The 71,150-nt window shown below is 39.4% G+C and overlaps 4 protein-coding genes and 1 pseudogene across 10 annotated transcripts in view; 2 read left to right on the top strand and 3 right to left on the bottom strand.

The window, feature by feature from the left end:
* The window catches only part of rab11fip3 (RAB11 family interacting protein 3 (class II)), a 29,147-nt gene extending 19,566 nt beyond the window's left edge, over window positions 1-9,581 (bottom strand). The window contains exons 1-2 of one of the 4 annotated variants that reach the window (XM_015032628.1): window positions 7,556-9,581; window positions 553-646 (exon numbers count right to left, since the gene is read on the bottom strand). In XM_015032628.1, coding sequence (XP_014888114.1) covers window positions 553-646; window positions 7,556-8,653 — 1,192 coding nt within the window. In that variant the 5' untranslated portion in view covers window positions 8,654-9,581. The remainder of the gene's footprint in view (window positions 1-552; window positions 647-7,555) is intronic. The other 3 variants (XM_015032627.1, XM_015032630.1, XM_015032631.1) reach the window with 3 other exon arrangements.
* A 1,950-nt stretch (window positions 9,582-11,531) lies between these two features.
* Window positions 11,532-17,249, bottom strand: decr2 (2,4-dienoyl CoA reductase 2, peroxisomal). Of its 4 annotated transcripts, none has more exons than XM_015032636.1 (10): window positions 17,026-17,249; window positions 15,573-15,762; window positions 15,395-15,463; window positions 14,499-14,550; window positions 14,280-14,415; window positions 13,627-13,751; window positions 12,835-12,928; window positions 12,649-12,753; window positions 11,808-12,045; window positions 11,532-11,695 (listed from the first exon to the last, which is right to left on the bottom strand). In XM_015032636.1, exons 2-9 carry the CDS (start codon window positions 15,665-15,667, stop codon window positions 11,825-11,827), a joined length of 897 nt encoding a protein of 298 aa, XP_014888122.1. In that variant the 5' UTR covers window positions 15,668-15,762; window positions 17,026-17,249; the 3' UTR covers window positions 11,532-11,695; window positions 11,808-11,824. The 4 variants fall into 4 exon arrangements, with proteins under 4 accessions (XP_014888122.1, XP_014888119.1, XP_014888120.1 ...); XM_015032633.1 differs by having other exon boundaries at window positions 11,857-12,045; XM_015032634.1 differs by having other exon boundaries at window positions 11,857-12,045; window positions 15,573-15,710.
* A 1,422-nt stretch (window positions 17,250-18,671) lies between these two features.
* On the bottom strand, window positions 18,672-24,266 carry LOC106947554 (retinol dehydrogenase 13). The gene is made up of 7 exons (XM_015032626.1): window positions 24,059-24,266; window positions 23,026-23,144; window positions 22,111-22,266; window positions 21,935-22,039; window positions 20,730-20,942; window positions 20,520-20,621; window positions 18,672-19,640 (listed from the first exon to the last, which is right to left on the bottom strand). Exons 1-7 carry the CDS (start codon window positions 24,121-24,123, stop codon window positions 19,381-19,383), a joined length of 1,020 nt encoding a protein of 339 aa, XP_014888112.1. The 5' UTR covers window positions 24,124-24,266; the 3' UTR covers window positions 18,672-19,380.
* Window positions 24,267-26,430: 2,164 nt separating this feature from the next.
* Window positions 26,431-41,640, top strand: sbk1 (SH3 domain binding kinase 1). The gene is made up of 4 exons (XM_015032625.1): window positions 26,431-27,011; window positions 37,630-37,871; window positions 38,747-38,949; window positions 40,776-41,640. Exons 1-4 carry the CDS (start codon window positions 26,974-26,976, stop codon window positions 41,589-41,591), a joined length of 1,299 nt encoding a protein of 432 aa, XP_014888111.1. The 5' UTR covers window positions 26,431-26,973; the 3' UTR covers window positions 41,592-41,640.
* A 2,798-nt stretch (window positions 41,641-44,438) lies between these two features.
* On the top strand, window positions 44,439-48,397 carry LOC106947553 (serine/threonine-protein kinase SBK1 pseudogene; annotated as a pseudogene).
* The last annotated feature ends 22,753 nt before the right edge of the window (window positions 48,398-71,150 follow it).

Below are 71,150 nucleotides of genomic sequence, written 5' to 3'. Positions count from 1 at the left end.
AGAGCAAATGACATGGATTAGCAGAGCTCGCCTTCGTGGTAGTGAGGCCGATTTACAGTAACGGCCTTCAGCTTCTGCAGATTCAACAGCCGCCGACTTTATTTTGTTTACTGAACGTTTTGTACTCCATATAAAACTCTCAGGCCTTTATCAAGTTAACTGGATTAATATTTTGGGACTTTTATGAACATAAACAACATAAAGACGTAGGAGTAGGGGATAAGATCCTCGTTTATTATGATGGATGGAAGAAATTGTTTGAACTCTTGTTAGCTTCGGGGTCAAAGTTCAGGTAGTGTTTGAGTTTCTGAGATGCAACTCAGCTGCTTCTGGTTGTAAAAAAAAAAGCGCATTGCCATAGTTACACATCACACCAGCTGTCTGCCAGTAAAGCTGCACAGCATCCAGAACCAGAGGGAATAATTATCCAAACAGGCAACGACTCCATGAATTATAGATGAAAACCATCTGAGGAAGAGTTTATACATTCTAGACTTAATCTGGAACAACAAATTAAACCTCAGCCTGAGGAAACGAGACGCATCGACTCACCTCCATTACTGATCGCAGAGATTCCTCTGTGGAAATCTTCGAAACTGATGACGCCGAGACCGCTGGGGTCCAAAAACTTGGTCAGGTCCTTCACCTGAACGAGAGGAAAAAATAAAGATTCATTTTACTTTCAGCAAGGCAGCAGAAGAAACTCGACCATGATGTAATAAATGATGCAAGGGAAGGTTTTCCTGTCAGATCCAGTGAATGAATAACCGGCATTGTGACTTCAGTGAGAAACATTTATGATATAAAGAGTTCACTCCACATTATTTCACTGAGTCAGCAGCGTAATGTGATTATAGGGCAGAAAATGGCCAATAAAACGCTGCTGCCCTTCAGAAATAAAAATCTGCATTTGCAGATTTCAAGTGTTTAACTGTCCTGAATTGGGTGCAACAGTGGCTTCATAAAAGCTTTTTACGCACTACAAAGAGCAAAGTCTTTAAACTGAGAAAAACAGGCTGAAATTCAAAATGTTTGCAGAAAACCAGAGGTTAGGAGAAAGTTCCTGGAAGAAAAGCTGATTAAAAGCTGCCTGGTTTCACTCTCAGCATGGAGCGGTGCAGCGCAGGAGCTGCAGGAACGGGTTACATAAGCGCACCTACATGCTGCATCGCTCCGCCGGTTGCCTGGCAACCAGTCGCTCTGTACATGGAGCTGGAAATAAATCCCAACAGGAGCCAGCGGGGACCCGCTATCTGCCTTAAACAGACTCATGAACACAAGAACCAAATCTCTGGTCAGGATCCCGACCAAACTGGGTCCAAAATGTCCGACTTGAACTTCATCCCTTCCTCTCCTTCGCTCCCGATATCGGTTACAAATAAAAACAAGCTGATCGCCTTAGCAACGCTGAGCTGTGACTCAAGAGGCCAGAAAATCCCAACAGAGTAACTGACAAGCCGGAGAGATTACGGTCTGGGTCCGATGTTTCGGCAGGAAAACCCAAGAACTTTTCAACAAGTTTTCAAACTTTTCCAAAACCACACTTTGGAAATAAACAAAAAAAAACAAAGACAGTGCTGACAGCCATCTTGGTAGGTATCCGTAACCAACCGTCATGGCAGCTGCTATGGCAACAGCTTAGAAGCAGCTCTCGCCTCGGTTCTCTCCAACTTGAGCAATAAAATTAAGTTATAGCCATTAAGCCTGGAGTTTATTTTCCATATACTTTATTTTTGTTGGTTGATCTTCGCTTTGTGCTGCGCTTGCCTACCAAGATGGCGGATCTGGGCTCGAACCACATCCAGTTCAGACCAGTTAAACGTATAACAAGACGATAAATCACTGATCAATAAATTTTACAATGAAACATTTCAAGCAAATCCTGTTGAGGTGAATTACCTTCCTGCTCAAATTAAATACTTAAACACAAAGTTTTCTGGCATTTAGAAAAAAATAATTTCGGTAATTTTAACTGATCTAAAACAAGTTTATTCTGATTTAACTCCAGACAAGAGAATAAAAACTGTATGTTACAGTTTATGTTATTTCTACTGTAAAGTTTTCCACATTTAGGCTTTTAATCAAACGTTAGGATTCACTTCACAGCAAAACTCTGCAGTCTGAATATCAAGCACTTTCAAGGACTTTATACAGAAACCAAGCACTTTCCAAACCTTGATGTTTCTTGAATTCAGTGAAATTCAAAAATGTAAGGATTTTATCAGGTAAGCGACAGGAAGTGACCCGGTGTTTGGTTCTGTAAACATCGTGCTCCTTCCTGCAGGAAACCCTCACTGAGGTTTTGTCTGGGCTGAACCCGACGATGGAAACGCTCGCCTGAGGTCACTGGGAACGTGCTTAGCGTCTAGCTTTCAGTTTCTCGCCGCACGGCGATGAGTCATGATGTTCCGATCCAGAAACGCCTCGGCTGCGAGAACACGGCCAGCTCCTGACTTCATTTAATAATCTGTTAACGGCTCAACAACCGTTTTCCTTTCACAACCACAGGATGCTAAACAGAGCAGGCATGAAGCCGGCCTCCATCAGAGTTATTAAGAGACGCAGCAGCAGCTGCAGCAGCGGCTGCAGCAGCTGCAGCAGGTCCCAGTAGAGCAGAGTTTAATCTACATCTGGGCTGAAACTAAAGGTCAGCAGAACCACAGATAAACTGGGTCAAATATTTATAACTGAAATCCTTTTTCTTCATCTAGCTTCCTTTAAACCAATTTTGTCATTTGATTAATTTGACTCATTTTATTCTCCATTTAAAAGTACAATAAAACTATTTGCCCAAAACAGAGAAAATAATTGCAAAATTGAAAGATTTCATCATCATAGAAATGCACACCAAAAGAAAAATCCACAAATATTGTCAATAGTTTTATGTGATGCCAACTCCCACCTGTAGGCGGCAGTATTTCCTTTGTGGAAATTCACAAAAAAGGCATAATTGCGTTCATTACAAATTTTCCTACAAAAATGATCAAAAACATCAGATGTAAGTGATGCTAATTCCACTAGCATTCCTTACTGATGAAACGTCAACAGGTCACATTTCCAAAGAGATTTATGACGTTCTGTGAACGATCACTGGAAAGCTGAACGGCTAAAGCAGCACTTTGCACCAATCTGATGGTTAAATAACCTAAATTACAGGTTAAAAGCTATAAATATATTTGTAGTTGAGCTCAGATGTTTTTTTTATTCAGTTTAGTTGCAAAACTTGTTTTTGAACTGAAAATGTTTCTTATTTTGTCAATAAATTACAGAGTCTGCAAATAAACTGGATTAAAAATGTAATCCAGTCCCACCACTGGTTATTTTTGGTTCATGTTGCACCGTGAGAACCGCATGGCAGCTCGTTCCTGAATTACACGTTCGATTCTGCTGAACTCGGATGCAGCAGCGGGTTCTGCTGGGGAGAGGAGCAGCACAGCATCGTGGTTTTTCTGTTTCCTCTATTTGTGTGCGATGGGTGGCGGGGCGCGCCCGAGCGCCGCGGCTCAGACCGCCGCTGTGCGTGACCTCACCCAGACGAGCAACCTGAGGCGACGGGCTTCCACCGCGGGGATTTCTCTGACAAGATGGAGAAAACCACCAGCAGGTCGGAACAAAAGCAGCAGCGACAACCTTAAACTTTTCCAGGGGAGGAATTTAAAAACAAACAACGACGGCGGTTTGAGACGGCGGGACATTCCCCTGTGGATTAGCGGTGGAAGAGTCAAAGGGAGACACGGCCGCAGCTTTTGTGAGGAACTGGGGTCAAACCCTGGGAGAGACCCGAGGATAGAAAGGTTTCTTCAGCAGAAAAACTCACCAATAAGATGTGAGCTGCAGGATTTTCTCCCCTGGAGGCAAAGCTTTCATCAGCAGGTCATCACGCACAATGATGAGGTCACAAAAAAAAAAAAAACTGTTTTCTCTAAACTGCATTTTACTTCACATTCAGAGCAGAAAATACTGAACGTCCTGAGATAGCAGTAAAAAAAAGTTCAAACTGAAGCACAAGTTTTACTGCTGGAGGCCTAAGATGGTCAGTTTTGCTGGACGGTAAATTGTCCCAGAAATTATAAAGTTGTGTTTGAGACCATTTTAAAGTGATATAATGATAATGTCATAACAACATGATGCATAAAAAACCTTTAAATTCTAATGAAGAGCCAACACTGGAACTGGAAGACAAAATTAATTATAAAGAAATAACTAATAAAAAAAACACACCAAACTGGAGACTTGCCCAGTTTTTGGTAGAAAGAGCAAAAAGAAAAAAATTATGAAATTAATTGGTTTATTTCAACAGGCCTAATCATGCGTCTTTGGGAAAAGCCCAACATGTTGCACCATGAGGATCTAATCCAGACCAAATGACAGTAAAGTGTGTGAGCATAAATATATCTGCCATCTTTGTAACATCCTGAGCCTCATTTGCATGTTTGGCCTAAAAGGACCAACTGGAATTTATGCAAATACCAGATGAATGTTTCCCTGCAGCCTGGCGGCTTCCTGGGAAATTTGCAAAGATAGTCAAATCCAAACCCGTTTCCAGCTTATAACAGAACAATCCAACTCCTGGGCAGGAAGACGGGCGTCATCATCGCCGTCATCTTTAATTTTAACCTGAACAGGGAAACCTGACAGTCACGTCTCGGTCTGGATGGTTTTTCACTCGTTTCTGGTCCTGTGATTTTCCAGACCGCGTGCTGAAATGGTTCTGTTAGCGCCACTGTCCAAACCATCACTTTGTGGATTGGACTCGCTCAGGCGTGCATGATATTCAAAACGGTTATCACCAGATTACTGCTGTGCAAGGACAGACGAGGGCAGAGCCCCGTCAGACATGGAGGCCGTGTCAACACGTATCCCAGCTGATAGGAGGGGAGCGAAGCGTTCGCTTCACGCAGCAAAAAGATGCAATCACTGCGTGTGCAAAGTGCCAGCCTGGTCGGATCAGCGCCGACACGCTGATGTGACCTGCACCAGAGCAAGACTACAGATTTTCAAGTCTGTCTACACTTTAAATGGGAAAATAAATAAAAAATTAAATGTGAAGCAAAATCCGTCACATGCGGAAATAAGAACTTAAATTGGTAGAAATGTTCCCAGGGACTTGATTATTTTGAAAAATAACTTAGTTACTGAGTAACTGAAGATGGCAGCCATCATGTTTGTCAAAGATTTAATATTTACCACAAATTAATGCTTTTGGTATCAAATCATATATAATTGGACCTGTAGAAATCATATTTACCGATAATGTTTAGATCTTTCAAGATGGCCACTGTGGTCATCATGGAAAGTGAATTTCTGAACTAAAATCACAAATTATACGAATCCGTTTGGCGTCAATCATAGCTACATATTCTGAACCAAAGAAATTATTTTCTTGATCCTGCGTTAACTTTTTCTGGCAGACATTTTTCAAAATGGCCACCACGATTTTAATGGAGAATACATGTTGTGCTAAAATAGGCAGTAGCTAATGTTAGCGCCATTAACCACTAACTCATAAGGGAAGAATCTTAGTTATGCTAAAGCTAAACCACTGAAAACTAAATTAGCAGAAGGTAACCATAAACAGCTAAACAATTACAAGCTAATCTGCTAAATACATAAAATGACAAAAGCTAATGCTAAAATCCTAAACGTATAATTATCAGAAGCCAACACTAAACATGTAAATATATTTGCAGAAAGTAACGCTACACAAAATATTAGAAGTTAATATCAAACCGCTGAGCTTGTTTGATGTACTTCAGTGCTTGATTTCTGTAAAGCGCTACAAATAAAATGTAAATATAAAAAGGCTAAAGCTAATGCTAACCATTAAGACGACTGTACCTCAGTCTGTCACATGATCTCCTCCAGTTGAGGCCTGATGTGGGACTGAAACAGCAGAGTCCTCAGTTTCAGTACATATCTTTTTAAAATTGTATAAATAAAACAGTCGAAAACACTGAACTTGATGGTGTAACATCAAGTTCATGCAAGTCATGAAAATTAGTAACATTTTAAGGGTGTAAAAGGGCGTTGGAAAATGGCCGTCATACCGACATTCAAGTGGCTAAGGGGAAATACGGAAAAATCAGCCCTTCAAAATAAAGTTTTCAGCTGGTGGACAGTCTGACTCATGAGAAAACATTTCAGTCCTAATCCTTCACATTTCTAACCGGGGAGCCAGACGTGTGCCCAGCGGGGGCCACAGCAGGGGCTTCGACCGAGAGAAGAGGGATTCAAAAGATTTAGCAGCGCGACCAAACTGGGTTCAACATCAACAAGGTGAGGCCTGTTCAAAACGGACCAGAGAGTCTGAAGCACCAGCTGCAGCTCAGCCAGTGATGCCAGGCTAACAACACACTCTTCAGTAAGGACACCGTTACTGAGCGTTTGATTTTAATCCCTTTCAGCCATGGAAGATGCTGTTAGCAACCGTTAGCTGAGCTCAACACAGACTGTCGATGCCAAACATCATCATAAAGATGCTAAAGGAGGGCTGGGCAATACTCAATAATATATATAGACATGCAATCAATATCAGTAGATAACACATTTGATTGAATATTCAATAACCACACAGCATTCTGGGAGATGTAGGCAGAGGAAAAGCTTTAGCTGCTCAACCTCTCACAGCTAGCTAGCTAGCTAGGCTGGTGGAATCAACTCGCTGTCTTTGGTTGCCTAGCAACAACCTGCTGTAACGAGCAGAGGCAGTTTAAGATTTCACCACTGAGCCTCATAACTGCTTAAAAATACGGAGTAAAAACAGGAAATGCCATATATATATATATATATATATATATATATACACACACACACTAAATAATTGATAGACTTGTATGGCAGTCATATGTTATTCAGCCCTATGCTAATGTTAGTTTCACATGTCAACTACGTAACTGATTTACAATGTCTGCCATCACACAGCAGCCCATGCTAATATAACCAACCACTCTAAAAAATATTTTAAATGCTGTCCTAATAGTATATTATAGGACAGGAAAAAACTTTTCCCAAAGCTTTTTGGTAAACGCTTCATCATATATTTAAAGTTTAACACTTACTATAAAACAAGAAAGTGAGTGAATTTGGGCCTCTTGACTGAAGCCACATAAACAAGCAGATTGGAAAATTAAACTAAAAACCATTTCCTTCAGTTCGGCAGATTCTTGCATGTGAAATCAATCTCATCCACAAAAAGTCAGAAAATGAGCCACTGTCCAGGTTTAGACAAATACCCAAATGTTCAAAACAACTTTGTATCGTTTCAGTTACTACTCTGAATGCCGCTTTTCCCCAGCAAAAGGCCTGAGTCTGTATACGTCAGTTAATAATCACTAAATTAGTCGATTAATCATGATGAATCCAATTAATCGTTTCAGAAGTGTATATTTGATTGAGCAACAGCCTAAAACCCAGACAGGAACTGGTGATGTTTTTAAGTTAAACAGCCTTCCTGCAGTCGGACTCAGAATCAATAATAAATGGATCTGCGGATCATTTTACTCGGCGCTTCGCTCCGATCAGAGGCGGCTCCTGGACAGAGAAACGGCCATCTCACCTGATCTGCCCCGTACGCCGCCGCAAACTCCAAAAACTCCTCGACACGGACGAACCCATCTCCGTCTTGGTCCAAGGCGTCGAACACCGCTTTCAGAGAAGACGCGTCGTCTTGTCTGGCGTTTGCCGCCGGAGGAGGAGGAGGAAGGTTTAAATCAAAAGACGCCACCTGATGCTGCCTCTCCTCTGAACCACCATCATCATCGTCATGAACCTCCTCAGCAGTCAAACACAGATCCAGAGCCATTTCCTCCTGGTTTGATCGCGTTTTAGCAGCGAAACTGCTTCGGTCTTCCATCAAATCCACAGAGTCTTCATCGTTTTCACTCCTCTCCTCTGAAGGAACATGGCCGATTACAGCAGACTGAGCCTCATTTTTTGGTACAACAGAAGCAGGACTGTCAAAATCCAACAAAAGCGGCGAATGGCAGCTCTCAGCAGAGCTGCTGGTTAAAGGCAGATCAGTCACTTGATCAGGGAATAAACCTTTGTCTCCGGTTTCAGGTGACAAAGTCTGAGAGGGAGGGAGCGCTGCCTGCTCCTCTGCAGCAATCTGAGCGGTTAACCGGGTGGGCGAGTCCTGGGTGACCCCAGAGAGGTCAACCAGCAGAAACGGCTCTCCAGAGTTCCTCCTGGAGATGTTAAAAGGAGAGCCGAGGCTTATTAGGTCGCCCTGATCAGCAACGGCGTTGGATTCCTCATGGAAATCAGCTTTTAAAGTCAACTCCTTCCCCATCACATCAGTCAGAGTTGGAGAGAAGAACCACGACAAAGTGCTGTCGCTGATTTCCTCAAAACTTTCAGTTAAAGTCAATCCTTGCAGATAGGCGCTGGCTTGTTTTCCTTCCAGCTGCAGATCCTCACAGGAAAAAGCCGAAACTGTGATGAGGTCCTCCAGGGCTACCGGCTTTTCCACACTTTTCTGAGGCGTTGCATCATCATAGTCACCTTTCCTGAAGTCCAAACCAGTCTGACCATTACTGCTGGGACTCAGAACACCTCCGCTGTCTGGATCCACTGGTTGAAATCCCAGCGGAAATGGTTGCTCTGGCTCCCACTGAGCATGCCCCAAAGGGCCAGAAACCACTGTAGGCTCCATCTACACAACCTCTATGTTAGGAAGCAGCTTCTCAAATTCACTGCCATGTTTTTAATGGTTGAAACTTTTAATTTCCAGTGAATAAAAGTCAAAATATCAGTTCCGTTTAATTAAAACAAAAAACAAACCCACACTTCTAAACCGTTACCTTAACACATAAGACATGTTTTCACTCACAGCCTGGTTTTCTGTCATGGTTGCTGAGCCAGAAAACATCCAACATCAGCACCGCTTCCTTCCCTCACGGCCTGCGAGCCGAAACCAGCACCAACGGCTGGACCTCAAACGGTAATTAGCGCTACTCAAAGCCGAAACGAGCTCCAGCTGTTGGGGCTGTTAAGCCCCGGATCCGCCGTGTTTATGCCGGACAACTGGCTCTAACTCCTCCTTCGAGCATCTACCTTCTCCGCGGCCATTGGTCGAGGCGGCTGCTAGCCGACTAGCTACACAAATTAGCCCACTAGCCTGCTAACAGGTTAACATTTTAGCCCTGATTAACGAAAATGGTCAGTATTTCGTTCTTGGAGCTTATAATTCAACGCTATGTCTTCATTTCCTTTCGTTTCCTTCTTTTAAACCTCCCCTCCCCGCTCTGTCCACCTGTGTCAGCCGAGACAGGCCAGGAGAAGAGAGGAGTGACGAGTCCAAACCGTTATTTCCTCCTCGGATCCGGCGTCGTTCTCCGGATCAGCGACTCTCCTTCTCCAGAAAAATAAAACTAAGGTGTTCAAATGAGATCAAGTAGATCCATGATGCGAGGTTCTGTCCACCGACGTTGATCACAGACAGAGAAAGCTCTCGCATCAGCATCAGCAGTGTCCCATCCTCCTCCTCCGCCTCCTCCAGCCGCATTCACTCAGCGATGACGTCAGACGCACGCGTAGAAAATACCCCGCAGTGTGAGGCTCCATAGCAGCTTTCCACCGGAAGTTATTTACAAAACATAACACCGATGTACAATGGAAACCGCATATTTACATTCAGTGTTTATAAAAAAAATTCATATAACATTTCCCGCTCACTGGAAGACTTTAAACCGCATTAAACCGTTTGTTCTGTTTTAGGTCGGCTAGGGCAGGGGTGATACCAAGTGGGGACCCGAGGGGGCCATGACACCCTCTCCAAATATGAGCACCCCTAAGAATCATGTTTAGATCATAGAAAGGCATACGGACGCATCTTCTTCCAAAACTAAAAAAAAAAAATCTTTTCAAATAAAACCAATTATATGCACTGTAATACAGTCGGCTACAAGAGATCTCTCATGCGTTCATGCATCTTTCATTATTCAAATTTCTGAGTTTGAGTTGAAAATTTCACAGAAAAAACTTCAAATGTTGGAAATTTTGACTTTTGAAACTCGAGAATTTCCCTTTTTTTCTAGAAAATTTCTGAGATTAGTCAAAAAATTTTCTAGCAAATTTCCAACTTTTGTGGCTCAGAAAATGTTTTTACCATAAATGTTTTTTTTGTTTGTTTTTTTTTAGCAGATATTTACTAAAATTTCTGATAAGAAAGTAATGAAATAAGAAATTTACTTTAAGGTGATTTTTAATACATCTTCAATGTCCCTAATACACACTCATAAACACACACACACACACACACACACACACACACACACACATTCATAAGTTTTTGCTTTCTATCTATGCTGCCTTAAACTTAAAACCCTACTGGCCAGACCTTTGAAAATTTGCTGGGTACGCCACTGAGTCAATATAATCATAACCAGATTATTGTTCATGACTTTCTTCAAAGCCAATAGCTTATTTACAATAAGATAAAAAAATAAAAACAGGGCAATATTTCATCGTTTCATAATGAGCCACTGAGCTGCTTATAGATGTATTTACAGCATTCTGGCGCCCCCTTCTGACTGTCAGCAGAACTGCATCACATTAAAACTGAATCACATTTTAAACCATTTTAATTTAATTCCAGCTTTAAACTATTTCATAGATACCGGTGTTTTTTTTTTTTTATTTACCAGTTTCAAAAAAGTGATTTGTAATAAGTTTCAGTTTATACCCAACAATCTGAAGAGACTGGAGACAAGGCAAGTTGTCATAGCAACAACTGAATAGAAAGATTTTTATTACTGAGTGAATCAAAGGAAATGTTTTACAGTACTGACTACTGGGTTGTTACTTTACATACAACGGCGTATTTGGGTAGACAGAAAAAAGAGGAGTACATTTCTGCCAAAACACTGAAAGATTTCAAGACTTCTAAGATTTTTTGAAAAGTAGAAAACAACTTTTGCAATTTTAGATCAATCCAAGGATTTATTTTTCAGTTTTCTATGTTTCTTTCCAGCAAATTTTTGACTTTTAAAACTCAGAAATTTTTAGAGTAAGCTCAGAAATGTTCTAAAAATAAAAATAATAAAAAAAGAACTATGAAATTTCTGAGTTTAAAAAGCAGCAAATATTTAAAATTTGAAACTCAAAAATTTTTCAGGACTCACAAATTTTCAACGTTTAAATTTCCAGAATATTTCTGAAATTAATCTCAGAATTTCAGTTTTTTTCTCTAATATTTTCTAGAAAATGCCTGAGATTAATCTAAAAACTTCAGATTTTCTTTGCAAATTTTTGACATTTCAAAATTGAAAACTAAAAAATTTTAAAATAATTTGTGAGTTTTTTCTATAAAATCTCTAAGATTTTTTTCTAGCAATTATTTTCACTTTTTGAAGTCGGAAATGTCAGAGGTTTTTCAAGAAAATTTCAGAAATTGATATCAAAATGTTTGAGATGTTTTAAAGCAAATTTTCAATTCTGAAACTCAGAATATTTTTTTAAGAAGTATCTCACATTTTTTGGCTGAAATGTATTCATTTTTTAATCCTAATGCACAGTCATAATTCCTTATAAACGATACGAACATAATTTATTTGTGTTCTTCTCTACTAGAAACCTAAAGCAGCAAAATGCATAATAAACATCAAACACTGTCCACAAGTTGCATTTTCTTTCTTTAGAAAGGTCCTGATTTCTCCTGATTACTTGTCCTTCCTCTTTTCTGGCGACCAGTAACCTGAAGGAACGAAATGAATATAATTAAAAGATGTTCGTTTTTCTGTTTGGACAGAATCAGAACCGTTCTCCGTAGGAGCGTTTCTCCAGAAGCTGCACCTCCTCCTACACACCTGGTCAGGAGGAGGACTCACAGCTTAGCGCGTTTAGAGGCGGCTATACCCAGCAGCGCCGAGACGTCGTTGGGCGAGGTCAGCCACGCCCCGCCGTCCGCCACCAAGATGGCGCCCGTCACGTAGGAAGACGCTCGGCTGGCCAGGAAGAGAGCGCAGTGGGCCATCTCCGTCTTGTTGCCGGCTCGCTGCACAGGAACGCCCTGGAACGAACCCGCGGCCTCGGCAGCGGGACCGCCTGGGAAACAACGGAAAGCAAGTCAGGCATGTTTTCTATGACGGAGTCTCTGATGGGGAAAAAAGGAGAACATTTCTGCTAAAAAATCTTAAAAATTCTGAAACTTTTAGATTAATTTGAAATTTTTCTTTTAGGAAAAACTAAGACAAACATTTGCTTGACAATACGTTTACATTTTTAGATTAATCTCAGAACAATTCTGGAAAAAACAAGAAGATTTCTGATCTCCAAAAGTCAAAGATTTGCACAAAAAGACTCAAATGTTTCTGTGCTACAAAATTAGAAAATTTATACGAAAAAACATCTGAAACATTGAAAGTAATTTTAGAAACGTTCTAAACAAAATTTTCCAAAAGTCACAAATTTTTGACTTTTGAATTTCTGAGTTTCACAAGTTGGAAATTTCAGCTGAATAACAGATTAAAAACAATAAATATCTGTTGCTGAGCTCATATGTCTAATTACTTAATAATTTAGCAGCAAAAATGGGTTTTAAATTGAAAATGTTGCTCATTTTGTCCATAAATGGGCTAATGATTAAAATTGCCATTAACTAAAATCTTTATTGAGTCCTACCACTAATCTAATGGGTTAAATGTTTACCGAGTTTGCGGTAACCCTCGGTACCAGAGATCGGACCGGGGGCCACGGCATTGACCCGCACTCCGCTGGGCCCCCACTCCACCGCCAGGTGCTTCGTCATAGCATCTAAAACACAGCAGCAGCAGCTTCCTGTCATTTATTTATTCATCACATTAAAACAGGAAATAAAAGCAGGAATGCTCCCACCGTTTGCTGCCTTGGCAGAGCCAGCGTGGACCTGCAGGGCCTGGCCTCGGTATGCCAGCGTGGCAGAGACGTTCACCACGTTGCCGCCATGATCCTGGGAAAGAAGCCGCACTTGTTAGCATTAGCATTAGGAGGATAATTGACTGCAAAACATTTAGCAAACCTACTGCCCTTTTTTAGCAGCTAAAATAGTCAAATTTACATGTTACTGTCCCTTTAAAAGATGCAAGTAATTCAGTTACAACACTTCCTGTTGTCATCTTTGTCGTTTCTGCCAGTAGTAACACTTAGTTGTTGATCATGTGACTCATATGATGCAGAAAAAAAAGTATTTCCATTGCAGTTTTGTGAAATAAACCAATTGCAAAACAAAATACGTCAAAACTTTCTATAGAAAAACAAGTTATTTTTATTTGCATGTTTCCATTAAACAAATTTGTTTCTAAATTTAAAATTGTGCAGTTATATGATGAATGGAAAAGTAGTTGCTTTTCCTGTTTTAGCTTCGTTAGAATTAACAAAATTATTTATATTTGCTAAATGCCAGATATATTGGGAAAAACATTGTTTTCAGAAATGTTTTGCAACCGTCTTTGAATTCAGAAGTTTACATGCGTTTGGTCAGCATCAGGGTCTTTAAAACTGGATCCTAGTCAAAATGTCAAAATGTTCACTTCCTTTCTAATAATGGCAGATATTTTTTCATTGATTTAAAGTAAAATGTTGCAGATTAAAGCACATTTTGAAGCATAAAAATGTTTTTGTGAAAACAACCCAGATGGAGCCCCGTACCTTGAACCATTTCTCGTAAACCACCTTGCTGGTGTTGAAGGTTCCCATGGTGTCGATCTCCAGGACGGTTTTGAAAGCGTTGAAGGAGAGAGCAGAGGCAGGACACAGGAAGTTCCCAGCAGCATCTGCGTTAAGATTTTTTTTTTACTGTTTCTAAAGAGGGATTTATGTATGGAGGACCACAACTGACATAATGAAAAATGAAAGCAGAAATAAATATACATTTTGTTTTTCCTTATATACATTTCTTGGTGAAAAGAAATGTGTGTGGAAAAGAAAAAATTAAATATATATACTTCTGCTTTTATTTGTAATAATGTCAGTTTCTGTCCTCTATATCAACTTAAATATTCTCCATGGGTGATCAGAAGATCCTGGAATATTGGAAAACTGAACTTTGCACCAATCTGATGGATGAATAACAGATTAAAAACAATAAACATTTTTTTGTTGAGTTCATGTGTATTTATTTAATAATTTAGCAAAAAGGGTGTTTTGAAATGAGAATGTTGCTTATTTTATTGATATAATTTAAAAGAGTACTGAGAGAAAATGAACATTCAGTTGAATAACTCTGCTGCATTTCATTAAAATTGTATCACTTTGGGGGGAATTCAGGCGAACAGAAACGCGATGCGGGATAAATCACGTACTGTTGATCAGGATGTCTAAACGGCCAAACTCCTTCAGCGTCTCGTCCACAGCGGCTGCGATGCTATCAGGCTGCCTCACGTCGATCCGCAGAGGGAGGCAGCGTCGCCCTGAAGCAGCCGACAGCTTCACCGCTGCCTAGAAAACATCTTCATGAAGTCGACACAGAGCTATGGCACATAGATAACACTCAACCAGAACTGGGCAAATGATTAGAAAACCTCTTTCAGCTTGTCCAGGTTCCTGCTAGCGATCACCGTGTCACAACCATGTCTGAAAAAGAAAGACAATAAATAATTATTGAACTGAGAACATGATGCAATGTAAGGAGGAGGGGGAGGCTCCTCCCACAATTCAAAAACTGTTAATCAGTGGTGAGAACTACTAGCTAAAAAGCTTCAGGTGCAGCTACGCCCAAAGAACCAATAACAAACAGTTTCACTAAAATCCAACACACCACACCAACATGTTATTTAGCATAAAGTAATGCTACAGCACCACAATACCATGGTATTTAGCAGAAGCTAAGCTAAAGTGCTATATCAACAAAATATTTTACAAAAACTACCAACTCACCATCGCTAGCAGGCATTGCTAGCTAAAATGTTAGCTGCACTAACTCTAAATAATTAAACAATAGTTACGCTAATGTGAAAGTCTATAATAGCATGATATTTATTTGAAGACGGTGCTAAAGTGCTACACCACCATTGTATTTAGCAGAATCTAATGCTAAATCACTAAATTCAACAATGGTGTTTACACCCAACATTAGTGGGCAATGCTAACTACAAATAAAGTTAGCTGTGCTAACCCTAAAGCACCAATCATTAGCTCCACTAAAGCTAAAGCGCTACACCACTATTTTATTCAGTGGAAGCTAATGCTAAAGTGCTAATTTCAACAATGTTTATTCCCATCATCACTAGCGGGCAGCGTTAACTAAAGCACCAATCACAAACATTAGTTCCACTAGTGCCAATGTGCTAAAATAATAATAATAATAATAATAATAATAATAATAATAATATATCTAGCTTTTTAATTTTTTTTGTTCCCGGCCTTTATTAACATCAGATTAAAACAAAAATCAGTAAACAGACAGGAAATCCTTCACCTCATGAAGATCTCAGCGATACGAAGTCCGATTCCAGATCCGCCTCCAGTGATGAAAGCAACTTGATCTCTAAAACAAAACAAAACATTACATCTCTTTTCAGCAGTGAAACGAAAATGCAGCATTTATCCAAGAAATCACAAGTATAGATATAAACAAATAAATATTTGATGCTTACTTTAGTAAATCTGGGCTGTAGATGTGTGTGTATGAAGCCAAGCAGTCGTCTGAATCAACATCTTCAGGAAGCTCTTCTCTTCTGTGTTCTGCCATACTGATGAAAAACCCCAGAAGGAATCAGGTCACCGTATTAGACCTGTAACCAGTTTATAATGTATGGAGGGTGTCAGATGGAAACACACAGCAAACTGTGAAAGGGGAGGAAAACACGCATGATTCAAACTCCAAAATACACAAGAACAAATTTTAAAAAGTTACGCAAAAAGCTAAAACAGCATTTTGAAGCTCTGCAAAGTCCTCCAGACCACTAGGGGGAGTCGATCACCAAATCCTACGATACCAGAAAGAGGAAAGATGGGATGAGAAGAAAGACGGAAGAAAGAAAAAGTGTGTTATACTTCGTGTTTTTACAAAATTATAGAATTCCAGCATATTTGGGTGCGTTCACACTGCAGCCTGAAGTGACTCAATTCAGATTTTTTTGCCGGGGCCGTTCACACTGCCAGTAAATGCAACCTGTATGCGTTCTGCAGTGTGAACGGGCAAACGACCTGAAAGTGTCCCGCATGCGCAGTAGAGGGCGCCATAGCGTCAGCGTTCTCAGTGTTCTGCCAACCGCCATAAAAAGAAGAAGTGCTCAGTGTTTGCGGAAGTAAACATGGAGGCTAACGGTGGAGCTTAGCTTACACATTTGAAGTTGTTGTCCAACCGGAGCAGCATATTAACAACTTAATCCTCATATAATCCGTCATGGTTGTTGTTTTTCTTCCCACTTGCGCGTATCAGGATGCAGTATAGTGAGATTTGTTGAGAATCAGTGACGTTCAGTTCGGATGAATGCGGCCTGGACGTCATGGTCGCATTTGAATCGGATACGTATCGGATATGGGTCACATTCGGAAAAGAATCCGACCTGTGCTGTTCACACTGCCATGAAAAGATCGGATACAGGTCACATTACGTCAAAAAAATCGGAATTGAGTCACTTCAGGCTGCAGTGTAAACGCACCCTTTGAGTATTTTCTGACTTCAGACTCCCCCTAGTGGTCTGGAGGACTTCCGCTTTGTGGAGCAAGCTTCCAGTATTTCATACTTGCTGTTGTTTTCTTTATGAAAATCTAAAGATAGAGAAAAAAAAATAATGAATCCATTTTCTTCCTATTCACAATTACGCACAACTTTTCCTGAAGTCCAGAGAATTTTCTGCAACAAAATGTGAAAGAGGTGTGAATACTTTTCCAAAGCTTTGCAAGTCCCTGCTGCTGTGTTCGGGTTTCCAGTACATCCCAGTTTGAGTTTAAAAGGATCAAACTGGGAAGCAAAGAAACACTTAATGTTGTTTATTTTTACTAAATTCTGGCCTCAAAGTCAAACATTTCTCTAGTTTTGTTACAGACATCTCTATAAAATGTAAACTTAAACTTAAGTGAATTTAACAGCTTTTAACTCACTCTGTTCACTTCGGTCCAGTTAAAGTCGTTTCTGTCGGTTCTGTTGCTGCAAGAAATGAGCTGGTTCCGGTTCTGATTCTGGTTCTGTTCAGCGTGACTGAAGAAAAACAAACTAAAACCCAGATTTGTCACAGAGAACTTCTTCAGATCGGTTCCTCAGGCTCTGCAGGAGGACAACATGGACCTTGGACGTTGAACGCTGTCGCCGCAATTCCACTGATGCATTCTGGGTAATGAAGTCTTTTCCTGTAATTGTCTATTTCCGTTCATAAAAGTCTCATTATTACGACAGAGTATTAAATCTATCCTTAAACACACACACACACACACACACACACACACACACACACACACACACACACACACATATATATATATTCTTGTAATATGTTATGGGGCATATAGGAAAAAAAGTTGTAGATTTCTACCAAAAAAGTCTAGATTAATCAGAAATTTGCTAGACAAAACTTGAAAATTTATGAGTTTGAAGAATCTAAAATTTGATAATAAAAACTCAGAAATGTTCTAGAAAAAAGTGAATTTCTGACCTCTGAACGTCAAAAATATGCTAGAAAAAGAAATCGAGATTAATTTCAGAAATTTTCTAGAAAATATTTTATTTTCTGAGCTGGAAAAAAAAATTGACTTTTGAGACTCAGAAATGGCTGTTTCTTCGAGCAAAATTTCAACTTTTCCATCTCAGAAATATCTAAGATTCTTCTTCATAAAACTCTGATTAGTTTTTTGCGAAAATCTTTTTTTCTATCTGCAAAATCCCTGACACTGCGTCATATATTGATTTTTTAAAAGTCAGAATTAAAATATATTTTACTGAAGCTCTGAGACGATTTGACTCTGGACTGAAAACCAGTGACTTTTTCTTTCATTTGCACTATCAGCTTCTCTGTCAGCACCGGAGAGTTTCTCCTCCGGGAGTTTCCGCAACAACAAAAAGATCCGTGAAACGGAAACCGAGGATAATTTGCTCTCTGATGTGTCTGAGAGCATCAGCAAGATGAGGAGTTCCCTAACTGGATTTGCTGCGTTTAAACGCGTCCATATGGAGCTAAACTGGTGCTATAAAGTTTGTTCAAAAGAAAAATATCTTTAAAATGGAACAAAAAATATTTGAAACTGAAAGATTTTGAAACTGAAAAGAATGTTTAAAAGATAATTTAAAAAATATTTGAAGCTGAAAAAGAAAATTAAACTGGAAAATTATTTTGAAATTGAAAAAAAGGTTTAGATTTAAAGAAAACATTTGTAACTTAAAACGTATGTTGAGACTGAAGAAAATATTTGAAATTGAACAAAGTTTGAAACTGAAAGAAAAGTAAAACTATTATGGATGCCTGGAACTAAATCGGGGCCATCTTAAAAAGAATTAAACTAAAAAATACCTGAAACAGAAACTGAAAAAAACATGTAAAAAATGTTCAAACGACTTATCAGATTCAAGTTACTTTTTTTTCCAAGTTGCAAAATTATTTTTTAGATTCAAAATATTTTTCGTTTGAACCAACTTTATGGCCCCAATTTAGCTCCATACCACAGGAGCAGAACTGATTTGTTTTCTCTCAACATTTTAATTCTTCTTTCCTTCCATGAACAAAAAGGATTCAAACATCATGAGGTGACAAACCTAAATAAAAATATCATTTATTTTTGATTTTTATTGAAAAAACACAGTTGCTTAGAAAAACGAGGAACAGAATATAAAATAAAATGTGCCTGGAGGATAGATTTCTACAATGGTACAACCCCCCCCAAAAGCAAACATTATAAACATTAGAATAAATTAAAAATATTAAGTGACCTACAACATTCAGTTTCTTTTTGTTGCAAATAATAAACATGGCTCAATTTACTAAATAAAAACTGTAAAAAAAGGTGAAGATGATAAATTATATTTGTGAATCTAAAATTTGCCAAACATGATGAAATTAATTGCCAGTTTTGAACAGCTGAGGCTTCATGTCATTTATTTTTAAGCAGCAGCATGTAAATGTTTGGCAGACAGGTGGCGCCGTAGGCCAACTTTATTTAACAGAAACTCCAACACAGTAGAACAGAGTCCCTGAACAAAGACATTATTTTAAACATTCACCATCTTTAAATAAACTTTTTGCCTTTTTATTTGAAGGGGTAACTTTAAATACCACTTTACCCCTAACGTTTGAAGTAGTTTTACTCTTACTTGAGTAAAATTTTTGGTTAATTTTGATTGTACTTAATATTTTAAAAGATTAAAAGAACAAGTTTAGTTCTTGAACTACAGTTGGGGCCGCAGAATTAATCCAAAGGCCACAAAATGGCCCCTGGGCCACAGTTTGTACCTCCTCGTTCTAAGTGAAGCTAATTTCCAGCTGGTTCTGGTTCTGTGGGTCCGGTTGTGGCTTGAGGCGGCGTGTTGGCCTGCAGGCCCACCAGCCTGCTGCTGATCTCCCACAGCCGCCGCGCCGCCACGTCGTCCAGCGCCTGCGGCGCCGGCTCCTTCTCTGTCATCACGTCGTAGTAGCGACCCGTTACGCCCGCCATTTCCTCCGCCACGGCCAGAAACACGCTGGGCTGGGCGCCGAGCTCCGGACTCTTCACCAGCATGGAGAAGAACGGGCCTGAGGAAGAGCACGAAGAAGAGGAGGCTAACAGCAAATAGTCTCTGATTATTTTCACCTATAATCAGAAATATCATCAGATTTTGTAAGGATTTCTGATGATAGCTAAACATAAAGTAGTAAAGTAGTGGAGAACTAAAATGTTTCCAGTTTAAAGGGAAACTAAACCCAATATAAAAGTTAAGCCCCGCCCACAAAGAGTTTCCGAAACATTCCACCAATGTGGGCTAAGATATGATGTGGGCGTGGTTTATAAATGATGTGGGCGAGGCTAAGAGACAATGTAGGCCTGGTTTAGAGATGATGTGGGCGTGGCTAAGAGTAGGAAGGAGCAGAGGGGGTTACCAGGTTCACTGTTGCCAGTTTATCATCTTTGTGGCTTTGTGGCTATATTAAGCAACTTCTCAGATCCACCAGAGACAAGCAACAAATTCAGGAGCAGTTTTAAAAATTCGACAAACAACAACTACAGTGACTTTTTTTTTAAAGTGACCAAAGACAAATCTAGTCGCTTTTTTCAAAAAGCAACAAGCGTCAAATTTAGTGAAGTTTTCAAAAAACGATTAGCAACAAATCTAGCAACTTTTTAAAATAAGCAACTAGTGACAAATTTAGTTCAGACCCAAATTCAATTGAGAACTTGCATAAAGACATTAAATTTTCTGTTTAGATTTTCAGTTGAAACTGCAGTGAAAAGTTGCTCCCAGGATCAATATAGAGGTGCACTCCACACATTTCAGATCTGTGAGTGATTTTTAAATACTTTTGGTTGCAGTGATTTTTACTTAGGGCTCTCGGATTGTCTGAAAACAGATGTATGCCACACTTTTCAGATGTTTCTCTATTAAAAACCTAATGAACAGTTCAGCAGAGACTCACTGAGGACGGTGCTGGAGAACTGCGACTGGTGCAGGCCGGTGTGTCTGCCGAGGTCCGTGGCTACGACCCCAGGGTGCACGGCGTTCACCGTCACTCCGGTGCCTGTCACACACACACACACACACACACACACACACCTCAGGTTAGAACACCGCGCTCATCGCAGGCCGGACCGCCTCCCACACCGAACGCAGCGGCCGGCGGACTCGCCTTCTAGCCGCTTGGCGAGCTCCCTGGTGAACAGAACATTGGCGAGTTTGCTCTGGCAGTACGCCTGCTTCGTGTCGAACTTCTTCCTCTCCCAGTTCAGGTCGTCGAAGTCGATCTTTCCAACGATGTGGGCGAGCGAGGACAGGTTGATCACACGACTGGGGGCGGAGTCTTTCAGCTTCTCCAGCAGGAGGTTCGTCAACAAGAAGTGGCCTGGAGGAAGTCAGAGGCTTGGACTAGGTTTACAGTTTAAGAGAAAGATTTTTTACTGCTAGCAAAAAGGCAATAAATCAATAAAATGCATAATAAATTAAAACACAATAATTTCCACTTGTATGGTTTATTGTTTTTCTCTTTTTACCAGAAGCTGCTTGATAAAAGTCTTCAGTCTGGTGCTTTGGTCTCAACTAGCCCTTTTTTGAAGGACGATTTTGTTTATAATTCATCTTATTTGATGTTCTGTTGATTTATCTCAGATATTTTTAAAGCATTTCAATCAATCAGGTTCAATCACGTTTATTTGCACAGCACATTAAATAAAAAAACAAGATGCATTCACAGATTAGAGAAACAAACAAACATTACATTTTGTTGTGTGCTGTAATCAACAATCAGCAATACACGTCAAACATGTTGGTCAATGTTCCAGTGATTTAATTTAGGGGACTAAATGTTTTCAGAGTTAGCAAAAATGCTAATTGATTCCGTTATTAGCACATTAGCAGAAGTCTGCCGTCCAGTTCCAGAATGTTTGTTAGAATGTAAAATTTATTGATCTTTGAGAATATGTTCGTGCATTTTTAGCCGTTATATTACAGTAAAATGGTCTCAAAACAACAAGATTATCATGTATCGCAGTAACTTCTGGGACAATTTATCACCCAGCAAAAACTTGTAGTAAAATCATTCGAGTCACTTTTTTGAAAGAATGTACTTTTAGGAGTATTTTTATTACACTGAACTTTTTTACTTTTGTAAATGTAATTGAGTAAAAGTTACTACCCAACTGTGTGCTTTTTGGCTAGTGGAGTTAGCAAATTCTCCCCTGGTTCTTCTCAGCAAGTGGCTGAGAAACACAAATACACGCCACACTTTTCAGATTTGTAACAGTGAAAATGTCTAGAAAACTCTTTGATAATGCTTTCTCTGCGTTTGTTTTGCGCTTTTGACGGTGCAGTTGGATGAAAACATTTATTGGTCACTACCTAAATGGTTCACTCCCAGCTGCATGTCGAAGCCGTCCTCCGTCTTCCCCGCCGGACACCGCATGACTCCGGCGTTGTTTATCAAAATGTCCACGCTCTTCTCCTCTGCAATAAAAAGCAGGTTCGTTAGAAACTCTGTCTCATGTTTCCAGCTCTGACCTCGGTTTGGTTTCCACCTTGATTGATTCTCTCTGCGAACTCTCGGATGGACTTCATGGAGGCCAGGTCCAGCTGGCACGCATAAACATGCGGGTTCAGCGTCTTCCCTCGGATCTCACTCGCTGCCTCTTCACATTTCTCCATGTCGCGGCATCCCATAATGATCCGGCCCCCTGAAGAGGCCAGAAACAGAAGCCGCGTTTCTATTACAAATGTCAATAATATTCCACTAATGTTGGGGACTTCCGGTTTGACCGCGAAGTAGTCGCAGTTTCTTCTTCTTTTCCATTATTGTGGATCGCGCTTTCTGAAGCTCCCCTTTACCACAACGATAATTATAAATTCGCTACGTGCTTGTGAATAGAACAATATTCATCGTGTTTTAGTAGAATCGCGACCAGCCAATGAGACAATGACCAACAGAGCGAAAAAAGACGACGGACCATGTAACGGCTATGCTAGCGGCTATGCTAGCGGTCCATAAGAAATCCCTCTCAGCAGATTCAATGCGGTGTTCGTAAAGCTCGAAACAAATATTCCGCTAATTAAAAAGAAATCGCAATTTCGGTATATCTGGTAAATAAGAAGCGTAATTAAGTTCACATGTGAATAAGTTTGATCACATGATAAATCATTAAACATAAATAAACATCGTCCTTCAACTACTTCCTGTTAAAGACTTCTTCATGGTTTGCGACAGTGGCAGAATCCACTGTCGCAAACCTCTGGTGACTAATATGATGAAAAAGTGTCTCCATTGCAGTTTTCAGAAATACACCAATTTTGATACGGCCAAATAATTAGGGGAAAAAAAGCCTGATCAAATGTCAAAACTTTTTTTTTTAAATCAAAAAACAAGTTTTTTTTTTTTTAAAGCACAGCTACTAGAAAGAAACCCCCAGAATAAATAAAAAAGTGTTGTGTCTCCAGACCTCTGCTGGCCAGCTCTCTCGCCGTCTCCTTCCCGATGCCGGTGTTCGCGCCGGTTATCACGACGGTCTTCCCTTTAATCCCAGCCTTGCTGGGGCAGCGGCCCCCAGTCACACGGTTCCTGGAAAACCAATTAAAATTCACCTTTTACACTCAGAAGCACATTTTCTCAATCTTTCGTGGTTTACCTCTCTATTATATGAAAATATATAGTAATAGGATAATAGTAACAACAGTAATAAATTTTGTCATAGTGATTTGTACAACAGCATGTTGAGGCCATTGTAGTCAGAAAAAAAGGAAGAGTAGATTTCTGTCAAAGAACTGAGAAATTTTTAGATTCATCAGAAATTTTCTGGAGAACATAGGGAAATTTCTGAGTGTGAAAAGTAAAAAAATTTATGAAATTTCCATTAGCATCTCAAAAGCTCAAATTATACCTGAACTGCAACCCCAAATCCAAAAAGGAGGAAGTTCAAATGATCTCTTCCATCCATCACAACAGGCAAAGACCTTATGTCCTACTGCATCCAAATGGAGCAGCAAAAGTAAAAGACATGGATTAGCAGCACTAGCTAATCAACCAAGTTTTATTTGTATAGTAGAAGGCAGCTAACACCTTATGGTTTAATCCAGGACTTCATGTTGTGGAATTGTGAGCTGCTAGCATTAGTCTTCAGTCAGAAGCCTCCTGAGATTCACTGCAAGACTGACTGCTACTGGAGATTCTGTCTGCCCACAACGTCAACATCCACAGCAACTTTTAAAAGGTACTTAGATGATATTAGTTACAATATCTAATATTCATTTGGGATAAGTAAAGTTTGGGATACATGTAAATTTGTGTCTGGACAAAACAAAATGTTAATGATCCTAAAAGTTTTCTGAATTATAATGCTTTCTGTGGCTACAGAACTTCTAATTCTGCTACAACACAGAGAAAAAGGAAACTATAGGAGCTAAAATAATAAAATGTGACAGCAGGTTGTGTGTAAAATCCTGACAGTTCCAGTCGCTTTATTCTGAGATACTCACTTGATTAAAACGGCACTTCCGGCCACCGTCCCGAACACGGAAATCGGTAGAATATATCTGCTCATGGCTGCGGAGAAACGCCGAAAACCCGAACAGCTAAAGAAAGTTTTAACGTCAAACTCACATCTGAAAACAACACAACAGAGCAAGGTTACAGCAGCAGCCTTTTTGCGTCATCAGCCAGCGCCGAAAAGTGGAACTATGGGAAACGTAGTCCTGAAGAAGCTGAAAACTTATGCTAGTTCTCGGTTTAGACTTTTGAGATTCAAGTTAGAATGTGATCAAGTAGAAGATTATGGGATGCCATCACAGTCAAAAATCAACAGCAATAATTTTCGTTACTTAGCCAGTTGCTATGCCATTCAAAGTTGCATTTTAAATAAGCTAGCAAGCTGAATTTTTAGTTTACAAATTAAACATTTAGATTGCTAAATAAATATTTAGTTTCCAAACTAAATATTGTATTTAGATTGTTCAATAAAAATGTAGCTAGGGACATAAATAGTTTGCTAAATTATTCGCTAATTAAAGTTTGAAACTGTGACACTTATAAACAAATGAACAACATGGTGAAAGTATGACTGAAAATTTTACCTCCAATTTTATCTATTATTATTGTTGTTAGTTTTCGACTGTGTGACTTTATGAGTAATAAGGCTATGAAAGGTAGAAACTAATTTAAAAATTTCCTTGAAAATTTTTGAAATGTCTGATTTTCAAAAGTCAAAAATTTTGCAAGAAATAACTCAAAAAATGTACATTACTCTCAGAAATTTTCTTTAAGAATTTTTTAATTTCTGAGTTCAAAAAAATGAAAATTTGCAAGAAAAAAATGGAATTTTTAGATCAATTTCAGAAAAATTCTAGAAATTTTTTTGGAAATTTCAGAGTTGCAAAAGGAGAAAAATTTCAACTCTTAATATTTCAGAGATTTTTAGGTGGAAATTTTCTCCTTTTTTCTCATTATACAATGACGCTAATATGTTGCTGAACAAAAGGAGAAGATTACGCTATAAAATGGATCTTGTATCTCAACACTGGACTCAATTTGAACTGTTTCTCTTTCCTGTCCTGCATGGCTGCCATCTTTAAATCTGTATCGACTGGCTTCACTTAAAGTTGACCAATGGCGCCCTCTTCAGGACAGAGGCCAAAATACAACAGTGAAAAGAGGTCTAAACGAACGCTATGAGTTAATCCAGTGGATGGCAATTTAATTCACAATTAATTGTTTACATCCCTAGTACCAACAATTTCATCTATGATTTATATATTTTGTTTCTCTGTAATTAAAAGCATAACATAAGTCTATAGTGAAAATCTTTTTTGTCTTAGTAGTTTCTGGTGCAACTGGGACACAGACTGAGAACCTGGGAGATAAATCTGAGGATGAAACAAGGGCGTCCTTTATATGCAAGAGCTGGAGGAAGCTGGTGGCATAGAAAAGTAAAAACTGGGACAAGAAGCTGCTGTCTGGGAAAAGAGAAGAAATCTCTGCAGCTCTTACAGGTGTGTGTGTGTGTGTGTGTGTGTGTGTGTGTGTGTGTGTGTGTGTGTGAACCTTTGTGCCAGTTAAAGCAGACAGAGCTCTGCCTTCAGGATGATTTATGACTCTCCTGGTTGTAGAATAACCTGTAGGAAACTTCTGCCTCACATGATGCTCCACTCTGAAAAGCACCTGCATCTGATTGGTAGCTGGCCGGTCCGGGTCAGGGGTGGCCTAATCCAATCCTCCAGAGTTACTATACTACCCTGAAACTTTTATATGCCTCACTGATCTATCTATCTATCTATCTATCTATCTATCTATCTATCTATCTATCTATCTATCTATCTATCTATCTATCTATCTAGTTTTTATACATTGTTGTATTTCTTTTACTGTATATGTATTTAGTAAAAATGTACAAGTGTGTGTTTATATATATATATATATATATATATATATATATATATATGTGTGTGTGTGTGTGTGTGTGTGTGTGTGTGTGTGTGTGTGCGCGCGCGCGCGCTAAATATGCTGCTCAAAAAAATAAAGGGAACATTTCACTTTAATTTTGTGTGTGGCTCCAAATCCAGGCCTCCATTGGTTAATAAATTTGATTTCCATTGATGATTTTTGTGTGATTTTGTTGTCGGCACATTCAACTTTGTACAGAACAAAGTATTCAATGAGAATATTTCATTCATTCAGATCTAGGATGTGTTACTTGAGTGTTCCCTTTATTTTTTTGAGCAGTGTATATTTATTCGTAGGGTTTTATATTATGTATTAATTGAAGAAGATGACTCTGCCTAATTAACGCAGTTCCCTGTGGGGGCCAGTAGGGTGAGCACCTTTTTTACCGGGTCCATGTCCCCCTCTGACCCACCACTTGTGTTCGCCGCTGATTGTTGAACGTCTTGTCGGATGGATGTCCGTGTCCCGGCGCTAGGACCCAGCACACGTGAGCGCCTGTAGTGATCCACAGGGTGGAGCCGGTGAACAATGACTGGTAGGTCCAGCAGATGCAGAACATCTGAACCCGCCTCCCCGCCTCTCGAGCCCCGCTGGACGAACGGACGGACCGGGGCGGACCGACGGCCACAGACGACCCGGGCTCAACCTGAAGGTTTGCTCAGAGATCCGAGCCGCGGCGGTGTGAATGAATGGGCTCCTCTCCGCGTCTCCTGCGTGTGGAAGTGGAAGTGGGTCATGTGGACCACCGGAGGAGCGGGAGATAAACACGCAGCCTCCCGCAGCTGCTTGGCCGGTTAACGGCTCCCACATCCCGCTTCTCACGCTCCACATGTGGCTTTGATTCCTCCGAGCAAAGTGTCAAACTGACGGACAAAACGGGGACTTCAACTTCTCTGTTCTGGAGAAATATTTTTGCTATTTGAAAGCGAAGATTCGGTTAGTCGGTTCCGAGCAGATGCAGGACCATGGAGGAGAGAGGCAGGTCGCCAGCAGGTGAGCAACACGCGATGAGGAGCTTCCAACTGGGTCCAGAAAAAGTGGTTCTGGAAAATCCAGTCCACGAATCCTCCAATTCATCGTTCAAACCAAATGACCTTTGACCCACTCACGGTTGTTTTTTTATTCCGAATTTACTCTGTTTTGTGCAGCAAACAGTCCAGGTTTTCTTCTTCCAGTTTATAAAAGAGAAAAATTAATCCAACGGAAAATCAAGGCAAGACTAAGCTCCAAAACAAACCAGATCTGAACAAATAATTGTTCAGATGAATCTTTATTAAAATAACCGTCAGCTAATTTACTAAAATCGAATAATCGTTAACTTTAGTTTACAGACCCAGTAATTAAGAAAAGCTGTACAAAACTAGCATTTAGGTGAAAAACTTTCTTTGTTTGAAACCATTAAAGTAACCATCAATTAATCCTTAACTACAACATACAGACTCAGGGCAGTAATTCAACCAAAACTGCAAATATTTAGCATTTAACATGAAAAACCTTCTTTGTAATTATTAAAGTAACCTTCAACTAAATTTAGTTGTCAAATAATCATCAACTTTGGCAAAGACACTCCAAAAAGCTATTGAGTCAAAACTGTAAAAAAAAAAAAAAAAGTAAATATTTAGGACTTAATGAAAAAACATCTTTGTTTGTAACTAAGTTCAACCCAGAACTCATTAAGTTGCATATATTTACCTTCACCTGGTTCAAATTAAGAAAATCTGCTATTAAACACATTTTGCTACCCAAATATTAATTAATTATTCAAATCATAATAACCAGGTGAGGCCTACAGTGTTGAATTTAACTGAAGGGATTTTCTTTTCACTAACTTTTGAAATGCTTGTTTTCTTATTTTAAAAAGGAATTGAATTATTTGTTTAATTTCTTTAATGTACACAATAAGCTGTAAGCCATTAAATACAATTCAGCAAAATGAGCCATTTTTTAAACCGATTAAGCAATTAATCAATTGTCAGAATAATTGATGAAGTTATCAATTACTAAAATAATCGTTAACCCCAAAACAGATCTGTTGCAATATTCAGAGACATAAAACGGTGAAAAATCATATTTTTGATACATTTGATGACTTGAAAAGCAAAAATCTGACTTTGGTGGCATCGTTTTTCCTGAACAGCTGCTCACTTGTTTTCCTCTCTGCACTGTAATCCTCATGTCTATTGTTAGCTGATGCAGAAAATGGACCAGACAGGTGGAATCTCATTTTTAATGCATCTTAATGAGCATCTGACTTTAAAATTCCTGCAAAAAGCGAAACCTGGAGGCTGCTAATGGGTCACAAACATGGCAGAGGGACCAGCAAAGTGTTTATTTGCTTCTGCTCTTTGTTGAAGAGCCCAAAACAATTCATATTCAAAGCAGCCTCTGGTTGCTGCATAAATAATTCACATTTCAGGATGATTTCCCAGTAAGAATCGACAGCTGATGAGCGGTTTTGCTGGCGGAAACATGCTCCTCACATATTCTCTGAAATTGTCTCCTCTGAATGCAGCTGGGGTAAATGTTTCAGGCAGACTCTGCAAATAGCAGCAAAAATGAGTTTTCATGCTATTAAAGAGGAAATTGACCCACTCCAGCTGGAATAAACAAACCGTTTCCCTCCAAACCAAATGACTCAAAGAAATGAACATGCATAATTAAAATGTTTATGATTATTACTTGAAAATAAAAGGGTGGATTTTTTTTTACGCTGGTTGTTTTAAATGCAGATTCACTTTGCAGAGGGAAATAAACAAACCCTGGAAACATGTAAGTAAGTTATAATGAATGAAAACAAATGTTGCCCCTTTTCTTGACTTAAAAATGAAATTTTCTACAAAGTTCCTTCATTTTAGCTGTTTTTAAAAGCAAATCTCAACCGTTTTGTCAATTTAGTTAGACGTCTTCAGATTATGTGGCATTACAAGATCAGTAAATAAAAATAATGACATTTTGACATTATTACTGTATTTATTACAGGATTTGGAGCATTAATTTCTGCAATCGTTGATTACCTTTGGAAGAGTGACGTTCCCAGCCAGTAACTGTGAACGGTAGCTCAGTGCTAACAGTGTTGAAAACTGAAATATGCAGAAATAAAATGGTGAGATGGTTTGTTTTATACCCTAATGCGGGACTGAGTGATGTAAACATGGATTATTGGAACCAATAGGAAAAATCAGCTGCAGTACCACCGTTTAACCCACAGAGGGCAGCGCTGATATTTATCTAATTTCCATGAAAGTATAAAAATTTACACAAAAACATAAAGATTTAATCCTTAAGACAAATTTAGATGCCAATAAATGAGTTGACTGGCGGTTAGTTACTCAGTTTGAACTGATTGATGATCCTATGAACTAAACAGGACTTGAACATGTTTTTGTATTTTAGATGATATTTTTAGTGAATTGTTGCTACGTTGTGGGACTGTTGTAAAAGTGGTGATAAGAAATATTTACTTCTCCTTTTTTAGGTAATTGTCTGTCTCAGAAATCACATTTCCACAGATGTGATTATTGCTCATGATAAACAAACCAATAAAGATTTGATTCAGGGGATCCCAAACAGCATTAGCATTAGCTTAGCACAGACAATATTACAAAATATTTAAAGAAACACAAATGTTAAGAATGATTTTTATTCACTATTCAGTAATTGTTACATCCATTTAATTTATCGTCATGGCGATAATTGAAATGCCCACTCCTATGAGACGGTTTCAGAGCGGAACTGTAACTGGTTCCAGTTTCAAAGTGAAGGAGGGAGCAGCTTAGCGAATCAACATTAGCCACTTCCAGCAGAACTAATCACCTTATGCCGCCGTTGCATCATTTAGCGACACCCCCATTTTACTGAGCTCATATTAGCATCAGATTTCCCCCGTGCGTTTAGCATCAAAGCGACGCGCTCCATGTTCTGTTTGCGCCTCGCTGGATTTCTTCCTCTCATCTTCCTCGGACGAAGACTCCCTGCTACAGGCGGAGGTTACTGGCTTGTGTGAATATAATGGTGTCGGTGGGAACAGTGTGTCCTGCAGCTAGCTGAGGATGATGGCGACAACACTTATTATGATTGGCATCCATAATCAGATGCCGTAGGGGAAAGTTTTTGCAGCTGGAGCTTTAATCTTTAAACTCTGATGATGATAGAAAGTGCCAGAGGAAATGCAGTGGGATGCAAATCAATGGAAAGCACTTTCATCATGAGTCCTAATCAGATTGTAAAAGATGACCTCATTTCCAAAAAGCATGAAGTTAAGAAGTTGCTGTGGATAAAAGCTGTTTTCTTTCTCGTTGGGTTGATTCCCCCCAAGTTTCTTCCTGTTATTTGAGATTATTTAGTTTAAGTTTTCTATATTTGGTCAAAACTTAATGTATTTTAATATAAAATAGTTCTCTGCTGTAAGGTTAAACGAAAATATGTGGCATTTCTAAATGCTTTAGCAATAAAAATCTGAAAAGTGCAACTTTGACAGTGAAAAACCTTGGATTTACCAGTTTCAGAAGGTTTTTAACAGAAGATTTAGAAAATCATCTGTTATGGTGATTTTCTCTGGTGTAAAAGTAAGTACTTTAGTTTTTTCTAAATTTAAATAAAGAAAGTCTTTAATTAAATTCAAACATTAGTAAAATATCCAATATCAACTGAATGAAAAAAGTTCAACTGAATATCATCAGCGTAGCAACAGTAGGAAATATTCTTAAAGAATAACCAAAAGTCCAAAGGATTTGTTTAAATGTTTTCTTCATTTATTTGGGTAAAGCTTCCAACCATCCAGCTTTTAATTACATTCAGATTTTATTCATAAAATGTCCAATTTCAACTGAATGAAAAGAAATGTACAACTGAATGTCATCAGCATAGCAGGAAACATCCCTAAGAGATGAGAATATGGGACCAAGAGGGAACAGATAAAGTAACAATGTAACCAGACCGGAGCCCTGTGGGACACCAAACCGACAAATGTAAATATCAGGGGTGGGTAGCGCTAACTAAAAGACTAGCTGCGCTAACCCTAAAACACTAATAATAAACTTGAGCTCCGCTAATGCTAAAGCTAAATACCAACACCGTATTTAGCAGAAGCTAATGCTAAAGCGCTAACTTCCATTCTATTTACACCACAACCTTCTAGCACCAATTTCATTTACTGTTTTAGAAGTATAAACTACACATAAAATCCAAATGAAATATTTCAAAGTTTGTCTTTTTAATGCAACAAAATGCCAGTAAGCAGAGGATTCAGTTTAAAATGTTTCCTATGATTGCAGGAACACAAACCTGAAGCAGTTATCGCTTTTACATTTTAAATGTTCGTTTTTAAACCTCTCCACTGCGAAGGTCACATTCATGCAAATTTTGCTGCTGGTTTTAATGATCCGGCGTTTCTCCGGTGTTTCTGCAGGGACTGATTTGGCTTCCTGAGACGGGATCTCAGAAGGTTTTCTGCCATGTCTCGGGTTGACCTTTCCGGTTTCTGTTGAATGCCATTTCCTAATTGCATTACAAACTGAGGGGACGACAACCTGGCCAATTAAACAAGGCTGTGGACATGTGCAAGGATAACTGTGGGCCACCAAGCTCAGTTTAAGACGGGGGACAAGTCTGTGCATCGTTTGTTTGCACACTTTATATTGAACTGGATGACTTCTGTGTTGGTGTTTTATTGGTTTTTGAAGGTTACATATTTGGAAAATCTGGCATTCCTCTGGTTTCCATAGCTTAGAGTGATGTCAGGGCAGCCATCTTGTTTTACAGCTTATATTTATTCAGACAGACAGAATATTAGGACTAAGCTACAAGTTTTATGAAGTCATAATACATCAAGGAAAATCTTGATGTATTAGGAGAATAAAGTCGAAATAATACGAGAACAAACTGTTTATTTTAGGAGAATGAAGAAGTAATTTTAAGAGAACTCTGACACAAAAACTAAAAAAAAAAATCAAAAATCAAGCTTATGTGAGCATATTGTGAAGTTTTATAGTTTTTTTGTCTAGCAAATTTTTGATTTTTTAAACAAAAAGAAAATTCTGAGTTTTTTCTGTTTCTTTTGGTGGAATTTTCATTTATTTTTTAAATTTCTATCTACAATGGCTCTAACCGGGCTCTGAATCGTTTCTCTTTTCTGTTCTGGTATCCCTCCGCCATCTTTGTTTCTGTAACAACTGGCTCCTCTTAAGGAGCGGCCCCCTCTGCTGGATGCTGTCCAAACTGCATCACTGCAAGAAGGTCTAAATGGACGTTATTAGTTCATCTATTGGAATTAATCTTAATCTAATAAACCATGAATCGACAATTAATTGTAAGTCAATTGTTTGCATTTTTAATTATGAATATATGTTCTTATCATTAAGGAAAAAATGTTGATACGTAGAACATATAAAAGGGACGATTGAAAATATTTTTTAAAATTCTTATTTATCTTATTATAAAATAAACCAAGAAAAAAATAGATTAAAACTGGATATGTTATGAAAAAATGTGTGATTTTATCTGTAGGCCGTTGCTGCTGAGCACTGAACCAAACCCCGTCCAGCCCGACTCGCCTCAGTTTGTCCTTCCAGTGTCACTGCGGCCGTTTCTGCTTCCCCTCCAAAGTTTGGGGACGTTTCACCTTGGCCAGCGTCCTTCCTGGCTCATTGGTCCTCCCAGCAGGAGGCCAGGTGAATCTGGAGCGCGAACAGCAGGGGTCCGTATGGGAGCCGGGCCGAGCTCAGAGCAGGTGATTTGTCAAAGCGAGAGTCTGTGGCCGATCGCTCAGAGAGCGGCGCAGCAGACGGAGGTTTTCTCGTTCAGTGGGGTTGACAAACGGTAGAAAAAAGACCTTTAGACATCATCTGTTTCTATCAGGTTGCTTTAGTGCGTCGCACAAAAATAAATGGGCTCGCCAGAATCACCATGTAGAACTGAAACAATCAGTTTCCCACTGAAAACCCGGTTTCTGCACAGGATGTCAACTTAATGAGGAAGAGGATTAAGAAAGCAAAAAGAAATCAGATTTTTTTTCAGAATTCCAAATTTTCCGACTTTTTTCCTCAAAATTCTGATGTTTTTCACTGAATTTTCATTTTAATCTCAGAATTCTAATTCTGTCAAAATCCAACTAAATAACCAAATATTTCTTGGTGTACTTTCTGTCAGTATATGTAAATATTCATGCAACTTTCGGCCCCAAATTGAGTTTTAACACTAGATTTGCCTGATGGGGCAAAAACAATTGAAACAATTCTGATTCAGAGAGAAAATACTGAATTGTATTTACTTTTTCTCGGGGACGTGACGTTCTCTGTGGTTTTAGTTGGAAACAGTTCAGCTCTAACAGGCTGAAACGGGCTGGTTCTGTTGGAAGCCCGTTCATGTCTGAGTGACGTTAAAACAACCTGACAGAAACAGGAGAAGCCCAAAGGTTTGGTTTCCGTTTGCAGTCGGTGGGAGAAACGGCTTCGGTCTCATTGGGTTTCTCTCTGTGACCTGGAGGCAAAGCATGTTGGGCTTTTTGACAGCTAATTGAGAAATCGGTCCTCATTAATAATGGCTGTTTGGCCCGGAGCAAAGCGGCTAGTCCATTAGCAGAGAGGGTAAAAACGTGGCCAGGGTCTGCAGTCGATTTACTTTTTGTGTTTGTAGAAACAGGCAGGAGAGGGATGGATCAGTAGCTGCTGATTTCATCCTCACATTACGATGCGTTAACACCAACCCTGTTCTGTCGCTTTAACCCGACTCCTTTCTGGTTGTCCTGGTTTGATTGTGGAGGTTTAAATGCTAATTGGACCAAAAACATTGAATTCTGGTCCTCCAAACTTTGGTCTCGGTTTGGTTGAAGTGAACTCTGGTTTGGTTTGAAATCATATGTAAACACCAAGTGGACCGGAGACCGCTCCAAAAGCAAGAAGTGAACTACAGCGCAGGGCATTGTGGGTAAATACAACCAAATCAAATGTGCTAGCTTAGCGCTAGCAGGAGAAATGGATCTTGGTGTTTAGCTAAACACAAAAGAGAAATCCTACAACCTCTAAAATCTGTTGCCACTCCATTTTTGCTTACATTTTGTGAAGAAGGAAGTTTTTCAGTCTGTGTGCTCCAGTTGGCAATTAATTGATTACTAATTTAGTTGACAATTACTTTAATGATCAATTACTTTAATGATCACAATTAATCCAATTAATCGTTTCAGCCGTAAATAGAAATAATGAAAATAACAGTTGTTGAACTTTCCACCTTTTCTCCATGAGAACAGCAACTTCATCAGTCCTGGAAGAGATCAGTCGGGATTATCTCAATTATCGATTAATCACGATTAATCGTTTCAGCCCTAGATAAAAGTAATGTTGAGCTTCCCACCTTGTTCTAAGAGAGCAGCAGTCCAGAGTTCAGGGGGCGGATTTAAAACGTTTGCAGATATTCGGGTCGGACTCGGATCTCCAGGTATTAAAACTGGATCTTCTGTATGTGGAGCGTGTGATCGCTACCTTTTCTTTCGGATGAAGCAGCAGTTAGCCACAAACGCAGCAGTTGTGCTGCAGCCTGCAGCTGCTTCCTGTGAGAGGTGAAAGCACAAAGGGCCTTTGACGGCGCCTCCGATACGCCGGACCGACCCGCTCTCTGCCAAAAGCCTCCACACAATCATCCCTCAGATAACCCAGCTCCACTGGCACACCTCCGCGGCTCTGTGCTGTGTTTCTGAGACGACCAACCTTCTCATCACATTTCAGGAATCCTAATCCAGTTTTTCCCAGGGAAATGGAGGAGGCGGGTTTGTTTTTGTCGGAGCGGGGTAATGTGATTAGGAGCTGGAGCTGAGTGGAGGGACAGTAGAGCAGGCCCTGCGCTCCACTCGGCTCTCTGATCCACGCAAGGTGGACGCTAACAGGAAACATGCTAGCATGTTAACATGCTCAATCGTTAGCATGCTAACTCATGTCTGTCTGGTTTTAACGTTTAATCACCAACCAGGACCACTGATTGGTCTGGACTGCTGCCAAGACTCGAAGGATGAAAAATCCACACCATCTTATGTCATCAACTTCATGGTTGTGATTTGCAGAGCATCCTTCTATGGCGCAGTAATAGTGCCAAAATTCATTAAATGGCTAAAGGACAATTCCACCTTGGTCTGTCACATCAACCAGTTTTTGGTAGAAAAAAAAAAAACAGTAAATCATTCACATGGACATTATTGAGCTTGTTTTAATTAGTCGTGCGATTAATTTTGTCTTGGTTAAAAACTTTTCCACCTGATTGTCCGGTAGACTCTGTTTGATTTGGGACAAAAATCTTAACATCTGTTGCATCACATTCATTTCCCTCTTGGGCGCTGCTCCAAGAAACACTGAAAGAAACGATATGCATGACAGCAGCTAACCAAGCCTATGCTAACCCTAAGCTGTTCAATGCTAACACTAGCCTATCCAAGACTAAGACCAGCCTACATTTGATAATGGACGACCCTCAGCATGCTAGTTGCCAGCCTCTTCAAAGCTAATGCAAGCTAACATTCCTCTTAACGCTGAGTTACCGACATTGGATGATCACTAATCATTAACCAGATCAGCAAGTAGCTTCAGAATGGATATAGCTTCCTGCAACAAGGAAGTAGTCGCCACTGGGTGCACAATAGTCTTAATTTTGGCACTAATACCACACCATAATCCTTCCTGTTTCCAGATTCCTCCTTTCATAACAAAACAACGGAGATTCGGTCCAACTCGACTTTATCTCCTACCAAAAACCTGAACCAAACTTTCTGATCCATGTTCTCCCATCTACATTCACCTCCAAAGCACGTCGTTAATTCATGGTTTTCCACCAGAGGAGCCCAGTGAGTGGCAGACACATTTTCGGCGCTCTTCTTTGAACCTGGTTTAAAGCAGCGCTGCTGTGAAATTGGCTGCAGGGAAAGAAAAAGGAACAAAAGAGAAGCTTTTAGCTCTGAATGACGGATGAAAAAGGCCATGAGCAGAATGGCTTGTGCTGATTTGGAGCCTATTTGTATTGTGTGTGTGTGCATGCTGTGCATGATTGGATGATTAAATCTGATTGGGTGTGCAGGGAGGCTGAGTTAAGGAGACGGAGACAGTGGGTAAGATCATTAGTGGGATGTGTCGTTTGTTTTAGTTGCGCTGTTGTTCAAACAGTAACTGAGACAGAAACAATCTCATCTCATGTGAAGCTTCCTGATTTAGTTCTGCTAGAACAGCAACTGATGATTATTTCAGATTAATATATCAATTATTCTAATGATTAATTGATTAATCTAATTTAAAAATGGCATCTTCTACAGATTTTTCATTTAACCACTTCAGCCTTTTTCATAGAATATTAGAAATACATTGAAAGGTGCAAATGCACAAATAATTCAATTCCTTGTTAAAAAGAAAATTAACATTTCATTTCCTAAAATGCAACAACATTGCTTTAGTAGATCTGAGCCGGGTGAAGCCAAAACTAACACTTAGGGGGTTCTTGGAAAAAGGTATTTACAGAAAAGTGTTTTTATCTTAAATGCAAAATGTTTATGTTTTGTACAGTTTTGGCATATTTACTGTTCTGTATTTTTTCAGAAAATGGCCTTTTGAGGCATATATGTATACTCCAATTAACGATTAATTGATACTAAATGTGACAATTATTTCAACAACCGATTAATCACAAATAAACCGATTAATAGTTTCTAAATAGAAATTTAAAAATATTGTTGTGAACTTTTCAACTTTTTTCTATTAGAACAGCAACATAAACAGTCCTGGGTTCAGCAAATCAAGATTATTTCTGTAATCGATTAATCACAATTATATTGATGAATTGTTTCAGTCCTAGATAAAAATAATGAAAATGACTGTTGTTGATCCATCTTGTTCCATGAGAACAGCAACATAAACAATCCTGGAAGAATTCAGCCAGTGAAGATTATTTCTGTAATCGATTAATCGCGATTAACCTAATTAATTGTTTCAGTTTTAACAAAAAATAATTGCTGTCAAATTTTTAACCTTTTTTTCTATGAGAACAGAAACATAAGCCGTATTGGTAGAGTTCAGTTAGTCAAGATTATTTCTGTAATAATATGCACGATTAAATGGATTAATCACGATTAACTGGACTAATCGTTTCAGTCCTAAATAAAAATAACAAAAATAAGTGCTGTTTAACTTCCCTTTTTTCCCTATGATAACAGCAACATAAACAGTCCTGATAGAGTTCAGTTCCAAGAATCAATTAATCACGATTAATCTGATTAATCGTTTGAGCGCTATTTTTTCTGACCTTTAACCTCCAGCTTCAGTATCTCCTGTTTCTACAGGCCTCACTGTAAATGCAGATGTAGTTGTTGCTCCTGTAAGCATGCGTGAAGCTGTCAGCTCCGGATTTATTGCCATTTGCTCGTCTTTCTGCGTATTGATTTTTCCGTAGCTGCTTGCCAGTAAGTGCTGTCTGTGGCCTGCAGTATCTGAAAGCTTAGCAGAGTCGTCTGGACGCAGCAGGAAGTCTGATGCACTTACTGAAAGTTCTCCTCATGGCGGTGCTCGCCCCGAATCGATAGCATGAAAGCCGAGAGCCGCCATGTTGGAGACACATCGATTCTAACCGTGTTTTCCTTTCCCGCCAGCGTGCCGCAGAGCGTCATGGCGAGCCTGTCTCTCTCCCCCTCCGGGCCGGGGCGAGCGGGCAGCGGCGGGGGGTCGCCCACGTCCAAACCGAGCTACTGCGGAGCGGTGCCGGTGGAGGACATGCAGGCGCTGGCCATCACCTCGCTGTCCGCCGCGGACGTAGCCAAGCAGTACGAACACATCCGGGAGCTGGGAAAGGGGACGTACGGCAAGGTGGACCTGGTGGCTCACCGCACGCAGGGTGAGTCCCTACGACCTGCTCTATGGGAGACGATCAGTGCCACAAATAAAAAATAATAATAATCTGACTATAATCTCAGAAGATTGTGTTTCTTCGTGACAGTTAAGTGGTTAAATTAGTGGCATGAACACAGAAAGTGAGTAAACATGAAATGCATCGGCGTGTCAGTCAAATGTATGACGCCATATTAGGGTGGTTGTGGATAGAAAATAAGCAGTAAATTTCGACCAAAAGAATTCTGATTTTTTTTAAACATTGATCTCAGGAAAGTTCTAGAAAAAAATTGGAATTTCTGAGTTTGAAAAGTTGTAAATTTTCGACTTAAACATTTAAAATTTCTGAGATTAATTTAAATATTTTTGAGTTTTTTTTGGTAGAATTTTTTTCCCCCATTCTTTTCTATCTACATTGGCCCTAACACGCTGTCGTACAAATGTGACGACACAGATGAGTAAAATTAAGATAAATAAAAATCGACTGACCTAAAGTACGTCTGCTGCAATTATGAACACAAATAATGGAGGAGTCAAATAATACCTGAAAATTGATTCTTTCATTCATGTTTGAGAAATCCTTTAATCTCCATGGCAACCATTCAGCTGTGCAAAACACCTGGGTGGGCTTAGCTCCGCCCCCCCACTCAGCTCCTCCAAATTAGCCGGCAGCAATTAGCAACCAGCTGCTGCTGCTCAGAGCAGCGCTGGTAAAAACATTAAAGGGTGACTTCCTGGAGGCGGAGCTTCAGAAAGAGCAGGAGCTTCTTAAAGAGATACATAAAACAAACTCATGTAAGGTGCTGCTTATTCACAACATTTAACGTTTCCTCTGCAGGGATCCAACAGGCCAATCTGAAACGATTTCTCCTGGTTTTTCAGGCACCAAAATGGCGCTGAAGTTTGTGACGAAGAACAAGACGAAGCTGAAGAGTTTCCTGCGGGAGTTCAGCCTGACGGGTTCTCTGAGCTGCAGCCCGTTCATCATCAAGGTCCTCGACGTTCTGTTCGAGACGGAGGACAGCTACGTGTTCGGGCAGGAGTACGCCCCCGCCGGCGACCTTTTCGACATCATACCGCCGCAGGTAGCGCCAGCACAACGCTCTCCACCAGTCGCTACCTGCCTCACCTGGCTCAGAGGTGTCCAAAGCGAGGCCCGGGGGCCATTCGTGACCATTGTACTGATTTTGTGCGCCCCCCCCCAAGTACAATTAAAAAGAATGATATAAATTTGACCCAGATGCAGATGGAGTTTTAATTTTTAAAATTATTACCAAAATAATTTTCTGAGAAAGCATTCGTCTTTTTATAATAGAGCTTTAACAAAAAGTAAAACCAAATTTATTCAGAGACTTTTACTGAAAAGCCCAATTTTCTGCACCCAAATCATCTTTTATTTTTTATTAAGCTTGGCTAAATGTAGCGAGCATTTTGAAAGAATGTGACTCAAATCCTGTTCTTATTACTGAAAACAATTTTATTCCATTGAGCCCAAAAGAAACTGAAAACTAGAAACCTTTCTACTAATTCAGCAAACCTCCAACATCCACTGCGGCGTATTTGGGCCGTTGTCGAGAAAATAAAGGAGTACATTTTCAGCAAAAAACTCGCTGGAAATTCAGAGTTTCAGATGTTTGAAATTTTTTTCATTCAAATTTCTTAGTTCAATCTAAAAATGTTTGAGTTTTCCAAGTTTTTCCTAGAATCTTTCTGAAATGTCAGATTTTGTTTGTTGTTTTTTTGAAACTGAAATTTCCAGGATTTTCTCTCTGATTTTTTGGCTTTTGGATTTCAGAAATGTCAATGTTTTTCTTTCAAATTTCTGAGTTTAATCTAAAAATTTCTGAGTTTTTTTTCCTCTCAAATATTTGACTTTTGAAACGATGAAAATTTCAGGTTTTTTCTTGAAAATTTCTGAATTCTAAAAGATTTCAGTTTTTTGGCAGAAATTTACTATCCCTTTTTTCTATCTACAATTGACCCTACAATAAATTGGATCAATAATAAATATCCATTAAGAAAAAATAACTACAAAAATCAACCCTCATTAGCTTGATATGTTTTTGCTTTTTGGTTAAGTTTATTTGACCCACAATTACTTTTGAGTCGACAGTTTTGAGCAACGTGAGAAAAGTTTGGACACCCCGGCCGAAACGAAGCGCTGCAGTCGGTCATGATGTTTGAAGTTTTAATAAGCTCTCCTGGGGACGGATTTCCTTCTGCACCAGATTTCACCGTTTGAGTCTCACTCCAGCTGAAGTGCAGGGACTTCAAGGGCGCTTTAAAGAGGCGCTAAAACTGATTGCAGGGAAATTTACAAAGAAATTTTAGATTTTAGTATTTCTTTTATCAGCATGTCGATGTTCTTTTCCAAACCTCGTCTTCATTTAGTTTCTCCTCCCTCTGTCACCTCTCTGCAGAATAGAGCGCTAAGAACAGAATCGTCAATATGAGACAAAAAATAACCCAGGAAAATAGAAAATGTTCAAATGAGAATTTCACTCATTAAAGGAAGAAAAGAACCAAATTAACCTGGTCCGACGTGGAAATATTTAGCTCAGAGCTAAATGTTTAACTACCAATCTAATTATTTAGCCTCATTGTTGTTGTGAATGTTATTTAGCTATTCACTAAATATTTTGCCTGAAACTAAACATTTAGCCTAAAGCTAAATATTTAGCCAACATTCAAATTCACTTGCCGATAAGTGGACTACCAAAATAAAAGCTGGTTTGTCTTCTGGTGACAGAATTACTGAGCCAGGCGGTCTTGGTTAGCCTTTCATTTGAAAACAGGATTTTTGTTTTTGTTTTTTGGTGAGGTTATTTCTCTCTGATATTAAAATATCTTGATGATCTGTAGCGTGTGTGAGGAAACCGTCAGAAACGTTTATTTCCTGTCTGTCCTGCAGGTCGGCCTGCCGGAGGAGATGGTGAAGCGCTGCATGCAGCAGCTCGGTTTGGCTCTGGACTTCATGCACAGTAAAAACCTGGTGCATCGGGACGTCAAACCCGAAAACGTGCTTCTGTTCGACCGCGAGTGCCGCCGCATCAAGCTGGCCGATTTCGGCATGACGCGGCGCGTCGGCTGCCGGGTGAAGCGGGTGAGCGGCACCATCCCCTACACGGCGCCGGAGGTCTGCCGGGCCAACCGCGCCGAGGGCTTCCTGGTCACCACTAGCATGGACGTGTGGGCGTTCGGCGTGCTGGTCTTCTGCATGCTGACGGGGAACTTCCCCTGGGAGGCCGCCATGCCGGCCGACGCCTTCTATGAGGAGTTCCGGCGCTGGCAGAAAGCGGGCTGCCCCGCCGGGACCTACCCGTCCCAGTGGCGCCGCTTCACCGACGACGCCCTGCGCATGTTCCAGAGGCTGCTGGCCGCCGAGCCGGAGAAGCGCTGCGGCGTCAAGGACATCTTCTGCTTCATCAAGTACGAGCTGGTGAGCGAGCTGCGGCGCCGGGCGTCCTACCGGGCCAAACGGGGCGAGAGGTCCAGCTCCGGAGTGTGCACCGGCAGCTGCGCCGCGTCGTCTTCGCGTTCCTCCGTCAGACACCCGGAGCCGTCCACGCCGCCGGGAACGTCCTGCCTCCGCCCGGCGCCGCTCAAACGCAGCGTCCTGTCCGATCCGCTGTCTCCCAGAGACGAGGCCGGGCAGCACCAGTCCCCGGGCCGAGACAAGAACAAGAGCCAGATGGTCATGGCGACCGCCATCGAAATCTGCGTTTGAGCGCAATGACGGCTCGTAGGTCCGACGGCGTAAAGCGGCCATTTTAGATCAAAAGAAATAATAATGATAAAGGACTAAAATTCTGGCAATAACTCAGAAATTTTGAGATAGAAAAAAATTGTGAAATTTTGAAATTAACCTCAGAAATTTTCAAGAAAAAATTGGAGCTGACCTGAATTTTCAACTTTCAAAACTCTTAAAATTTTTGACTTGTGAAACTTGGAAATTTCCAAGTTTTTTTTATGAAGATATCTCAGACTAATCTAATGTTTTTGTTGTTTTACAAATTTTCTAATTCCAAACTCAGAAATTTCCCAGTTTCTTCTAGAAACTTTCTGAGATAAAACTCAAAATTTCTGAGTTTCTTGATGGAAATGTACTCCTTTTTTTCTTATCTAAATGGCCCTAAAACACCGTCATAAGAGGCGTTAAAGGTGACCTATTATGCTTCCTTGGACATGTTAGGATAAATATATGGCCTATACAAAACATGTTTATTACATTTTTTTGCACAAAACCATTTTTGGACAGTGAGATTTTAGTCAGAATGAGCTCCCTGATCGTGTTGGCTGCAAACAGATCCGCAAATATACAACAGTACATCTTTGAAAAGCAGAAGTGGAGCCTCCTGCACAACCAACAAGAGTACAGCAAGTGGTTTCTGGATATTAAGTCAGCAACTAAATACTTTTACAGCAGTAAAACCAACTAAGCAGATGTCCTGGAACTCAGCAGCTGTTGCTAGGTAACGGGGCTCGACTGGGGTTGCTAGGTAACGGTGTAGTGCTCTTCAATGTGACTTAACAATTGAGGTTTTTGAAACACTAAGAAACCTGAACTTATTGCCAGAAAAACAGTTATTTGATTTTTTTAAAGCTCTTGTTCTGTTTTTTTTTTTCATTTTTTTTTCAAAAGCAGTAGAAACCCAAATGGAAGAATAAAAACGTGTAAAATGTGAACTTTGCGTAATGGGCCCCCTTTAATGGCTTCAGAGGTACCGAAACGTTAAAGGAGAAGCTCAGGATCCAAACCCACGCTGGGGGAAATGGACGCCATCAATCAGCGGCGAACTCTGGGACAGCCTGTCAATGAAACTCAATTCCATTTGGGGTTGATTTGTGACCAAAGACTGATTCCTGAGCAGAGAAGCCATGCAGGCGGCGGCGCTCCTCGGTCTGCCAGTCGGACATTTCCGGCCCAACGCTTTGTGGTGGTGCTAATTACGCTAAAGTTAGCTTCACTCCATGTTCCAGAACGTCACTGCTTGCTTATCTGCAGTAAAATCTAACAGTAAAGTCAGATTTAATCACTTTATAGCTGCAAACCTTGAGATTTTATGTGAACTCAAAGTAAGGCTGGGCAGTTTGGATTAAGAAATAAAATCTCATTTTAATCTATTTTATATTTCCTTAATTTCTGCAAATGACAAGTGGCTGAAAAAAACATTTGGCCTATTATGTTTATTATTTCAAACATCCCTTCTGTACAATGAATTATTAAACTGAGAATTTCAGTTTAATATTAACAGAATAAAGATGCAATTTTACCAGAACATTTTTAAAATGACAAAATGTAATTAGATAATTAATCTGACTGAGCAGCTCAGTCAGTTTTTCTCGTTAACATAAACATTTGTTTGCAGAATTGTTTCAAAGTTCAGCTGCTGATGATAATTTGAAGCTAATTTGTTGAAAGATGAAATATTTCCTTATTTTTAAAACCGATACCAAAGTATAACTTTCACAAGATGCTCAACATTCTTCATGAAATTATTCATGCATTTTCTTAATACTATGACTTCATTGCTGTAATTGGAAAATAAAATCATAATCTCAGCCTAAAACCTGAATTCAAAGTCCAAATACATAAATAAATAAATAAATAAAGGTTGTAAAACATATTTGGCTGCCTGGGTGTGCTGACATCATTCTGATCTATGGAAACACAAATGGTGGAAAAAATTCCCAATTTTCCAACAATTAAAACTTGAAAACATTTTTGATTAACTGATTAATCGCCCATCCCTACCTCGAAGAAACCTACCAGGTTTGCACTTTTAGAGATTTTGTTTTTGTTTTGAGAAAGAAAAGCATCTCTGAAGCATGATGCTGCCACCACCCAATCGTTCACATAAAATCTACACTGAAGTTTGTGGTTCTGACGTGACAAAATATTGGAGATCTAATGCGAGTAATTTGGGTTAACAAGTCAGAAAGAACTAATTAAATAGAAGGTAGCTGCATTTTACTGCCATTTCTGAGACTTCCTGTTGAGTGCATAAAACCAGATTTATCCAAGGGAAAGAATTACTAAAACAGATAAATAGACAACAGATAAAACCCTCAATGTAGCACCTTGGATGAGACGTGTCTTTATGACGGTGTCTAGACTCGAGAGACGGACTCGGCACTCAGAATCAACTCAGGACTCTTCAGTGGAAAACTTCCTGTTTAATCACTGATGGAAACTCGTGTGGAGGCTGGAGGACGCAGCTGGCACTTTTCAATGACTCTCAGCGACTTGTTCTGCGAAAAACACAGAGACGTCGCACTCTGGATGAAAAAGGGGAAATCTTCTTCGGTGTGTCTAAAGTTTCAAAAGCACAACGTCTTTTTATTAGTAATTACTGCTAGAGAAAGTTATGACTCTAAGTTGTACATAGGTTGATATTTGCACCATATAATCAGGTAGTTCAATGTAGCTGAACTCTTTTTCTACAACAGCGAAGGCTTTTCCAGTTCATAGTCTATGTAGCAAAATCTACCATCATCGATCAAAACATCTAGATGGGTGATCTATAACGGTGTAGCGTCTTCNAAGCTGGTTTGTCTTCTGGTGACAGAATTACTGAGCCAGGAGGTCTTGGTTAGCTTTTCATTTGAAAACAGGATTTTTGTTTTTGTTTTTTGGTGAGGTTATTTCTCTCTGATATTAAAATATCTTGATGATCTGTAGCGTGTGTGAGGAAACCGTCAGAAACGTTTATTTCCTGTCTGTCCTGCAGGTCGGCCTGCCGGAGGAGATGGTGAAGCGCTGCATGCAGCAGCTCGGTTTGGCTCTGGACTTCATGCACAGTAAAAACCTGGTGCATCGGGACGTCAAACCCGAAAACGTGCTTCTGTTCGACCGCGAGTGCCGCCGCATCAAGCTGGCCGATTTCGGCATGACGCGGCGCGTCGGCTGCCGGGTGAAGCGGGTGAGCGGCACCATCCCCTACACGGCGCCGGAGGTCTGCCGGGCCAACCGCGCCGAGGGCTTCCTGGTCACCACTAGCATGGACGTGTGGGCGTTCGGCGTGCTGGTCTTCTGCATGCTGACGGGGAACTTCCCCTGGGAGGCCGCCATGCCGGCCGACGCCTTCTATGAGGAGTTCCGGCGCTGGCAGAAAGCGGGCTGCCCCGCCGGGACCTACCCGTCCCAGTGGCGCCGCTTCACCGACGACGCCCTGCGCATGTTCCAGAGGCTGCTGGCCGCCGAGCCGGAGAAGCGCTGCGGCGTCAAGGACATCTTCTGCTTCATCAAGTACGAGCTGGTGAGCGAGCTGCGGCGCCGGGCGTCCTACCGGGCCAAACGGGGCGAGAGGTCCAGCTCCGGAGTGTGCACCGGCAGCTGCGCCGCGTCGTCTTCGCGTTCCTCCGTCAGACACCCGGAGCCGTCCACGCCGCCGGGAACGTCCTGCCTCCGCCCGGCGCCGCTCAAACGCAGCGTCCTGTCCGATCCGCTGTCTCCCAGAGACGAGGCCGGGCAGCACCAGTCCCCGGGCCGAGACAAGAACAAGAGCCAGATGGTCATGGCGACCGCCATCGAAATCTGCGTTTGAGCGCAATGACGGCTCGTAGGTCCGACGGCGTAAAGCGGCCATTTTAGATCAAAAGAAATAATAATGATAAAGGACTAAAATTCTGGCAATAACTCAGAAATTTTGAGATAGAAAAAAATTGTGAAATTTTGAAATTAACCTCAGAAATTTTCAAGAAAAAATTGGAGCTGACCTGAATTTTCAACTTTCAAAACTCTTAAAATTTTTGACTTGTGAAACTTGGAAATTTCCAAGTTTTTTTTATGAAGATATCTCAGACTAATCTAATGTTTTTGTTGTTTTACAAATTTTCTAATTCCAAACTCAGAAATTTCCCAGTTTCTTCTAGAAACTTTCTGAGATAAAACTCAAAATTTCTGAGTTTCTTGATGGAAATGTACTCCTTTTTTTCTTATCTAAATGGCCCTAAAACACCGTCATAAGAGGCGTTAAAGGTGACCTATTATGCTTCCTTGGACATGTTAGGATAAATATATGGCCTATACAAAACATGTTTATTACATTTTTTTGCACAAAACCATTTTTGGACAGTGAGATTTTAGTCAGAATGAGCTCCCTGATCGTGTTGGCTGCAAACAGATCCGCAAATATACAACAGTACATCTTTGAAAAGCAGAAGGGGAGCCTCCTGCACAACCAACAAGAGTACAGCAAGTGGTTTCTGGATATTAAGTCAGCAACTAAATACTTTTACAGCAGTAAAACCAACTAAGCAGATGTCCTGGAACTCAGCAGCTGTTGCTAGGTAACGGGGCTCGACTGGGGTTGCTAGGTAACGGTGTAGTGCTCTTCAATGTGACTTAACAATTGAGGTTTTTGAAACACTAAGAAACCTGAACTTATTGCCAGAAAAACAGTTATTTGATTTTTTTAAAGCTCTTGTTCTGTTTTTTTTTTTCATTTTTTTTTCAAAAGCAGTAGAAACCCAAATGGAAGAATAAAAACGTGTAAAATGTGAACTTTGCGTAATGGGCCCCCTTTAATGGCTTCAGAGGTACCGAAACGTTAAAGGAGAAGCTCAGGATCCAAACCCACGCTGGGGGAAATGGACGCCATCAATCAGCGGCGAACTCTGGGACAGCCTGTCAATGAAACTCAATTCCATTTGGGGTTGATTTGTGACCAAAGACTGATTCCTGAGCAGAGAAGCCATGCAGGCGGCGGCGCTCCTCGGTCTGCCAGTCGGACATTTCCGGCCCAACGCTTTGTGGTGGTGCTAATTACGCTAAAGTTAGCTTCACTCCATGTTCCAGAACGTCACTGCTTGCTTATCTGCAGTAAAATCTAACAGTAAAGTCAGATTTAATCACTTTATAGCTGCAAACCTTGAGATTTTATGTGAACTCAAAGTAAGGCTGGGCAGTTTGGATTAAGAAATAAAATCTCATTTTAATCTATTTTATATTTCCTTAATTTCTGCAAATGACAAGTGGCTGAAAAAAACATTTGGCCTATTATGTTTATTATTTCAAACATCCCTTCTGTACAATGAATTATTAAACTGAGAATTTCAGTTTAATATTAACAGAATAAAGATGCAATTTTACCAGAACATTTTTAAAATGACAAAATGTAATTAGATAATTAATCTGACTGAGCAGCTCAGTCAGTTTTTCTCGTTAACATAAACATTTGTTTGCAGAATTGTTTCAAAGTTCAGCTGCTGATGATAATTTGAAGCTAATTTGTTGAAAGATGAAATATTTCCTTATTTTTAAAACCGATACCAAAGTATAACTTTCACAAGATGCTCAACATTCTTCATGAAATTATTCATGCATTTTCTTAATACTATGACTTCATTGCTGTAATTGGAAAATAAAATCATAATCTCAGCCTAAAACCTGAATTCAAAGTCCAAATACATAAATAAATAAATAAATAAAGGTTGTAAAACATATTTGGCTGCCTGGGTGTGCTGACATCATTCTGATCTATGGAAACACAAATGGTGGAAAAAATTCCCAATTTTCCAACAATTAAAACTTGAAAACATTTTTGATTAACTGATTAATCGCCCATCCCTACCTCGAAGAAACCTACCAGGTTTGCACTTTTAGAGATTTTGTTTTTGTTTTGAGAAAGAAAAGCATCTCTGAAGCATGATGCTGCCACCACCCAATCGTTCACATAAAATCTACACTGAAGTTTGTGGTTCTGACGTGACAAAATATTGGAGATCTAATGCGAGTAATTTGGGTTAACAAGTCAGAAAGAACTAATTAAATAGAAGGTAGCTGCATTTTACTGCCATTTCTGAGACTTCCTGTTGAGTGCATAAAACCAGATTTATCCAAGGGAAAGAATTACTAAAACAGATAAATAGACAACAGATAAAACCCTCAATGTAGCACCTTGGATGAGACGTGTCTTTATGACGGTGTCTAGACTCGAGAGACGGACTCGGCACTCAGAATCAACTCAGGACTCTTCAGTGGAAAACTTCCTGTTTAATCACTGATGGAAACTCGTGTGGAGGCTGGAGGACGCAGCTGGCACTTTTCAATGACTCTCAGCGACTTGTTCTGCGAAAAACACAGAGACGTCGCACTCTGGATGAAAAAGGGGAAATCTTCTTCGGTGTGTCTAAAGTTTCAAAAGCACAACGTCTTTTTATTAGTAATTACTGCTAGAGAAAGTTATGACTCTAAGTTGTACATAGGTTGATATTTGCACCATATAATCAGGTAGTTCAATGTAGCTGAACTCTTTTTCTACAACAGCGAAGGCTTTTCCAGTTCATAGTCTATGTAGCAAAATCTACCATCATCGATCAAAACATCTAGATGGGTGATCTATAACGGTGTAGCGTCTTCTGTTAGTTTCACTTCCATACTGTCCTGGTTTGGATTTCAGTTAATCTACTTTTTATTTTCACACAGATTGATATAAGTTATACTGTACTATAGAAGTTTAGGCCCAATTTAAGAGATTTTTCCTTTTAATCACAAGAATAAAGCCATAATATTATATGACGCAATGTTACCTGAAGAAAGTTGTAAAACTACGAGAAAAATGTAATTGTATTAAGAAATATTTCCGTTTTCCGTCTACAAATGGAGCACCAAAGCTCTCAAGTCAGAAAAATATTTGGGATTTGCTAATGGTGGTGGCGCTAACTACAGTTAGCATTACAAAGACGATAACGATTGTCTCCATTTTATGCTTTCAAATTTTAAGAAACATTTTCACCAAAACTATGGGAGTGTAAAATTCAGACTCAGAGGAGCTAACATGGAGTCTCACTGCGTTTTATGGGGTGGCAGCCATGTTGGATGTTACCTTTGGGCGCTCGAGGTCCTCCGCGTTTCCCTGAGATCTTACAGTGTTTGCTTGTCAACTGGGACTACAACAAGAAAACATCATTTATTTCATTTGCTGCCATTACAAAATCTCAAGCTTTGTACAAAATATTATTTTATATGGAGTGTCTTACTTTAGTGCAACAATAAACAGCATTCAAACCTAAAGGTATTTTGTAATACTAATATATCTGATCTGTTGAACACAACAGGCAGTGTTTTAGTTTTGCTTTCATCAATACCATTTTGTAACAAATGACTGTCATTAGTTGACATGTGAACTATTGTTTCTGATGGACTGTTATTGCAGGAAATCATAAAAATAATTTAATTTGAGATCTGGTCAGGCTATCCTTCCCTTTATCCTCTGTATCCTGATCCAGTGTTGGACATTTTTTCTGCCCTCAAATCAGTTTTAGAATCTATTTGTATAAAAATGTACAGGCTGTGTCCTTAAAAGAGGTAGAAACAAAATGTTAATATATGTAGAAATAAATTTATGCACCACATCCTATTGCTTCTGGGCATTTCTGAGGCATGTTTGCAAATGCTGACTTTCTTTTTTTTCCCCCTGCAAAGTCTCAGCCGAGCCTTGTGAAGTTCCCGTCCCATTACATGAAGGTCAGCTTGGATCACATGTGATTTCCCAAGGCGTTAGCTCCTCGTCTGTTCCGCCACCGAGCCTCCAGACTGGTGTAATGGCGCCGAAGACCAATTAACACATCTGTAGATAGGAGTTATCTGCTGTCCTCTAACAGCAAAGAGGTTCAAGGACGAACAGAATATGGCGCCGGGGTTGGGAGCCGTCATCGTCAGCCCTTCCCTTTTCCTGCTGCCTGTCAGCTAATGTACCAGAGAGAAGGAGCCACAGGGAACCGTTCGGAAAGACACAGTCAAAAAATAACAGCAATACAGTAATTTAGGCTATTTAGCCTGTCAAAAGAAAGAAAAATAAAAAATAGGATAAATTTTTCAGTCATATTTTGACTGTTATTCATTCATTTATAAATGTCACAATTTCAATGTAAACATTTAATTAGCAAACTAAGTATTTCTTTAGCCAGCTAAATATTTTTGCTAAATATATTTCGCTCCATAAATATTTAGTAAGAAAGATATTTAGCTCCAAACTAAATATTTAACTCAGCTAGGTAGAGCTAATTTACAATCTAAATATTTAGCTATCTCACAGCTAAATATGGGTGACGTTAATATATTTGTCTCCACTTTAGCTAGCTGAGAGCTAAATATTGAGCTAATATACGTGCTGACAAGTGGAAGTGGACTATTAACATAAAAGCTGGGCCAACAATGAATCCTTCATTGGTGATGCATCACTGCTGATTTTTGGTAAATGTCTGAATCTTTAAAATGTCTCATCTTTTAATTTAAGCTGAAATAAAATGAGCAATGCGAAGGCAGAAGTTATATAGAAATTTGGAAAAGAGCTTTTATTTTGGTACTCCACTTTCAGTTATTGGCAAGTGAATTTTCATGTTAGCTAAATATTTAGCCCATAGCTAGGTAGATATTTAGCCCTGGAATAAATATTTAAAATCAAACCAGATTTTTGGCTTGCTAGCTAGTTTGAAGCTAAATAACTAGTTTGCAACTGTTTAATTGACAAGCGAAATATTTAGCTAGCTAACTAAATAGTTTGAAACAAGAGTAAAAACAATGAAAATATTAATTTGAAAAATTAACTGCCATTTTTTCTAATTTTATAATCTAAATAACCCAAATTATTGCTGTTAATTATTTACTGTGTAAGATTAAAAAATGGTACCGAAGAGAGAAAAAGTTATGGCGAGTTTAGAGAGCGGGAGAGGAAGCGCTGGTGTGTCTGCCACCGAGCAAAGCTAATGGGTTCAGACAGTGGCAGAGAAAGGAAAGGTCAGCCATGACACTCCATGTTTGTGTCCTTTGTGATATCTCTGCCTTTCGCTATCTACAGCAGCCTGGTGGCAATGTTCTGCTTATGTGGAGCCAAAAATGATACAGCAGGTTTCACAACTCTGGGGATTTTATTTCACCGCCAGTTATGTGTCAAGATTGTCACCTGCGACAACAGGACCGCCATGTCAGGTAACGCCAGAGTCACGTTCATCTGATTGGGCGGAAGTGACCCGAATCGCTGCTGCTGCTGCTGCTGGATTATTTCTTAGCCGCAGCTTTTAAAAGACTGCCAGCTAAAACCTAATTGCTTCCCAGCAGCAACGGAGAAAGCTGGACATTAAGCCTGCGGCTGGTGGTCCATGTAGTGGGATCCCTGTGGAAGCAGCTGTCTCCGTGAGACCGGCCGTTAAATCCCCGCTCTCTGCACCGCTGATGAGGGCCACACGAGGTGACTGGAGGCTTCCGGGGGATGAGTTAAAAATGGAAAAAAAAACATTATCTGCTATATGACATCTGTAAAAGCAAAAACAGTTTGGATTAAATAAAGTAGGTTTAACAGTAAGGCCGTTAAATAATGTAAAATGTAAGTTAATTTTAAAGTTATATGTATGATGTGTATTAGCTAATGCTAACCGAAAAGGAGTAACTTTCTGCCAAAAAAAAAAAAACTCAGAAGATTTGAGGTTAATCTGAGAACTTTTATAGAAAAAAATAATTTCAGAGTTTCAAAAATGGGAAATTTGAAAATTTTTGAAATTAATCTCAGAAATTTTCTAGAAAGACAGGACATTTCTGATCTCCAAAATTTTAATGTTTGCTAGAAAAAAATCTGAAATTTTCGACTTTTTCACAATTTTTCTTGAATATTTCTGGAAGTAATCTCAACATTTGTGCATTTCTTTCTAAATGTTTGACTTTTCAAACTCAGACAAAGCTAACCAGATGGCCAAATCTTACTTAAGTAAAAGTAGATTTATTTCAGCCTATTTTACTCAATAAAAGTAATAAAAGTATTGTGGTGCTGGTTGTAAAGTTACACAGCCAAAAATTAACAGCAATATTTTGAGGTTTGTAGCTGTTAGCAGAAAAAAAAATATTTTTCAAAGTTATATTTTTACCATCTTTTTCCATTCATTTATGAAGTTATAAGCTAAATATTGAATTGGCCATATAAATATTTAGAGCTAGATACTTAGCCTACAAACTAAATATTTAACACCAACTTGTGTTAAAATAACCCTAATTAACATTTAGCTCCAAAATGAATATTTAATAAACAAGTTAAATATTAAGTTGGAAGCTAGATATTATCTTAGAGTCAGAGCTAGCTAATATGTAAATTCATTTGCAAAAAACCGGAAGTGGACTACCAAAATAAAAGCTATGAGGTTGACTGTTTTACGTCTCTTCTTCTTAACATCTTCATTTCAGGTTAAAACAAACATTTATTTAAAGGCAGATCTTTCCTAGAGTTTGTCCTCAACAACATAAATGAACAAATTATTTAAATTAAAACATTATATTGTTTATTTTATAATTGCAACAAAAGATGATTTTATTTTAAAGGTTTTTTCTGGCTGAGTGCTAAGTGTGTAACCATTCTTGTTTAAGGGAAGCAACATGTTTCTCGTTTGATTCGATTTTTGAATTTTATTTCTTGCATTTCTTTTTCTTAAGGTCAACATATTTTTGATGAAGCCCAAGGATTATTTGTGAAGCATTACTTCATCTTCCACTTGGTCCTTTTTGAGGATTTTTTTAGGTGAATCTCCTCTTCATTCATCTTGGCAGCATTTTCATATTTTCATCCAGTTTATTTAATTTTTTGTCCTCAGTTTTTCCCCCTCCTTGTTTCTAGTAGCAGCGAGGTATTTCTATTTTAAACTCAGAATCTCCCCAGACTTTCTAAAAATGCAGCAAGCTTGTGTTGGTATTGATAGAAACAGAAGTTTTGATCATCTTCGCCCACACGTTGCACATCTTCTCTGCCTATTTTGGCACCGCAGGGAGTCCAATATTAACCCTCCTGCGTCACCAGTTTCCTGCCTCTGCACCTACAGATGAATGAATCACTTCATTAATGCGAGCTGGGACGTGGAGTTTTATTTCTATTTCTTCTATTCATACTTTTTTTTTTTAAAACAGCTGAATGGTTTTGTAAGGAAAAGTTGTAAACTCAGTGAACGGGTTTGTAACGAGGGGAATCGTGTTTTTGTGGTAACAAAGCACTACATGCATCAAATCCTCTCCGGTTTAATGTAGCTATGTTTAGCCTACATCTGCGTTGGCGCCGTTCAGATTGCAGTTTTTTCTTTCTTGTGGCATGTAAGAAAAATGTTGAGGCGTATAAACTCTCAGACAGAGCGTGGTCGTCTGCCACGGTTGCCGCGGCAACGGAGATGATCCCTCTCCCTTTCTCTCTCTTTCTCTCCCTGTTTTTCTCCTTAATTTAGAGGAGCTGTGAGATTCTGGGTCTCGTTTTAGAAACGGCGTCCCACGTATTCTCTGCCGGGCGAGGACTCGATGTTTCCTGTGTTTTGTTGTCATTTTGTGCCGCAGAGGGTGTTTTTGTCTCCAGCGCAAAGAAAAAAAATAGTTTGTGGAGCAGGAAGATGGCCCACCACAAAACCCTGAATTATAAATCACAACCTACTGAAGAGTTTCCCACGTAATGCGGAACACTTGTATTGAGATTTAATTTAAAATCTAGTGTTTATTTTTTAAATATGCACAAAAATATTTACAGCATGTAACATAATGCCAAAACTTTTGCTTTATATAACAGAGTGGGTGGAAGTATAAATTTACCAATATTCCCACTCCTTATCCACCTACATACACTTACCAGAACTAACTAAACCGATATTTAATACAGGATCTATTTAATATTAAGTACAGAGGAAGAGCAATCAGTGTTTCATTAAAGGGGCAGTATGTTATGTATTTTACATTCAGCTGTTCAAAATGCCTGGGAGGACCTAGCCCCGCCTCCGAGGGTCAGCTCCTCCCCTCTCAGCTCCTTCAGACTAGCCAGCAGCAATTAGCAAACAGCTGCTGAGCTCATTATAAGAGCTGCTGCTCAGAGCAACGCCTGTAAAAACATTAAAGGGTTAATAGAGCTTTGGAGCTGACGTCACAGCGTATGACGTTTACGTCGCTCAGCGCCATCTTTGGTGTCCACAGACCAAAACAAACTAGTCAGAACACCGGTGTTTTCTTTGCGTTACCGACCGCAGTGAAGTTGTTTTCAAGTTGGATATTGGATATTCGCTCTCCGCGGAGTAAGGGGCGTTTAGCTAAAGGTTGATCCGATTTATGAACGCTAATTTCGTCCAGCTGTTCTCCACCGCTCCCGGCCGCAGCGCCCGAAGGTTCACTTAGGGACGGTTAACAATTTACCGAACCAAACACTCCTGTCAAACAAATGTTAATAAATGCCTTGAATTGTAACCGTCAGTGCTAATTTGTGCTTTTACATGAGACACAATATCCTCTATTAAATTTTAAAGTCATATATTTTAAATAATTTTAATAAATGTTTTCTTCAATAGCTTCCAGGTCATCTGACCTATATTCTCAATCACTTTGTAATCTTTCTACTAGTCTGTATAGGTGAGGCGCAGTCATTTGTTTTCCATTTTAAGTCATTTTCCTTTTTTTTAACAATTTTTTTTTGTCAAAATTTGGGTTTTTCTTCAATAGCTTCCAGGTCATGTGACCTGTTGACTCAAAACCCGTGTGAAATTATTCTACTAAGCTATACAGATGAGGCATATTTTTATTCCATTTTGATCCCTTTTTTATTTTTTTAACCAAAATTATATTTATCAATATTTTTAAAAAATGTTCATAAAATGTATTACCTCAGGCGATCATCACATTTGTTACCTGTAATGTTCAATTACATAAAATTCTAGAACAGGATCTATTACATATTCACTTCCCTGAAATATGTTAAATACAACAAACATTTACTTAAAGTGTGAACTATGTCATAAAATTTACTTGTTACCTTTATTGTTTAATTACACATTAAATGTTTAAAGATGGGCTCTTTCACCTGGTTTGTCATGATGTGGCGGTGGACACAAACGCAGCAGGCAGTAGACATATTTATGAAGATGTTATTTTAATGAACAAAATAAAGCAACGCAAACCCAAAACGTTGTCTTTTTGGGTTTGGCACTCAGACACCGAGTGTCCTGTTAGTTTGGTTGTTATATTACATGTAACAAGCAGATGTCTGATTATATAATTGTTTACTTTAATCATAGCAAAAAATTATGACACAAAACCAACAAAGCGAATTTAGACACTCACCAGAATGGAAATGTCTGGAGCAAACTTGTAGGTATCTGGTGATGTTGGAGAAGGTAACATCAGGACGTCTCAACCGCTGATACCAGAACATTCGTTTTCTTTTCGTTAGCTCCGATAGCTTAGCTTAGCCTCCTCTCGTTGTTTCCAAGCAGGAAAATAGTGAAACGAAAGTCCGTTTTCCATCTTTTTACCGTTTCAGTTGTGTGATCGGACATTACATTCAATAACGCAGCAAGTTCGTACCATAGCTAAATTATTTTAGGTAACTTGGATTAAAAAAGAATGTTGGTTTTTGTCGGCTATGTTTGTGGACACCAAAGATGGCGCTGGTATCCTACAGGAGTGACGTCACGTTCCACAGCTCTACAGAGGAGCCATGTTGGGACGACTTCCTGGGGGCGGAGCTTCAGAGAGAGCAGGAGCTTTCACATTTCAAGGTGTTAACTTAGGAAGTAAAGCTTCTTTTACATATAATTTTTATAACAGCTGCTTTCTTGTGTTAATATTATTTAAAGTGTATCAAAGTAAAGGGGTGGAATACAAGTTCATGTTTTTTTCTATTTTTATTTGAAATGTGAAGAATATTTGTCCAGCTCTGTGATGAACCTGTAAGGATAAACAATGGATGATGTATTGATGAAATAATCAACCAGATGGTCCATCACATAAAACCCATAGAAGGTTTTGCCTCTAATTTCTGTTTTGCTGCTTGAATTCAGATTTTTCCCATCATCCAGGACTGTTTCGTTCCAGTCCTCTAGTTTCCTCCGTTTCACAGGATTCAGAAATGAAATTCTCCCTGCATGTTTTGGAGCCTGAACATGTGCCGTCATGAGACCTGCGTGTGCCACCCACTAACATCTGCCATCCGCCATGCTTCAGTGTCTCCACACCCAGAGCCTGAGGAGAGACTCCACCAACGTTCTGCCGTATCAACAAGCTGCGATGCTGCAGAGAAACGTCAAAACGATGCAGAGCCCGAAGACGAGCTGCTGTGTTCACATGGAAACTTGAGATCACTTCAGAAACTCTGGAGATTCGTTCAAATTAATGAGAGGATGTAAATCAGCAGAAGGAAAAGTACAGGCAGGAAGATCCAGAGATGGGACTGTAACCTTCAATCTTCCTGCTGTTGCTACGTCAACAAATGTAAGTTAAGACACAAGCTGGTGTTAAGGAAGAATATCTAAATTAGTTAACTTTGGAAAAAGTCTGGCTCTCTCTTCGTCTTGGATCCCAGGTCCTCCCGGCGGGCCGCGTGTAGTCACTCAGAAGAAAACAGCAATGCATGTTGGCGTCACAGAATTGCAGTTTAATCCAATAGAAGACAACGCATAAAATTACAACAGAAACTGCAGAACAACTGAGACATACATTCATTTACCTGACATAAATGGAAAGAAGAAAGAAAGAAAAGCAAAGATGTCCAAAGACGTCTTTGGAGAATTGCAAGAGCAAATCTGATTTGTTACTTCTGTGTAGAAAGTTTTATAGTAAAAGGCATATTCTTATCTTTAATTTATTCAAATAAGGCGTATTTTTGCTCATCCAACCAGGAGCTATCCCTGACCCTTTATCTGAAGCCAGGAACCCCTGTTGTGTTTACGGCCTTTCACAGATGAGTGTGAAAAGCTAGAACTTCTTCTGTATTGTTTTCCCACACAGACAAAAGGCAGTTCAAACGATCCTAGCAAACCATCTGCTGTAACTACAGGTAACATAAAGGTCAATAGGCCAGAATATATTACTGATTTTAAAACCACAATTTAGGCCATTTGAATCAAGACATGTTAAGTTTTAAAACTAGCTTATTTTAAATTTATTTTCTCAACACTGGACAAAAAAACCAGCAATAATTTAGCTTATTTAGTTACAAAAGGACCAAATAAATTCCCAGGCTAAATATTTAGCTGCAAACTGAACATTTAGCTTGCTAACTAGCTAAACATTTAGTTTACAAACCACATATTTAGCTAGCAATCTAAATATTTATCTTAACTACACAAGCTAAATATATTTAGTATTTGTAAACTACATATTTAGCAAGCAAGCTAAATAATTTAGCTTGTCATCTAGCAAGCTAAATATTTAGTTTATAGACTAAATATTTAGCTTATCTCACTTGCTAAATATTTTGTTTAGAGCTCAGTATTTAGTTTTCTAAATATTTTGCTCTAAAGTGGGTATTTAGTTTTCTAACTAAATACTTAGCTTTAAGCTAAGTATTTAGTTAGAAAACTAAGTATGTTTGTTCTCCTGTTATTATAATGGAGCTGCTGAACAGAGAGCAGCTGAAACTCAACTCATTCAACTGTATGACGTTAAAAGGAGCCCAAACTGAACCTCAGAATAAAACATGAAACTATTTAAAGACTAAAATAACAACAGAACAGAGACTAAAAAGGAACGATGAGGAAAGCCAGAGAAAATGTGATGCAACACAATAATATGGAGGGAGAACAAAACCTAGTAATTACAACCAATTATCTTCTTGCTGTGCTTGTGAGCAGCACGGCTCCCTGCTGGATCCTGGTATAGATTATCAGATAATATTAAAGCTGCTACGCTACGCTAACATCGCTCATAATCAAAGTGTCTGTACTTTCAATCTGCAGTAATGAGTTTCTGTCACCAGGAACAGGAACAAGATGTACAGCGAGGAGACAGACGTCCGATCCGTTTTCTGACTGGACGAACAGGAAGATGTTCTCCTGGTGATTTACCTCAGAAAATTAATCATTTTGAGTTTCTAAATAGAAACAAAGCGAGCAGGATGTTGTTTCTTTGAGAGCGCCGGGCTCAGGTTGCCTTCCCTAATAGCTCTGACATTTAGCAGCTGGCCATGCGGTCTGAAACACCCAATCGATGCGTCCAGAGCAGCCATATTGGGCGACCACCCTGCAGTCAGTTTTCTGATTAGTCTGAGGCGCATTTACTGCCCCTGCTGAGAGATATAGATTTTATATTATTGAAAAAACAGTCAAGTAGGAGGTTAGCTAAAAACAGCTTCAGGTGTTTTCTTCCCTGCTGGTCTTTGCATTTTACCTCCATTGATCTTAAATCTCTGTAGAAATGTGTTAGCAACTTTCAAAAAATGGGAAATTATTTAATTATTCAAAGTAGACAGAAAGTTGAGTGCAAAGAAAAATAGTGGTATTCATTGACTTATACAGGTCACAGTTTAAAACTGAATATTTACTGTGGTTTAGTCTATTAGCAAGGTAAATATACTTACTAAACATTTAGTAAGTAAATTAAATATTTATATTGCTTATTAAATATTTAATTATCAAGCTAATTAAATATTTACATATTAATTAAATATGATTACAAACTACATATTTAGCTTGATAACTAAATTTTTAGTCAGAAAACCTGATACACTTATGAAATATTTAGCAAGTAAATTAAATATTTAGTTTACTTACTAAACATTGAATTATAAAGCTAAATGTTTAGTTTACAAACTAAATATTTAACTTAATATTTAGCTTACTAACTACATTTTAGCTAGAAAGCTGGATATGTTTACTAAATATTTAGCATTTAGTAATATTTAATAATCAAGCTAAATATTTACCAAGTAAGATAAATATTTAGCTTACTGGCTAGGTGTTTGTAATTCAGATTTGTTAGAACAGTCAATCACCAAAACAGTCGATTAATCGCCAGAGCAATTGATTAACTGGAATAATCTTTAGTTTCAGCCCTAATCTGTATTGATGCCACAACATTTTGAGTTTCTTCAGAACCTTGCAGCCCTGCGGTGCAGAGAAGGCGACAGACTCGGATGTGTCTGGAAATAAACATGAGGTGAAAACATTCAGACGTTCTGCAGGCTTTTGGTGCCGCGACAGCCTGACTCATCCTCCGCTCGCCGCCATGAATGAAAGAAAAGAAAAATGAAAACAGCCTAGAAGTTTCACCATGTTGTTGAAGTGATTAAAACAAGTCCCTCACAGTGTCAAGTGTTTTTTATTTAATTTTTTATTGCATCTGGTGTAAACACACGCTTCTGTTGCCAGGGTAATCTCAATTAAACAGCATGGCTGGTGACAGGATATGAGTGCATGTTCTGTCGTTAAAAAATAAAAACGGCGGAGCAAAGATGATTTGAGGAAGCGAGCAGGAGGCCTGCTGAGAGAGCTTCCACTCGCTGTCAAAGATAATGCATCATGAAAAAAGATGAGATGCTCTGCAAACCCGGCAGCTCGCAGGACGTTTTTCATGCGGCTAAATGTGCCAATCTGAGCGCTTTGTGTTGGTGATAGAAGAGGAAATGAAGTGACGACTTATTTTAGTCAAAGCTGCATAGAAAAGAAGAAAATGTAGCTCATTTAATTGTGAAAATACAGGCCAGCGAGCATTATTTAATATAATTAATACAGCTCAGCTTAGTTTCTACACATCATCAAAGCAAACACATTTATAATATAGGTGGACTGATAAAGACACTTTGATTAATTCACTTTGATTAGATAAAATGACGTTTATAATTCCTAGCAGAGGTGAAAACAAAGTCTTTGTTTAAAAGAATCCCAAAGAAATAGTTATTTCCAAAGCCATGGAGCTGCCAGTTAATTACTGAGAAGAAACAGGAGGAGAAAAACCTTCAGCAGCGGGAAGCTTTGTTGTTAATTAAACAGAGGCAAACAGACTCTCACAAACATAAATAAGTCAAATTAATAAATTTTCAGATGATTAAAAGCAGGATTAATCCTCCGTAAGCAGCACAACAAAAATGACTCAAAATACTTTGTAAATTGTTTTTTTATTTATTTAACATTTATAACATTTACAGAGCAATTTTGCCGTTTTGTGACACCTAAATTTATATACTTAAAAAACGGTCTTCAAATGAACCTGAAGTTGGCCATTTTTGTAGCTTAATAACAGTTTTATTATCTAGCAGCACAGAAACATTTTTTATTCACAAATAGAATAAAAAATGACAACAGTAAACTTGCACATTAATGCTAAAATGTTGGATCCATAAAATGCAACAAGAATCAACACGTCTTGTAAACAACGGCGCCATGTTGCTTACGCTGCGATGCATCCTGGGTAGATTATGTATGCTAGGCGGTACAGCGCTAGCTTCGTCCAGCCACAACAATAATAATTATTATTATAATTTTTGCGAAATGAGTAACGTTTAGTTCTTTCAATTTGATCTGGATCTTGTTAAGAATGCAGAATGGACGAGAGGAATGAAAATAAGGACCAAACGGATGAAGAGTCGGCCGAAAGAGCCGCTGCTGCGGCTAGGAAATGCTAACGCAGACGGAGTTAGCAGCAAAGAGCTAACTCAAGCTATTTACGGTAAGCGCCGGGGTCAAAATATTTCTCAAATATTTCAGAATGGTGTGTTGTCTCATTAAATATCCATTACTATATTCCAATTGTTTTGATTTCGCGTTCGCTCCTGCTAATGGCGTTAGCTCCAGTTAACATAGCAAACAGGAACTCAGACGCAGAGCACGTTAGCTTGTTTCAACAGATATCTCGGGTTTAACGGCTCATGAAAACCTTTTGGCAGTTTGCCTCAATCCAGACGTTTTTATGCTTAATGTTAGCCTCAGGAACTTTTTACTTAATGTTTTTGTTTAGAAACTCTAGTCTACTGTTACCTACCTGCATCATGAGTCTGGCATCAAGGATGTCCAACGTGCTGCTCGAGGGCCATTTGTGGCCCCCAACTGCAAAACAAGAAGATACAATTTTATTTATTTATTTTTTAATTCTTAATCAGGCTAAAGCATATAGTAAAGATACATAATTTTTTGAAGTAATTTTGAGTTCTTAGATATCGCAAACTGATACTTTTATGTTAATAAGAAAATGTCAACATATTTAGCCCAACATGTTCTAAATATGTTTTTGTTTTTTGCTCTGAGTCAAATGTTAGATTCAGAGCAATAAAAAAATGTAACAACTTTCGCTTTGGTTTTGTGTAAAATTAAATAATTCAAGGAGTTAATTAGCTCGCATATTGGGAAATGAGACCAAACTATTATCCTGAACACTTCAAAAAGCATTTTTTTGAAGCAGAGCAGCACGTCTCTCCCCAGACACATGGAGCATGCAGAGGTTCAGTCCCGTCATTACAGAGGACGCCACTGCTGTTCAACAAGCGTCTACTGCTGAAAACCAATCAGACATGGTTGAAAATTGCCCTAAAAGCTTTAATCCCAAGTCCCAATTTCCTCCAAGCCCAGTTTGTCAGAACAGCGAGTTTATTGGTGTAATTATCTCAGCGTGACGAGATTTCCTAAAGTGTTTTTGTTGTTTTGAAAGTGGAGCTAAAATGAGGGATGTCATGTTCATAAAGAACAGCTTCCTAAATCAAACCGTCTTCCTCATCGAATCAAATATCTTCATCGCTTATTAAATTCCTGCAACATTAAACAGTTTTTTCCTTTAACCTGAGGAAATTCAGAGTGAAGTTTGATGATTTATTTATTAAATGGGGAAAAAGCTAAACAACCTGGTGTCGTGTGGACGAGGAATCGCCTCCTAAATCCAGTGACAGGTTGAACGTCTCCTGGTGTGACGGCTCTGTCACATCACTCTGGAGCTTAATTCCACAGCAGCTCAGTCAGGTTTATGTCTGGACTTTGACTAGGCCACTGCAAAACCATCAAGTCTTCTTAAAAAAGCTTAAGATCGTGTTACGACCCGGCTCGCTGAGCCGCAACAAAAACCAGTAGACACGGACTCCATAATGATTACGCTCTTTATTGAGCACAAAACAGAAAAACAACAGGCTGCTCATACAGCCAGGATGCGCTGGGCCCTGGCGGATCCTCGTGCCGCCCCTTACGGTGCGCCTCGGGACAAAGAGCAGTAAAATAAGTTCCTTCAGGATTTTCTGCTAAAGTCACAATTCCATCTCGTGTTTCCTGTTATTGGAGACTTTTATGATAACTGATTTGATTTTAGGTAAAATATTGCAGAACTATACAAATTAACATTTACACTGTATAAATTGATTCTTAAGTGACTCTTAGGAACCAATTTATAAAGTTTATCTGGAAAAAACGGCTGATGTAGCGTTTAGCTGCACTTTAGATGTTTAGATCAGACTCTGATGCTGTTTCAGATCTTTCATCATGACGTCAGTCAGAGAAGTGATTTATTGATTTACCGAGCAGCTGTCAGATTACTACGGAAACGCAACAAAAATAAAGTTAATCACATTTAATTTATGATTTAACATGGAGGGAATCACTGTTTTCTCACCTGTTTGGGATGGTTTGGATTTAAAATATAACTATTCATATAAAAACTTTAAATTTGACAAAAAAAGAGCAAATCTGTGAGGTAAAAACATCCATAATGACAACTTTGTGACAAAGTCCTGTGTGCATCATGCTGTGTGTTATATAATATTCTGCCTGGATTTTTCTCCAGTACTTGAGAACAATGAGAACAAAACCTTTCACCTATTGATTGCATAAGTTGTCCAGGCTGCCAGTTACACGAGAAGAAGAGTTTGGAAAGAGATGCAACTCCACCTACTGCAATCTGTTTTCGATCTGGCCGTACATTCGGATCCCAGGAGGCCAGAAAAATGCAACCTGAGAATCCTGAAGAGAGCAGAATGGAAATAAAAACCACAGCAGCTTTTCTGAAGCGACCCCCTCTGCTTTTTAGGTTCACATCCCCGTGATTCAGTCACAATATTTCTGTTTTCAGCTCGTTATGCAACGCTGCTGGCGATTCCTTTGATTGGATTTCCCAGAGCGTCAGCGTGTTTTTAAAAGCCGGTTTGCAGCTCGACAGAAAGCATTTTAAACTTTAATCATTCTTAAAGTACTTTGGCCTGTTTGAGGGCTCCCACCGGAGCCTCGGCGGAGCGAGCACACGTCTGAACAAACTGAGGAAAACTGGCGTTAAGGTCGAAAGAAACGCTAGGACAGGCGCTGGAGTTCGGACAACCACAAGCCCTTAACTTAACGGTGACCTAGTATGCTTCTTTTAACACGTTGGGATAGATCAATGGTCTATTCAAAGCATGTTCATTATTTTTATTATTTTTTTAACAATATCATTCTGCTTATTTTGAGCTGTTTTAGGGCATCCTGTCACTTTAAATCCAAATAAGCTGCTGCTGGCCACTCCTCCTCCAACTCGCACTTGAAAATCGCTCCAAACAGATGCGCAATTATACAATCATGCATCTTTGAAAAGCAGAAGTGGAGCCAACTGTAAAACCAACAAGAATGCACCAAGTGGTTTCTGGATGATAAGACAACAACAAAACACTTTGTCTTTTCCAGCAGCCATTGTACTGTATGACAGAGTATCAGTGCCAAGTTAAGAAAAACAAAATTATGAGAATAAAGTCGAAATACGTGAATAGAGTGACGTAGTCACTCGTACGAGTACTACAAGTCACTTGCAGTACTCTATTCTCATAATGACTATGAGAATCAAGTTATAGTATTATGAGAATAGCCATATTACAACAATATTTGAGAAAAATCTCAATATGTGAATAAAGTCGTGCTACTGCGACTTTATTTTCATATTATGACTATTCTTGATTTATTTCAACTTTAATATCGTAAGATTAGTTTTGTATTTTTTATTTTTTGTTAGTATGTCTGTAATACTTGTCATGGTACAGCGCTGTAAAGCCAGCTGACCAAATGTGCTGGAGTTCTTCTTGAGTTGCTAGGTAACGGGCTGAGCTAGGCTGGGGTTGCTAGGTAACTGTGCAGTGCCCGTCAATTGTGACTCGACATTTGAGAGGTTTTTGAAACGTCTCATTTTCCAGACACCAAAAGGCATTAATTTACTGCCAAGAAAAGCTAGATCTGTTTTTTTTAAGTGTTTGGCTGTTTTTAGAGTCAGTAGAAATTCAAGTGGAAAAATAAAAACATGTGAAAAGCGATTTTTATGTCCCGTTTAAGCCTTGTGAAAAAGCATCGATAAGGTGAAGGGTGAAAGCTGCGGCGCTGTGGATCTGCAGCCGGGTTGCCTAGCAGCAAACTGAATGCGCCTGAACGCGTCGTCTCCCCCTGCGCGGCGGCGGCGCCTGCTCTGGAAGAGAGCGGCGTGATGAAGGTAATCAGAAGTATTGTCTGCTGTGAGACTCGTTTCTGCCCCGCTCAGATTGGTTCCCCTGACTGCTGCGATGATAACGCAGGAGCGGCGGCTCTGACAGACACACGGCCGATAACTTTCATCATAATTACAGCTCAGCTTTTCTCTCTGATAGCATCGCTGCACACTTTATCAACATTTGTCCTCTAATTGCTGCTTTCCCTCATCCACTCAGACACAGCCGCATGTTTTATTCATGCAGCAGCCGATGACCAAACGGTCGGCCATCTTGCTGCTTCGCATACATCTGCTTGGAAAAGTATTCACACCCCTTCAGGCGTTTACTTTGGGAAATGTTGACGTTTGTCCATTCTGAGCAAAATAAGCTCTCAGATTGGTTTGTGTCTGCGAATAAGCTCGCTAACTAAATATTTAGCTTGAAACTTTACCTCTTATTTTGGGCTAAATAAGCCAAAACATTGCTGTTCATTTTTAACTGTGTAACTTTACAATTTTGCACAAGTAACATACATTAAAATCTGAAGTTACTAGAAGAATAAAATGTTCAAAAATAAAAAATGAATGGGCATGGATACATTTTGAAAAGCGTTGTTCTGTTTTTTTTCCTAACAGGAGTAAATTAGTGTCTTTTTAGGAACATGCTACATTAGCATTCGACGTCTTCATAATGTTTTCTTATCTCCTGTGTTGTCTGGTTTTAATCCCGGCCGTCAGTCTGAGGCGCTGGGAGCCGCTTGCCGCTCCGCTGATTAGCCCAGGACAGTTCAGGAAATCTGATAATTGTGTTTTCATGCTGCCTTCATGAGCGTCCTCAGGCTGATGTCGAGGCGCCCCGCTGCGCCGTTTCTGCCATCAGCATCCTCGTTATCGGCTAAAATCATTGCGCCTGAGCAAAATCATACCGAGCGCAACATGATTTTGATTAAAGGTGGAAAATATTGCAGACAAAACTTCATTTGCTGGTTCAGGTAGATGTCAACATCAGCCTTTTGGGTCTAATTCAAATCGGCTCAGTTCACAACAAATACAAGGCAGGAAAACATCCAATTAATTTACGTGAATGTAATCAATCCAATCACAGACGGATTCAAAACGGTGACAGGGAATCGGTTCATTATTCAAACTGAATGAAAGTTTTATAAAGAAACCCAGAAGATTGCATCCAGTTCGCAGCAATCAGGAGGAAATTTCTGTAAACGGATCGTTAAAGTGTTCAGGTATGAAAGTACCAACTTCAACAGCTCAGTGTTAGCTCAGCATTTAGTTCAGAGCTAGCTTAATAAGCTACATATTTAGCTCTGAACTAAATAGCTAACTAAATATTTATCTTGTAGAAAAGTGTTTAAAGTTAAATATTTTTAGCTTGTTAATTAATTTAGTTGAAATATGTTTAGATTCAAATTAAATATTTAGTTAGCAGGCTAAATATGTAGTCAATAAACTACATATTTAGCTCGCTAAAGAACTTAGCTTATTTAGCTGTGTGCTGAATAATTAGATTACTAAACATATGGTTTGGCAGCTAATTAAATATTTAGCCTGAAATTGTGTTTTAAATGCAGCTAATTGTTTTTTTCTTCCTGTATAAATATCAGAAAATAATAAAGATGACTCAGCAGTTTTTTTACGATGCGTCTCATCAGCTCAGGTTCGTGACTCCAGAGTTTTGCTTTCTGCCTCCAACGTTTTCATGTTCACAGTGTATCTGCAGATTTATGGCCTTTTATTCCAACAGAAATGTTTTTCAGAGTATAATCCCCATCTGACCGCAGCTCCTGATCAGTTCAGGGTGTTTTGCTGTTTTTAGCAGCTGCTTTCTGACCAGGACTTTAATTAGAAATGCTTGTTGTGGTAAATCAGCCGTCGTCTTGCTGTGCCACATTCCCTCTCTTCGTCTGTTTCCCATCATGCTTTGCTCCCATCTTGTTTCCCTCCTGGGGACGATGCGACCTACTCACATGGACCCGTCGCCGTATGTTGACGTCGGACCCGTTTGGGAGATTCGTTTGGGTTTCAGGAGCTTTGGGGGGAAGACGGGAAGTTAACCTGTCGGTCATTAGAGGACCCAAATTTGGGTCCTCTAGTGACAGGGGTGTCAAACTCCAGTCCTCAAGGGCCGCTGTCCTGCAACTTTTAGATGTGCCTCTGCTGCACCACACCTGAAAAGAATAATTAGGTCATTAGCAAGGCTCAGGAGAACCGATCTACACAGGGAGGAGGTAATTAAGCCATTTCATTCCACTGTTTTTTACCTGTGGCACATCTAAACACTGCAGGACAGCAGAGGACTGGAGTTTGACACCCCTGTCATTGTGAATGACAACCTGAGACCAACAGGTTAAGGAGGGAAAGGAAACGAATGCAGAGAGTTTTGAGAAATAGTTATCAGATTCTGAATATGTGAACATAATTTATGTTCAGAGAATCCCGACACACTTATCTCACTTTCCGTTTTAATTTTACACAGCAGAGGGTTTATTACATTACTGAAGATATTTTATAATTTACAAACTGAAAGAAAAAGATTTGAAACTGAAGTAAAAGTTTTGACAAAAAAAGAAAAAAAAGAAAGTAAACTGAAAATAAAGATTTTGAAAAACTTCTTTTCAAACTCAAGGTTTCAACAAACTTCTGGTCACCAATTTAGCTCCATAGAAGTTCATGGTGACAAAGTGGAAAAGTTGAAGAAACAGTAATTTTTCTGTCGGACTTGATGTAAAAACAAAACCGTCTGACTAAAGCATGTTGGCTTGGCTTACTGCATATTTTGAGCGGTTTGTAATGAGCATTTTGCTCCAGACTTTGTTTGCGTAACTCCCTCTGTCACCCAATACGCAGAAAACAAATTTGTTGCCACATATTACACAGTTCCTGGAAGTAGATGACATTAGGAGGGCATCGTCACATAAGCAGCCATGTTGCTGAGGGCGAGCTGCGCCCCGACTGGATGATGCTCAGTAATTGCGGCTCTGGGACTCGCCTCTCATTAATTGCTCATCTTATCTAAAAGGAAAACAGCAACAGAGAAGATCCGTCCTCTGAGTGAGTTAATAGACCTGAAGCTGCAAAAATAGAAACATTCACTTATTAACCTGCTGCTTGTTATTTAAGTTGGTCTCAGGTTGTCATTCACAATGACAGGGGTGTCAAACTCCAGTCCTCTGCTGTCCTGCAGTGTTTAGATGTGCCACAGGTAAAAAACAGTGGAATGAAATGGCTTAATTACCTCCTCCCTGTGTAGATCGGTTCTCCTGAGCCTTGCTAATGACCTAATTATTCTTTTCAGGTGTGGTGCAGCAGAGGCACATCTAAAAGTTGCAGGACAGCGGCCCTTGAGGACTGGAGTTTGACACCCCTGTCACTAGAGGACCCAAATTTGGGTCCTCTCGTGACAGACAGGTTAAGACTGTCAGGCGAAAGGCTGCCAGCCCAAACGCAACATAAAATCCACCAACTCCAAAAAAACCAGCGCAGCAAAGAGCTGAGCACAACTTCCTTCTTCACCAGATGGAAACAAGATGGAGGCATCAGATTTTAGCAGTTGGAGGATTTCTCTTTAGGCTAAAGACCAGGAGCCATTTCTGCTGCTAACGCTAGGCTAGCACATTAGCTTTGGCTGTATTTACCCAGAATGCCCTGGGCTGTCGTCCAATTATGACAGTTAGAGAATGTGATATTATCAGAATTAAATGGTAATTTTATTACTTTATTCTTGTAATATATCAACGTTATTCTTGCACAACTTTATTCTCATAATACTGTGACTTTACAGATTATTTTGCTTTTATTCTCATCCATCTTTTTTTTTGACTTGTACGACTTTATTCTCATAAGATTTGAACTTTATTCTCATTTTATGATTTTAAACTCGGATTTTTAAAAATCTTTATTTGTGTGTCCCTAATACTTTGTCATACTATTTCAACAGAATTTTCCAATCAATACTTTCTAAAAACCCGTCAGACATTTTTGAAAAGCCACGTAAATCTTAACAGCCCGATTGGGTGGAAACCGTCCAACCTGGCAACCCTGCAGTGAGTTTCTGGTGCTAAGAGATGCTGGATCTGCAGAGGCTTTTACATCACGACCAGCGTCAGAGATGCTCCGGTCTGCCAACAGCAGATCTCCTCTAACCCATCAGTTATTAAAAGAAAACCAGAAATACTCCACATCCTCTCACCAGGGACGGAGAACAGGGGCTCTCTGATTCACCTAAGCTCTTTATTTCTTTACAAAATAAGTTTCCAGTCCATCTTGGGTCTAAAATAAACCTGAATGTTTGTGTTTGGTTGAGCTGCATGTTCTGCTTCCTGTGTTTTCCCAGCAGCAGCAGCAGCGTGTTTTCTGTCAGGCATGCGAAGGAAAAGCTGTGAGGAAGAGCCATCTGTCACTTCCTGGACGAGCCGCTATAAATACGGAAACACATGTCTGCAGAGTCGCGACAGGGAAGACGCCGCTGCGCGTCGCTTCACGCAAACTCACTGTCATTTTGGGACAAATCAAAGCAATAAATGCTCTTAAAGGGCCTGTTGTGCCAGAATGCATTGATAAAACAGTTTAATTAGTTTAACAAACTGTTAAAATATTAAAATTAAATAACATTGAACATTTTTTCAATCCCTCTGAGATTTTGATTGTTTTTGTAATTTTTTTCAATAAATATCAAAGTGTTTGTTGAACTAATTTAGAAACGTTTGTGTTCAATTATGACGGTAAATGTGACTTTTTATTATTTTATGATGATGGATTGTAGTCCATTATTATGGACAGTAAGAAAAACTGAGGCAGCTCTTGAGTACAAGTCAGAAATGCCGCCCCCTACAGTTGGGAGTTGGTATCACCTTAACTCAATATTTTGACCATTTTTGTGGAAAATTTCCAATAAATCAACCGAGTATGAAGGATATACCTAATTATTTTGACTTTATTCTAGAAAAATTATGACTTTATTCTTATTATTTGAACTTTATTTTTGTATTTTCTGACTTAATTCCTTTAATATTGTTGCTTAATTCTTGTAATTTTATGACTTTATTCTTGTAATATAAATTTTTTTATTGTTTTGTTAGCTTCGCCCTAACAAACTCACAATGATGCATTAGCGGGAAAAATGCAGGGATCCGTTGACTTTGTGTAAATTTCATTGTTGTAACCGTGAGCAACAGGAGGGACTGATTGATATAAATTGGTAGTAAACAGATAAAAACCATTTTAATTTGATAAAATAATGTTTAAGCGCACAGTTGTCTAGAAGGTTGTGTTCATGTTTATCTCTGGAGTCCAGAGGGCCGCAGAAGAAGCTCCGGCGGGCCGGATTCGGCCCCCGTGCCTGCAGTTTGACACAGCAGGGGATGTAAATATTGACTGCACATTTTAGTCTATATGCAAATTCAAGAAGAGCCAAATTAATTAAGTTAGGCGGCTGAGCGAGGCGATTATGAAGACGTAATCCTGAGGTGAGTAAGCAGTAATGGATTCTGCTTCCTAAGCATTCAGCTCTGAACACACACACACACACATGCCTGAATGTGTATCTGTCGCGCAGCGTCCAGGACGATTGATTTCCCAGATGTGTCTGTGCGGCGGACAGCTGTGCTGCTCGGTGTCGCTCTCCATCTTCCCCGGTCCTGGCTGACCCATTTTCAGGAACCACCGAGGGAACAAACCAGATGTGAACCTGCCTGGAGAGATCAGCGGTGACGTAATGACACACACACACACATACACACACACACACACACGAGCGACTGCAGCGCTGCTCCGGGTCGTTCACAGGTGAAACATAAATGCATTTACAGCTGAATGGGGACATTTTTTTCTCACTCATCCTGATTATGCGATCCAGATGTTTTCTACTCGGGTTATTTACAAGATAATTATTAAACAATTATTTTTAAGTGAGTTTATTGCGCCGTCTGTGATTAATTAATCGAATTTTAGTCGAAATAAGGAAAATGTTCCATTCAGTTCAGCTTAATTATTGAATAAATAGACATTTAAGCAAAACAACAAAGATGTTTTTACTCTGTTATTCGGGTTCTTCCTGTTGGTCCTGATCATTCATGAACCCTCAGAAATCTGGACCGGGATGCTCCGTTGGCGTTGGGACGTCTGAGCTGCAGCTGCATGTTTAGCCTTGAGATTTTATTCCAGGCTTGAATAGCTTCACTGATGGCTAACTCCTTTTAGCACAATAATAATCTCTTTCCCAGCGACTCAGGTCGACTTTTAAAGCATAAATTTACCCACAAGATAAATATTTTGGTTGCTAGCTAAGATTAAGCTTACTAACTAAATATTAATTATTCAGGCTGCGAGCTAAATATCAAGCTTGCTGACTGAATATTTAGGTTCCTAGCTAAATAATTAGTCTCTAGCTAAATTAGGTTGCTAGCTAAATATTTATGTTGCTAGCTAAATATTTAACTTACTAACTAAATAAATTGCTTGATAAATCTATAATTTAACTAAATATTAAGTTTGCTAAGTATATTACTAAGTATTTAACTTGCTATGACAGATCAGTAACATGGTGAAAATATGACTTTTCATCCTGACATTTTTTTCTCTGAGGCTTCATCAAAATATTGCAATATTTTTTTTTAGTATGTAACTGTACAAATGACACATATACACATAGTTGAATTCATGCAATGTGAGCAGATAAATTTCCACAAAACACAGACAAGCGGTGAACTGAGTGCAAATATGACTCTTGGTTTGACGTTTAAAGGATATATTTTTGTAAAAGCCTCCTCCTCCTGCTAAAAGCAGACATGAAGCGGCTGGCTTCCTCTGCTGGGACAGTTGCTGTTTTAGCAAACCTGTAAATAAATAATCAGCATCGTCACGCAAGCAGAACGTGTGAAGATGTTCTGCAATGATCTTAATCAAACATGAACAGCGTGAACAGGAAGGGCAGCTTTCCCCATGTTGGGTGGCGGAATGATCAGAAAACCAAACATCCAGAAACCAAAAACACCAAAACGTTTCAGTCAGTCAGAAACTTCTCGATGTAAAACCACCTTCACTCTGAACAAAACTCTCTAAGCATCTTCAACATGATTAAACTTACACAACTCATTAGGCAGCTCTGGTTGAATAATCATCGAAAGCCACTGTCACCGCTTAGGTTACCATGGAAACGAC

Source organism: Poecilia latipinna, unplaced genomic scaffold (genome assembly GCF_001443285.1).
Source record: "Poecilia latipinna isolate Pla-1442-1.1 unplaced genomic scaffold, P_latipinna-1.0 Scaffold247, whole genome shotgun sequence".
In the NCBI taxonomy this organism is placed as follows: domain Eukaryota; kingdom Metazoa; phylum Chordata; class Actinopteri; order Cyprinodontiformes; family Poeciliidae; genus Poecilia; species Poecilia latipinna.
This window is presented reverse-complemented; position numbering and strand designations above follow the sequence as displayed.

Bases quoted from the DNA above. Each gene is read 5' to 3' on its own strand.
- LOC106947554 (XM_015032626.1), bottom strand. From the start codon at position 24,123: ATGAGCAGATATATTCTACCGATTTCCGTGTTCGGGACGGTGGCCGGA. The intron at 22,267-23,025 runs GTCTGGAGACAC...TGGCCTCTTCAG, and splicing joins GAGAGAGCTGGCCAGCAGAG to GGGGCCGGATCATTATGGGA. The intron at 19,641-20,519 runs GTGAGTCTCTGC...GCTCTTCCTCAG, and splicing joins GTTCTCCAGCACCGTCCTCA to GCCCGTTCTTCTCCATGCTG.
- decr2 (XM_015032633.1), bottom strand. From the start codon at position 15,667: ATGGCAGAACACAGAAGAGAAGAGCTTCCTGAAGATGTTGATTCAGAC. The intron at 15,464-15,572 runs GTAAGCATCAAA...GTTTTGTTTTAG, and splicing joins TACAGCCCAGATTTACTAAA to AGATCAAGTTGCTTTCATCA. The intron at 11,696-11,856 runs GTATAGCCGCCT...TCGTTCCTTCAG, and splicing joins CGACGTCTCGGCGCTGCTGG to GTTACTGGTCGCCAGAAAAG.
- sbk1 (XM_015032625.1), top strand. From the start codon at position 26,974: ATGCAGGACCATGGAGGAGAGAGGCAGGTCGCCAGCAG. The intron at 27,012-37,629 runs GTGAGCAACACG...CTTTCCCGCCAG, and splicing joins GAGAGGCAGGTCGCCAGCAG to CGTGCCGCAGAGCGTCATGG. The intron at 38,950-40,775 runs GTAGCGCCAGCA...TCTGTCCTGCAG, and splicing joins TCGACATCATACCGCCGCAG to GTCGGCCTGCCGGAGGAGAT.